Source organism: Juglans regia, chromosome 6 (genome assembly GCF_001411555.2).
Source record: "Juglans regia cultivar Chandler chromosome 6, Walnut 2.0, whole genome shotgun sequence".
Classification (NCBI taxonomy): Eukaryota; Viridiplantae; Streptophyta; class Magnoliopsida; order Fagales; family Juglandaceae; genus Juglans; species Juglans regia.
The window spans coordinates 17,708,747-17,779,829 of NC_049906.1; the positions used below are offsets into that span (position 1 = coordinate 17,708,747).

Here is a 71,083-nt window from a genome sequence, read left to right on the forward strand (position 1 = left end):
CTAACCTAATTTGAAAATTCTACGCTGTAATTTTGAAAACATTGCACCAGATGTTATTATAAATGTTACTATTCACTCTTAGAAAGTGAGACATAAAATTTGCATTGTAAAATCTTAAGTATTCACACAAACCTAACTGTGGAATTCATTTATTGAAATTCAATCACGAAGTGCCTTGAAATAAGCAAAATGCATTTTCGAACAAGCATTACGTCTGAAAACTAAAAATGAGATTATTGAGTCATAAAATCCTAAATAATCAAATGAGTCTAATGGCGCAGACCATATCTCAATTTGACACTTCTAACTGCATCAAATAAATAAAATTGTACTTTTATACCATAGTGAGTGATAACTCTGGATATAATGATAAACTAAAACCTACGCGATTGGTCGGATCGTGAAAATTTACTGTGTTTTCACAAGGTTGCTAAAGCCTGTAGAAATTTCACCAATGAATTTCTAGCGGGCCGTTACAGACTCAGAGGTGCAGTCGTCTATTCGTAGCCGCTTCTTCTGGCCACCTTCTAGCGGAGAGGTGGCTCGAAGTTTTCCCCTAGGAGGAGAAGAATGCACCATCAAAAACTCCCAACCAAACACATGTGAACGATGGGGAAGCATTAAGTAATGCTGAATATTGGTGTCTGTCAGCAACATCTCATACTCAGAAAGTGTGGGATGAGTCGCCGCCTAAGACATCACGGTGACAACCCCAAGTTCCTCTCTCTCTGACAGTTTGATGGAAAGAGATAAGGGTATGTTTGGCAAGTGAGAGTACCTCAAGTACTCTCACTACTATTCTTTACTTTATTATTACTTTTTACCTACTTTTCTACTATTCATTACTTTTCTACTATTCATTACTTTTCACCTACTTTTTACTACTATTCAATATTTTATTATTACTTTTTCATTACTTTTTCACTACTATTTATAAACATTCTCAATACTTCTCACTACCCAAACGTACCCTAAATCTGGTACATTGGTCCAGACTGCTCGAACGGGAAACTCCTAATTAAACAATTCCTCTTCAGGGAACTCCCAGCCTGAGCCAAAAACAAAGAAGAAACTTCGTTGCCAGTCTTTAATCGAAGAATAGCACTTCTCCAAAGAGACGAAGCATTTCTACAAAGCACCGAGATTGCAAGCAGTAGATACTCCCTTCGAGTCAAATAATGTGGTACACCTACAGGAACTCTCGGGCAGTCAAGTCCGGGTAAACCTCCGAATCTCCATCAAGGACGATTCGAAAGGCAATACAACTGGACATCATCAGATGCCATGCATTGGGACTAAGTTGCGTCGGGGCCAACCCCAAGAAGTCCAAAATGTCCCTGACAAGGCGGCAGAACAGCAACCCAAGCTCATTGGAAAACATGAGAGGATATAGGGCAACTCATGTCGCCTGTCTGTCGACATCCATCGCAGCGCCTGATGACCAAGAATCTCCATAATGGTCTCCGAAGGAATGTTGTATGACCTACAGTACGCACGGAGGTCATCACCAATCACTGTAGACGACCACTGTTTCCTAGTGAAATAGTTGAGACGAGCTTCGACATAATCTCGATTAGCCATGGCAGAAGGAGAGAGAAATGTTAAGTTTCGGAAATGAAGGAGGAAGAAGAAGACAAAAGTCCAAGGAAGAAAACGAAGGAGAGATCGTATGCGAAAGGATGGCAGAAGGGACAAAAGTAAGAAGTGACGGGCTTAAATATGAGTGAAATGATGGCTGGACTTCTGAAATAGTAACACGGAACTCGAAGGGGTGTGACAGTTATGGGAAATCAAACTGAGCAATTCCAACAAGGCGCGTGGCCAACACAGGCAACTCCAAAGGATGCCTGTACACACGAGGAGTCCCATCGAGGGGACAACTTCAATTAATGGGGGCAGAGATAATCATTCACTTTGTGCATGGGGAAGGTAAGGCGTCGCAAGATTGGTCCATATCCCAACGACCTAGAGAAAATGAACGAGCGAATGTGCAAGTGCGAATATCACAGCCCCCTGTCGTTCCGACACGTGGCGAAGACACCCATAACGGCCATTTAGTTTAAACTCAGAGGAACATGAAAAGACTTTCTTCATAATTTTCAGCCCACAAAGTGTGCTATAAATTCGCAAGATATTGCGAGGGGTGTTATCTCCTGGGCCAGACCAGGAGAAGGGCCCGGGTTCGAGCCTGGACATGAGGTATGATGTGTTGAGCCGAGCACACTAGAAGGGCCCTGGTCCTAGCCCAGACACGAGGTCTAGGCCGGGCCAAGCATACTCCTAGGCCCAACTAAAGAAGATAGGTAGACAGGGAACCATGGCAAACATGTGGTCAGGAAGATAGTCTGACACCCCACTGGCTGGCAGACAAGGATATTCATCAACTCTAAATATCGGTGCCCAGACATGACAGGATAGTAAGAATGTCTGAGTGAGGTCACGCCGCATTAATTAGACAGAAGAAACTTAGGGAAGAAGGCATGCCGCATTCAATGCAACCCGGGGCTTGCCACCCACGATGTGAGGCCCATACAAAGGGAAGTGCCCTAAGTACTGTCGAAGACCATATCGCATTAATAAAATGGAGAAAGCTGTGAGGAAGACGCTACGCTCAACGTAAGGCCCTGTGTCAGGAGGAGTCATCATCAGACCTAAGTGTCATGTAGCACCGCTGGTGGACAGTATAAGTATCCGATCTCATATAGAGTGACACCCCACTACCGTGAAGGCCAGACCGTCGGGTATAAATAGGCATCACCCGCGATCAATAAAGAGGTTAACTTCCACATATATCTTGACTATAGCTTTCTTTGATATATTCTCCCTCTATCATCAGCACTAAATCTAACTTGAGCGTCAGAAGTACCACAGACCCCAAGCTCACCTCTCACCATCTTTGCACGACCAGACACCGAATCCCAGCAGCGTGGAGTTGCCCAGGCCGCGAAACACAACATCAATAGTTTGAATAATGAGTTGAGATGAGATAAGTTAAATGAAAGTTGAAAGTTAAATAAAATATTATTAGAATATTATTTGTTAATATTATTTTTGTTTGGAGATTTGAAAAATTGAATTATCTATTATATTTAGTATGAAAATTTAGGAACGTTGTAATGTCTAGATTAGATGAGATGAGTTGAGATCAACTCTGAATTAAATATTTATGAATAGTAATAAAATGGTTTGAGTTAAAAATATTTTATTTGAGTTTTGGAAAATGGAAGAGAAAAATTAAATAAAAATATTATAAAGTGAAAAAATTTAATATTATTTTTATTTTGAAATTTAAAAAAATTGTATTGTTTTTTGTATTTTGTTTAAAAGTTTGAGAAAGTTGTAATAATTAGGTAATGATTATATGAAAAAATTAAAAATCTGAAATTAAAAAGTATTTTATATTTGAGTTATATTTAAAAATGAAATTATAAAAAATTCTAAAATGAAATGATATGAATCTCACTTCTCAAACATGGTCTTAATCTAAAAAAGTCTTCAAGGGTTGTTTTTACACCCCCAATGCCACATGACGAGAAACAATAGAGGATAAAAAGATTGATTACTAGGCATATGGAGTTGAGCTAAAGATCCATGCCCCAAACATGAGCAAGTCACAAAACTTGACCGGGAAATCCATATTTGTAAAATTCATGTGCCAAACCCGTTTAGATAGTGAAATAAGTTGAGATAATTTGTGAATAATAGTGAGATTATAAGTTAAAATTATATGAGATAAGAATGTTTCATCTCACATCTGTATCCAAACAGGTTAAAATGAACGACAAAATAAAAAGAATCCTATCGCGTGACATAAATTCATCAACAAAAATACAATTCATATAAGAAAAAAGGAACATATCTTAGATTTAAAAATAATAATAAATAAAAAATCTAACAGATCAAATAATGGTTGGTGAGTTAATCGAAGAACATAATCATGTATAAGTGTCAACAATGTAAGCAGGCGATCATACCAAGCTGTGAACAACTAAATAGCCTCAATGGTGGTTTAGAAAATCACAATAAAGAACGAGAGGGTTTGGTGAGGACCAAAAGTGAGTGGGTTACCATCATCCACACAAAGAAACCAACTTTCCAACTACACCATTTACTTCCAAACTTCCCAATGATATCAACACTCCCATCAAAAATCGAATGCGCACTCATCATTAATTAATTACGCCAACCATCTTAGAGACTGTTAGCTGGACGTATCCATCCACTATTTTACATACGAGTAATGCTACCCTCGATATTTGGGTAATTTTTTTTACGCTCTTTTATGATAAAATCTATTATATATATATATATATATATATATATATATAAAGAGTTTATGTAAGATTTGTATATTTAAGATTTATTATAGAAAGATTTTATTCATCATCTCTAAAAAAATTTATGAGCTTAACTTATCTCATCATCATCTTTGTTGTCCAGAGTAATTCGTTCAACTTAACCGATAGGTAAAATGTGTATCTTTTTTAATTTTTCTTTTAATATTTTTTTAATATTTTTAAAAATAAAAAAAATATCAATACATTTAAAATTATTTTTTTTAATAACTAAATAAAAATAAATAAAAAAATTACTTAAAACGTCAAACTAGGTGGGTAAAGAAATTTTTTCTATTAAAAAAATGAATACTCATATGACTCATCATTCGTGTACCTAACACTTTATTAGGAAAAAAATAACACTTTATTAGGGTAAAACTAGGCATCATTAATATCTCCTAAAATTTGTGTTAAAACTTTTTACACTTTCAATATCAGTTTTTTTCGTCTTTTGGGTTTTTTAAATTTCACTATTCCTAAATTCTAATTCCAATATATTTTCTTCTTTTTTAATTCCACGCTCTTATTAAAGTTGAATAAACAAAATTTATTTAATTAAATAATTTAGATGAGATGTGATGAAATATTTTATTAAAAATTAAATAAAATATTATTTTTATTTTTAAATTTAAAAAAATTAAACTATTTATTATATTTTATATAAAATTTAAAATAATTATAATAATTATATAAAATAACAGGAAATGAGATAGGTTACGTGAAATACTTCTTATCTCCAAAATTACATCGGTTGAACACAAAAAACTTCATATATCTCCGAAAATTACATCCTCCCCAGCTACGTACGGCGCAATGCTTCCTCAGTTACTCAGCCCAGCCTACTTATATGGCGGTTACCTCCGCCGCGCTTTCATCTCTTCAGGACTCTCGTCCCAGACAATCGGCATCGACGGCGAAACCACAATTCACTTCTGGGGTCCCAGGACTCCCAAAACCGACCAGACTCAGAACAGCACCCAGAAACCCTCCCTGGTTTTGATCCACGGGTTTGGTCCAATGGCGCTCTGGCAGTGGCGCCAACAGGTCCAGTTCTTCTGCCATCACTTCGACGTCTACGTCCCCGACCTAGTCTTCTTCGGTGGTTCCACGACCGGTTCCTCGGAGAGAAGCGAGATCTTTCAGGCGGTTTCGGTGGGAAAACTGCTGGAGAGGTTGGGGGTACAGAGGTTTTACGTGGTGGGAACGAGCTATGGTGGGATTGTGGCGTATCACATGGCGAGGATGTGGCCGGAGAAAGTGGAAAAGGTTGTGATTGCAAGCTCTGGAGTTAATATGAGACGAAGAGACAACGAGGCCTTGTTGAAAAGGGCCAATTTGGAGAAGATTGAGGAACTTATGTTGCCGGCCACGGCGGAGCAGTTACGAACGTTGCTTTCATTGTCCGTCTCAAAGCGTTTCCACCTGTTGCCGGACTTTTTCCTCAGCGACTTTGTGCACGTAAGATTTTTGTCTCATCTTCTTCCTCCGCCCCTCCCCTTTTTAAATTGATATAATTGATTAGATTGTAAAATAATTTTTATAATAAAATAAATATAATAAATTATATAAAAATATGTCAATTTATAAAATTATTTTTAAGTAATTATTTTATGGCTGTAACACTCTTTTCTTTTTGAATAATAATAAAAAAAATAATAACTTTTTTGGGTTGCTTTTATAGGAATATTTTTGAAAGAAAATTCTACTAATTATAGAGTATTATACTCTTATCATGCTACTCATTAATTTTTAATTTTTTAAAAAAAAAAAAAATATATATATATATATATATATATAAAATAATCTAAAGGTGATAAAAATATACATTTTACCTAATATGATAAAAATTGGATGAGAGAATGACTTGTAAAATATATAGTAAGACCAAAGGAATAAACATCATGATCAGATGGGATAAATATAGATAAACATGTCCATTAATTTGTTTATGTGATACTGCTATCATATAACAATAAAATAATTTTAATACAACTAAAAAAAATTAGCAGATTATATAATAGTGGTTTAAAAATTTTGTTTCTATATTTTTAATAACTTTTGTATGAACTTCTAGATGAACATGATGATAGAATATGTCCAGTACTTTTATAATGATTCAAACTGTTTTCCATTTGATTTTATTTGAAGAAATCATATATACATACATTTTATATATCATGTATTTTTCTTTGTGAAAAAAGTTGAGCTCACCTTCTAAGTGATTGTAATAATGAGAGAAAGAGAGACACATAAAATAAACCTTATAATATTTATTTATTGAACATTTAATGTTCTCCAAAGATTTTACGCGAACAACCGTAAATGTCTTAGTTTATAATTTATTTATGTATTTGTATCTCCTAGTTCCAAACTAGATAGATCTTCTTCCTTGTTAGTAAATGAAACTATAACCCATTATCATGCATGTTTCCCTAAGTCTAATTAATAAAAAGGATAGAGAATTAAACCAAAGATTAATTCAGTAGAAGCAAATATATTTATATACCAAGTGTTGGAACAGTTCCCGCCGGTTAGTAACATTTGTTTGACCACCATCTTAATCCTGTAACGGATTTGATGAAGTGTCAGGTAATCTTATGGTGGGGGAAGTCTCCGACACTTAAATCAAAGGGAAAAGCTTCTTTGCCCACTACTTTGACTGGAGGTCAAAATTTTTTATTTTTTTTTTTACGTAGTGATTAAGGAAGTGATTTTAAATATATCAATGTATGTTTTTATATTTTAAAAATATTTAAATATATTAAAAAATATGAAAAGAAAAATGAGAAAAAAATAAAAACACTCATTGAGTCATTTTACCTGTCAGTTAAGTTGAGCGGACTACTCTGGATGGCAGAATAGCTCGACTCTAAATCAAATCAGTGTAAGATGAATCCAAAGTGTGTGATTTTAGCTTCTAGCCTCTAGGGCCTAGGGATATACCGTATATATAGAGGTGCGTTGAGATTTTGGCAGGAAGTGTTTCCCCTTTTTGCAGATTATGGAGTAATTGGAAAATGAGATGGATGGAGAAATTTATGAATAGTAATGAAATTGAATAAAAATATTATAAAATTAAAGTAATATTAAAATATAATTTTTTAATTTTATATTTGTTTTGAGATTTGAAAAAGTTGATCTTTTTTATTTTGTTTACAAGTTTGAAAATTTTGTAATGATCAACTAATGATTAGATAAATATGTTGAATATTTGAAATTAAAAAGTGTTTGTATTTTAGTGATATTTAAAAATGAGATGATATCAGATTAGATAAGATAGAAGGAGATGAGATGAAATCTCTTTCAAACAACCCCTTAATGTAGGTCACTTAGAGAGTTTCATTTAATGTGGAACGATTTGGCGTGGCTTGCAAGTAACTAAGGCTATGTTAGGAAACAAATTCACTTTAATTCATTTAAAACTAATAATTGATAGGATTCACTATTTTTTCAACTTCTCATAAAAAAATTAAATTCATCTCAATTTACTTAATACATTTAAATACATATCTCAACCTATTTACATTCAAACATATCTCAATGAAACTCATAAAATATTACTATTCACAAATCAACTCAAATCATCTGAGATAATTTCAGCATCCAAACGCAGCCTAAGTTCCTTAAGATTAATCGCTTGCCCTTTTTGCTTGTTAGATTTCCCATCAATTGGGCTCATTCTTGGCTTCCTCCCCTTTCATCACCCATTTCTTATGATCTGTTGCCATTCCTTGCTCCTTTCTCATGGAATGTGTGTTGCTGTCGTGTTTCTCAGCCCGAACAACTCCACTGGGGCCCAGTTTCTACCACCTACTACTAGAGAGAAATGAGAGTTTCGAAATAGTGGGGGTACCTCCGATGCTAAAGTCAATGTGATTTCCTTATGAGAATTATGAATTGAAGTATCAAAGTGTCTGAACTCCTCCCTGGTTAAGGGAAGGGGTATATATACCTAGTCAGGGCGATCATCAGGAAGGAGATAGTGGATGTGCCGTTCCGTACTGGGGCCGTTTGTCCCTGCCATCTCCATGTTGCGCAGCAGACTTGCCAGGCTCGATCGTGGCTGCTACTGACACCCTAAAAGGCACATCATGGTGTGCCCGTTTCCATCCCATTAAATGCGGCGTGGCCCCAGTTAGGTGCGTCCATCCCTTAGGCTTGTCCAGATGTCAGGGTCTAGGAATAAGGACTGCCCCTTGAATGTCGGCCTGCAGTGGTGTTAGGCAATTCTGCCTTCCATCCTCTGGCCAACGCGTGTCGCCTGACTGCTTCCCCTCCTGGGCCCCTTTGGCCAATCTGGTTCGGCCCAACCCTTGTCCTCGAGCCCTAGAATTGTTTGGGCCTTGTGGCTCGAGCCTACTCTTCCTGGCCAGGACGAATAGAGTGATTGCCCCCATTGGTTGGACAATGTCACCCGTGAAGCTCTTAAGCGACATCGAGGCCAGGCGTAATCGGTCCGATTGATTCCCATCCTGACAAAAGCTTCCTAGAATAGGATGTATGTCGAACTGTAGTTATCGATGAGGACTCTACGGGTGTTAAAGTTGGCGATCTATGTGGTAACTACCAATGCGTCGTCATGGGGGTGGAGGATGCCCTCCTCATCCTTCTCACTGAAGGTTATCATTGTTCCCCTGGTCTGCTTCATTGTGCCAGTCACAACCCTTCTTGTTGTGAACACTTCCTCATATCAAGCCCTTCGGGCGTGTGCCCTCCAAGCCGACGAGGTGGGGCCTCCTCCCCCGTATCCTCGCACAATCATGCGGATCTCACCCACCGGACTCTTGGATGACCGCCCTCGCGTCATTACCGTCTGTCCATCGTCTACCACCTGGTCATGTAGACCCTCCAAACGACTCCCTTCTTCACTTCAAGGTGTAGGAGTCTTTAGTACTGTGCCAGTCCGTCAGGTGGTAGGCGCAGTACTTGCAGCTCTCCTAGCTCCTCTGTGGCTCCTTCTGAAGGCTTGGGGCACGATCATCTTCAACGGCTAGGCTCACATGAGCATGGGGCTAGTCGCACGCCCGAAGCCGACGCTTCACCCTTTCTGTCCAACAACCTTTTTGTCTGCTTGCTCTAGTTTGGTTCTCTGGGGAATCGTCAATGCCCTGAGGGTGTCTTCGGCATTAATGAAGTCGTCGACTTGGTCCATAAACTCCCTTAGTGTTGTGGGGGTTCTCCGGGCTATCTCGGTCATGAATGGGTTCCAAGGCCAGATTCCCCCCAGAAGGGCGACTAGGATGATCTTCTCATCCTGGTCGTTCGTGGTCATGCGCTCCCAATTGAACCAGGAGAGGTATAACTTCAAGCTTTCATTGTCCCGCTGCTTCACTGGAGGTAGGCAACCGGACACCTCCTCTTCCGACTCTCCATGAACCGCGTCAAGAAGAGATGGGCCAGCTTGGCGAAGCTGTCTATAGTATCGGGCGGCAAGGATCCAAACCGCCCTTGCCGCCCCCTTTAGTGTGAACGTGAATGCTCTACACGCGATTTCTACTAGGAACCTGTGCAGAGTCATGTGAGCTTTGAACGTTTCCAAGTGCTCCAAGGGGTCCTTGGACCCGTCGTACGTGTCTACTTGCAAAACTTTGAATCTCGGTGGGTGAGGAACCACCATGACTTCGGTGCTATACGGCAGGTCTGTGCTAGTGAGCAACTAGTCCACCGAGGACGACGTGCATATCCGTTTGTCCATTTCAACATATTTATCATCGAGCTCCTGGAGCTCGAGGTGCATTTTGTGCCTTTCTTCTTCCGCTGCGGCCTCTGGGATCTGTCATGATTTGGCATGCTTGCTGGGCTCATCTCCCTCCAATTCCCTTTCGATTCTCCGCAGAGCGATATTCTCCTGGCAAAGAACCGCTACTTCTTCCATGAGTTTTCGTATGGTTTCACCCATCTTGTTGGCCCTTGTTTTCATTGTTTTGAATTGTTCGTCTTCTCATCGTGATGCTTGGGAACGTGTGGTTGCCGGCATACGAATGACATGTTATTATAAGAAAAAAGATTCCATAAACGGCACCATTGTTGATGTTGTGTTTTGCAACCCGAGCAACTCCATGGGGGCCCAGTTCGTCCACCTTCTACTAGAGAGAAATGAGAGCTTCGGGGTGGTGAGGGGCACCTCTGATGCTAAAATTAGTGTGATTTCCTTATGAGAATTATGAATTGAAGTGTCAAAGTGTTTGAACGCCTCCCCTGGCTAAGAGATGGGGTATATATACCTGGTCGCGGCGATCCTCAGAAAGGAGATGGTGGGTGTGTTGCTCCGTACTGGGGCTGGGTGTTTCTGCCATCTCCTTGTTGCGCAGCAGACTTGCCAAGCTTGATCGTGGCTGCTACTGACACCTCATGAGGCACGTTGTGGTGTGCCCAGCCTCGGGATTCATTAAATGTGGCATGACTCCTTACTGTGGCGTGCGTGTTTCTATCCCATTAAATGCGGCGTGGCCCCAGTCAAGTGCGTCCATCCCTTAGGCCTGTCCAAACGCCGAGGTCCAGGGACAAGGACTACCTTTGAATGTCGGCCTAAAGTGGTGTCAGACAATTTCGCCTTCCATCCTCTGGCCAGCGTGTGTTGCCCGACTGCATACCCTCCTGGCCCCCCTGGGATGACCTGGTCTGGGCCAGCCCTTGTCCTTTGGCCCTGAAACTGTTCGGGCCTTGTGGGCCAGGCCTACTCCCCCTGGCCCGGCACTGGGGATTACTCCCCTCACAGAATGCATCACATAAATGCTTGGGGAAGTGCATCACATAAACGCTTGGTTTACATACATATAATAAAAGAAATTTTAATTTTATAAAATGATGTGAGTTTATATGACACGTTAAATTATAAGGTATATTTTATTATAAAATAAATAAGTTATTTTATATGACACGTTAAAGTATAAAGTATATTTTATTATAAAATAAATAAGATATATTGCTTGCAAGACTTCGCCCGCACTTCTGTAAAAACAAATACGACATCTTTTATTTGAAAATATAAGACCCTTGTTTGGTAATCTTTTCTTGGATTACTTTGATATGGTTAATGAGTTCTAAGGTCCACATAGTTAAGAGGCAAAAGCCACGTAGGCCCATGCAAGTAGCTAGGCCTTGCAAATGGGAGACGAAGGTAAGGGTGATAGAAATTCCGACAACCATGAAAGCAATTAAATTATAAGAAATAAAACTGGACATTCCAGCTCCAGTGTTTACCTCGGTACGGAGCTCTCTACTATTTGTTTTTATTTTTTTAACAATAGATGGTTTCATATGGATGCAGAAATTGTACTCCCAAAACAGGAAGGAAAAGATGGAACTCCTGAAGGGACTAACGCTTGGAAGAGATGACAAAGCAAACATTTCTCCTCTCTTGCAGGTTCCATTTACTTTATAATGAACACAAAACATTGCACACTTCATGGTAGAAAGTTGTTTCAAGTATTGCATTTTTTATGCACTGCATGCTTGTATTTGGAACATCATTCTTGTCTCACACTCACTAGAATGAATCATTTGTATTTTCTTTTGCGCTGTAGGAGGTATTGATTGTATGGGGAGACTGCGACAAGATATTTCCCTCAGAGATGGCAACCGAGCTAAAAGTGTATGTTCTTATTCCTTTCCCCACTACAAGAAAAACGAGTATTTGTGACGGATTATTTGTGATGATAGTGACTATTTGCAACGAAAACACTCATTTTAACAAGAAATAGTCATTTTCGCAAGAAATAGTTGACCACAAATAAGCAGTTTTTTTGTAGTGGATCCTTCCGTAAACCAATAATACACTTAAAGTTCCAACTCTTACTTTTTTATGCTAAAAGATGCTTCTGCTTTTGAGTAGAGCAATTATTAAACAAGATGATGTCTTGAATAGTATACCAACTTTCCATATTATGCATGTCTAGCACATGCAATTTCAGGCAATTTATCACCCAAATAATATGTTTAGAACTTAAAGCAATGCCAGTCTTTGGGGGTATCGCCAACAAAAATGAGTTTCTGAGACTTTTTGATTGCATGTTATAGGCTTCTTGGGGGAAAGACAAGATTAGAAGTGATAAAGAACACATCACATGTTCCCCAGATCGAGTGTCCAGGACAGTTCAACAACGTTATCAGATGTTTCTTAACTGGGTCCTCATAATTATCTCGATTGTTATCTATTTAAAAATTCAATGTTAGATGTCAATAGACTATGACATAATGGATTTTATGCGTAATTCATGTTTTTGCTATATGTATTAAATCTGTTTGTGATATTCATTGAGTTTTGATTTTTCATTTTGTTTTCCATGTAAGTATTACATGTCAGATTTTTCATCTGAACTAGTGATGAATGTGGGTTCCCTTGATTAATTCTCAAAAGCTTCCACTATTTTGGAGCTAATGCATCAACCATATGAAAGTTTTCAAATATCTAACCTAAATTCCATTAATTTTAAGGTGTCATTTGAATTTGAAAATGAGTTGAGATGATTTAAGATGACTTGAAATGAGTTCTGAATAGTAGTGAGATGAGTTGAAATGAATTATAAATAGTAGTGAGATGAGTTATAAATAGTAGTGAGATGAGTTGAGATAATTTATAAATAGTTGTAATTTGTTTATGAATTGATATGGTTTTAACTTTATATTAATGTTATTTATAAATACATTCATAAAGAAGTAATAATAAATTATAAATTACCCAGTTACTTTTTTTTTTCTTTTTATTGAAGTGAATAATAATATTTTTTGGATTACAATAGTCTTTTCTAATGAAATTTTGTTGTAAAATACAAAAAATTTACATAATAATAATAATGATTTATTCAAAAATGATTTTAAATTGTTTGCAAAAAAAGGTTAAATAATACTAATATATATAAAATAATTTTTTACAAATAATTGTGCTTAAATTCGTTTCCCATATTCAAGCAGTAATGCTCATTTTGCCTATCTATAGTTTTCAATTATAGTCATTGATAATCAATTAGGAAAATAACATCATTAAATTATAAAATCAATTCTTGTAAATTTTAGTACGATAAAATTTACATATCTACCAATCATTTATGAAACTAAATTTACGTATATAGCTTATAATATTAGCAACTATATTTTCTAAATAAATTTGCTACAAACTTCCTCATCTATATGGATTAGTAATATATTGCCAGACCAAAATCAAATTTGTAATACATTTGAATCTCTAACTACACCCTTATATTGATAATAATGTCAATATTTATCAATATAAGTCAATGACCACTCCTAGCTTCCCACATACGAATGGCAATGTCATCCCTAATTGCAGCCATACTTCGGGCTGATTCAACGGTCATGTCAGGATGATGTCCTGAAGCTATGGTGTCACTATATGCACGACCGCTTGCACTGAGCTCCATATTTCTCCACTCCTCGAACAACCAGTCATTCGGGGTCGTCATTCTAATAAAATTGTGTAACGTACAACATGCAATGATCAGATCCCTTTGCCTCCCAACTTTATAACCAGGCATGAGTCTTAAAATTCTAAATCGTGATTTCAAGACCCCAAATGTACGTTCTATTACGTTACGAATGCATAAATGACGATGATTAAAATAATCTTTATACCCCCTAAATCCCCGCTGACCCTGACGGTCACTTCTATGATATCTCTCTCTAGGGTAGAGGGCATAAATCCTCGAGTACATGGGTACGCCGAATCGACTAGATAATAATGACATGTCAACCATTAACATTCTGACATAATCAGGCCCCAAGCAACGAATCCCACAGATTTAACAACAGCAGATATAAAGATCCAAAATTTTTCAGACAAAAATAATTATATAATATTAAATATTTACTATTGAGAGGCATTGGAAATGCGTTGCGGCCCTGACTCAATGCATCGATGAATACACGTGCATCATGCGAGCTTCCCTCTCAACCAGTGTACAGGAATGTGAACTTCATGTCCAAGTCACATACACACAATACGTTTTGGACAACTTTGCCATGCCGGTTGCGATGTGCCTCGCGCATCTCTGCAGGTACAATGGTGTCGATCATGGTCCCATCAATTGCACCAATGCATCCCTGCAAACGAAGAACCGGATGATACATATGATTCCATACGGTTCAAATAATTTACAAAACAATGACCCAATATAATCAGAATTATAATTTATTATCTACCATAAACAACTTACCTCAAACCAAGGATAATTTCTTGGATTGCCTGCAATTGTTGGGTGCACCCCGGATTTGCGAGTTGGGTAAATAAGATGTGTCCCGAGCCTACACAGGGCCTGCATAACGTTCCTTACGTGGGCATTAACAGTTTCCGTTGAATGTTGAAATCGCTGCCCCACAATCCGTTGTTCGTCTCCAGCCGCCATTACCGATGTGAACATGCCTATTTGTTCCTCGACGGTCTGCCATTTTCTAGTATCCTTCAAAAAACTATTTGAACGTAACAAGCTGCATAATGCGCGAAAGGCATCAACCTCCATTCGGAAGAACTCGCGACAATTCCTTAGATTCTCATTCAAAACTTCCAAAATATATTGATGTCCCCGTAATCCGATATTGTGTTGTGGCTGTCTAAGATGTTGTTGTGCTTGTCTACCAGCCCTCACAAGAAATGCAAGTGTCTCAAGATCATCAGTTGCAAGGTCATCTTTACTACTATCAGTCCAACCCACATTAGGGAACATGTCATCTGCATCTCGATTCACGTTCATCGAGTAGCTTCCTGCTAACCAATTCCCATGGTGCACAGTGGGTTAATTCGTACATTTTATCTTTACCACAGTTGTAAATAATCTCTCTCAAGTTAATAAAATAATCATGCATTACGATAACCATATAATAATTAAACATAATCCAATATAATCAGACATAATCCGAACAGAGCCTTAAACTCGCCATAATCCGTCCCCATTTCGATGACATTACAACAAATCAAACAGACAACCCACATTGGAAAAGTAGTAGTATATAAACTCATCAAAGGAAAACAAATGGTCTCATGAAAAATAAAGTGCAGCATCCAAGGACAAGAAAAACTGTCGCATATCTGGGTTTAGTAACTACTTAATTGCACGAACAAGTTGGGATGGCTCCAACCTCGGGGAAAGCTCGCTGAGCAACGTCGCACAATGATTAATCGGATCATAATCCTCATTGGTCCCATCACTAGGCTGTGACTCTTTGCTGCGCTTCGATGATTCCACAGCTTCCCGATCCTCATATCGCTTACTCCTCGCTCTCTGCGTCAGTTTCACCTCCTCCACGGCCTCAGAAAGCTGCACCTCAAAATCGCTCTTCTTTTTTATCTTCGGCCTACGTGATGATTGTGTCACTGCATCGACTGAAGGTGACCCGATCCCCATCAAGTCAATAAAGTCATCATTGTCAATGGGCAATCCATGTCAATGGCCAAATGCGGGAGGGTGTCGAGCTCGCATCTCCTCATCCAGGCGTCGCTCCTCGTCGCTATCTGCGGGCAGCTGTGTTGATGCGTGTTGCATAGTCCCGTATGCAACTGAAGCGCCAAATATGGTGCACAACTCCTCGTACTTTGGGCAGCCAAAAGTATGAAACCTTCTCCATTTCGATTTAACCTAACAATTACAGAAGAAACATACCCTGTTAATAATCAGACATCGAGTGCTCAAACGTACTGTTTGGTGCAATAAAGATGGTTAATAAGTATAATTTTACCCTAATGGCATTTTCCCAGCACTCGTCGCTCACGACTACTGTCTTTGTGTCGGGATCCCAACCCATACCAGTTTGGCTCAAAAAATCGGTAAACAAGCGCTGCATCCCCTTCAACCTCGTCAATTTTCCACGGACCTGGTTCGCGTCAAACACTTTCTTCCCAACAGCGGTGAGTCGCTGTGCATAAACTCCATGCTCTCTAAACGTAATATTTCCGCCCTTTAATCTACCTTGAAGGGCGTCCTGGGAGAGCATGTCGATGAATATCTCCTCCATGGCATCGCCCCAAAGCACATGATCCCGGCTTGTGTCTTCCGGGTCATCCATTTCAAATAGCTAAAATGGTAATATAAGACAAAAAAAAAAAAAAAAAGGTTTTTCATGTCAACTATGCTACGTTATATGCGTTAATATGAGTAATGACCCGGAATTAAAAATGAGCCATACCTGTTGATACGGCTGATGTCTAGCAGATGAGCATAAGGAGTATCGCTATGGGAACATGGATGACGGAAGTTTATTAATCCCCATATATATTTGTTATATATAAGTACACAACAGTAGTAGGGGAAAAACAAAAATCAAAACACCCCACTACCACATTCAACCACATGCGTACCACAATAACAACCCCAGAAACATAACATTAATAAATACACTGGGCCATGATTTATGAGTTGTGGAGATAATCAAAGTACATACGGCACCAAGTAGCCACCTCCCAAAAATAAAATAAATAAAAAAACTGATAGCACCATAGTGGCTTCAAGAATTAAAAGAGCAAATCCCACAGGTTTAAAACAATGGGTATCTCCCAAACAAGAAAATAAAATAAAAACTGATAGCACCATAGTGGCTTCAAAAATGAAAATTTACAAATCCCACAGGTATCTCCCTTTATAATGGGTATCTCCCAAACAATAATAATAAAATAAAAACTGATAGCAGCATAGTGGCTTCAAGAGTTAAAAGGAAAAACCCCACAGGTTCAAAACAATGGGTATTTAACCACAGGTTCAGATGGTGGTTCCAGTGCACATTCTGTGGATGCCAATTTTGTAGATTTATCTATCAATACTTCAAAAAGAAGTTGTAGATCAGATACCACTTCATTTTCTCAAGCTACTGGCCATTTTGCCTAGCTCTAATTTTGTAGATTTATCTAGTCCGTTATCTTCTGATCTGGGGAGTAGTTTGGATACAATACATGACAGAACACTGAATGCAGAGGAATTTCCTATGTGGGAGTGTGGAACATGCAATGAGTTATTGAATGCTGTAAGTGTCCTAATGCATAAATTCTTTCATCTATTCAATTTTTTATGGACTTTTTTTTGTTTGTATGTCCAGGATATGGAATTAGCATTTTCGTTTAAATTTACTTTCTTGATACTTTTGTAAGCCTGTAAGGTTAATTCATTTCGTGCAGTCAAGTTTTATCTCACTCGTAATAGTTAGAACAGGTTTATTAGGAAATGTATTCATCAATTATTAGGAAAGCTAATAGAAATTAACATAGGCTTTGATAATTGCAGATTTTTTGGTTATATTATTTTTGACTTGTGCATAAAAATAAGAATTTAAACAGATGCTTGTAAAATGAGTGAGTACTATAGATACTATATTATATTGAAGAGAATGAAACTTTTTTTTTTATATAAGTATATTGAAGAGAAGGAAACTTATTGCGATGAACCAGTTGAAATGTCTGGTTTCATTGTGTCTGAGGACTGTAGTTACTAGCAGACATTTTCTTTTTCTTTCCTGGGAGTTGTACCCAGAACTGAAAGGCTGAAAGGTCCTTTCCGCCTTCTGGTGTGAAACCTGAAACCTATAAACATGTTGGGTTTCGTATTTTTGAAACCCAGGTTGCCTTCCTACTTCTTAGTATAACACTAACAAGTATTTTGCATGTGAATGTTTTGAGTGAGCTCTGTAGCACTCAAAAGCGAAAAGATGTTCATACAAACTACAAAGTCTGGTCCTGTAAATTTTGTACACTAGAAAATAGTGTGAAGTTGGAGAAATGTTGTGCCTGTGGTCAGTGGAGATACTCACACGGAGCACCAGTGTCCATCTAAGCACGGAATCTTGGCATTTGAGGGGTACCTTTTAATTGGCCAACAATGAACAATCTTCCAACATGGGTATTTTTTTTTGACCAAGTTAAAGTAAAAACAGTAATTTTGCACGTCTACTTTTTGGTCAAGTTGTTATGGCCATTTTCTTGTGTCCATGTCTTTATTGTCAAGGATCGTATGGCTGTTGTGTAAAATGTTCATATATTGAGAATGAGCACTATGTAAACTTTAGATAGATAGTAAGTTGCTATAAGTTGCTAGGTGAAGGAAAAATATGTAATTTGTAGGAAAAAAGATCATTTCAACACAGAAAAATGTTATATTTTATGTATGATACCATAAATAAATATAAAAAAAACACTATATAAACATAATTCAATATGCTTAAAGCACATCAAGGTAGTGACAAATTATAAATTATAAACCATGATTCTCTCTTCAATGGAGACTTACAGTCCAAAAACCACTAGGGGATAAACTTTTTGGATACAATCTTATTGTACAAGTTCAATATGTGGGGAAAAAAGACTTGTTCAAGTGTCCTGGAGAGTTGGAATAGAGCTCCAGTATCTTCTTTAAATCTTAAATTTGTATAAGCTCATGTGAATCAAATAAAGTTTAGGAATGCTACTAAAATGAAAGTGCATGATACATCCCAAAGATGTGTTAAGTTTGTTTTGCTTCAGGTCCCAAAAATGGGGGAAAAATAAAAGGAGAAGGCGCATCCACTAAAATTTGTGACTAAGGAAACTTTTCGATTCATCTAATCTAAGGATAACATGCTTTCTGTGAAATTCATATTAATCTCGGTCAATAACCACAAGCCGAACCAAATTAGGGTGAAATTCATGTTCAAAAAACAAGAGTAATGCTCACTGAAATTTACACATTTCGCATAAGGAACGCGGCAATAGAAGCATATGAGATGAGATACACATACTTGGAAGGATCGTGTTGTTGGAGCCGTGGTGATGATATGGGTACCCCGTAGGTGCTTATTGTGGAATCGAGTTCGTGAGGTGGGGTGTTTGGAGGTTTTTGGAATTGTGGCCTTCATTTGTGAAGGGGAAACAATCAATTTCTCATGTAAAATCCCACGGAAATATTCCCTAATTATACACTGTTTGATGCGAATCTATCATGAAAACCCTAGACAAATGGTCGCAGTGTTTGGGTCAGGGGGCAGGGGAATCTATGTAATGGAAGGGGGACGTGATTGGGTACGGTTACCAGATATGGAAGATCATCAAATCGGTTGCTTAGACTGAGATTTGTACGCGACTGACCTCCTTGGGTTGCCTCTGGCCATGGGAAATTTTGTTCCTTCTGAAGCTCGACTTGCCTTCGAACACGCCTATTACGGGAGATTGCAGATGAGCTGCTGCATTCATGCCGTGATAAACGGCTCTTAACATTCGGTCTGACGTTGATGATGGCAAGGAGTAGCGCTACCCAAAGTTGAGACGAGCTCTGCGCGGAGATGACCACTGACCCTGAGGAGCTTCGGTGAGGGCGATTCGTGTCTTGCGTGGAGTTGAGTGTGCGTGAACCGAATGGGTGAAGGGTGGGTGGGAGGGCCTTCGGAGCCATTACACCCGTGTAATGTCAAGTTGCCTACAGTCAAAAGTGGAAAAGCTGAAAAAGCAACGGTCATAAATCACATTTGTCTTATGCGAGAGTTTGCTGAGATGAGTGTGGTTTGACAGACCACTTTACCGTACGAAGTCATCTTCACATATACTGAAGTCACCTTCAAATCCAAACAACCCCTAAGTGTTGAGGGGTTTTTCAGTCACAGAGGCCCACAGTATGGTTGGATATTTTTTTTAGCAATACACAATATACCATAATGCTATATCCCAAAACAGAATAATAATTTCATAATATTCACATCTCAAAAGTTATCCAATAAGTCTGTATCAAAATTAAGTATTGAAAACAACGCTCCATAAGTATAGACATGAAATAAAACTAATGAGCTAAATTACTAAGTCGCTCGTGTAGCTCGGCTATGAACTCCAAAATAACATCTAGAAAATTGAGGATCAACTCCATCAGCTCCTCATGAGTGCTTTGCAGTCTAATCGACCTCGTCTAGCTGGTCAGATCCCTGTTTCTCTAGTCATGTCATGATGTATACATGTCATATTACTATCATGCAAGCCTATTTATACTATTGGTAGCTTAGGAGTTTTACTTGCTGAGATTTTATAAAACTCACTTGGTAGTCCATGGCTATACATGAATATGACATGACTTGACTTGAACCTGACATAATTTGACATGAACACGACATGTCTGCATGAACATGAGACATTGTTAACAAAAATATGTTTTGATAGTTTTACTCGGACATAGCAAAATGCCTACGTCCTTCTGTTTCGTCAGGAATATTCAAACATAGCAGACTGCCTCCGCCCAAAGCATTCTATCAAAGATACCTAGGTAAATCTAAATTGCCTATGCAAAGGGTATTTTATTATAGGTACTTAGACAAAATAGAATGTCTCTACCATAAGCACCCTATTCAAGTTTTTATTAGGGATACACTCACAAGCAGAATGCTTTCGTCATGAGTATCGTATGCATGCTTGACTCATAAAATATTAAAAAATTATATACATAAGTCTCACACTCCTGCACACTACTTAAAAATATATGAATTTATTATTTTACCCTCATGTTTCATGAAATATGAAATATGAAACATGAGGATAAAAGAGTAAAATCATATATTTTTTAAGTGGTGTGCAGAGTGTGGGGCTTATACGTAGCACAACTCTAAAATATTTCATGACAAACTCGTAGCACTTGGGGTTGGGATGAAAGGTTTTCGATCCAGACAGGAAAAATTGATTGGAGCAAACTGAAAATCATGTTGATTGGTCTCGGTCCATGGTGTATGAGAACTTCAGTTTTTGGTTCAGTCTCGAGGTGTTTTTTTTTTTTTTGGACTGAATTAGACCTAATTTGATTGAAATGTTTATATATAAATCTTTTAAATATTTTATATAATAGCTATATATGTTAAGTATGTAATTCTCATTTAATCTATTACCATTAACCAAATAAAATATAAAATAATATAATTATCAACTAACTAATATATCATATGATAATATATGTTATTATACGTAGATACATACTCTACTATTTATATCTAATTAAATTAATTATTTTAAGATACCTAAGTTGTAAGTAAGTATAAATAATCTATAGACAACGAAATTATTTAATATTCATTAATCATATATAAATTGTTACAATTTTAATATAGGCCATTATGAATACTAAAGTACTAAGTTAATAGCTATTAACATCATAAATATAATTATAATTAATAATTTTTTTAATAAATTAGTTAGATAATTCACATTAAAGAGCTCAGTTAATTCTAACTTTACCAATTTAATTAATTTTTTATATTAATTTATTTTCCAAAAAAGAAAAGAGGAAAAAATATTCATGGATCGAGATTTTTAGTGCGTGACACCTCCGGACGGAATCGATTCCACTCTTACTTGGAATCGTGATAAAATAAAAGGTTCATGCATGACTTAGAAATAATTTATGACATACTCAATGTTTACGACACAACATTAATGGTATGTAATAGATAATCGTATAACAGAAATCATGCATAGTAATAAGTGACATGGCATGACATATTAAAAAAAATTATAATAAGCAGAATAAACATGAATATGAACATGAAGTTCTTACCACCACACATATGTAAATATATTGAGAGTAAGTTAAAAGTTAACTTACAAAAATATAACGTAACATAAGCGAAGCGTAATAAAGTGTAAGGTAAAATGAGATACATTCTAGGGTTAGAATATCTCACTTAGTCTTCCTAATTATAGAACTTACTAACTTAGGGCCAAATTTGCAAAGTTACCACCATCAACTTATAGGAAATTACAATTTTGCTCCTAAAAATAAGGATTTTTCAAATGGATTGCAAAACTTACCAAAATTTACATTCCTCATGTAAATTTTATCCCAAATCCAAATTTTAACTCAGATTTTTTTAAAACTAATCCTAACTATGAGAAACTCCTCTTGGCCGATTCATGTATAGGCAAAAATCTAGGGTTTTGTTGCTACTTGTTCATCTAACACTCTAACATGCTCAAAGCAAAAATGATAACTCTCAAAATCATATATTTAGTTCTAAAGTCATGTTAGAATAAATCACACATTCTATAAAAACTTGGACTCACTATCAAAGAAAAAGCCAAAACATCAAGATTAGGTTAAATAAGACCAACTTTTGATGTTCTTGGTCTAACACATTCATATCAACTCCAAGCACTCCAAAAGTCCATAAATAACTTTCCTAACATGTTCATCATTAAAACCTAAGTGCTAGCATGCTTGACTAATCAAACAAAAATAACAAAACACTTCATGGAACAACCGGTTTGCATGGAAACTTAGAAACCGAGTAAGCATGCTTTTGGACTAAAAACAAAGTTACTAGATCCTTGAGTTTAAAACAAACTCTTGCTTGCTCATTATAATTCCAATAAAGATATAAACCACAATTCAGAAATTCATTCTAAATCCTTAGTTCAAAACCTCAAGAATAAAATTTATAAAAATCAAAGTCATAAAATCAAGATCCTAGAGCTAAAATCACAACTAAGCCAAACAAAGCTCCTTTTGAACCAATCAGTTTCTACCTCTTCCAAAACCATGCAAAAACCATTTTGTAAAAATACTAACATACTTTGAATCAAATCATAACTTCCATATAATCATATTAACATTTCATAAAATCATGATCTAGCCGACATTTCATCAAAATCTCACAAAACATCCAAAGCTCATCACAAACACCAAAAACTGTCAACACCTAACCTTTACACAATCAACACCCATTTTCATCAATTGGATCTCCAAGAAGTATTTACCAACACATACCCAAGTAAGCTAGACTCAATGCTAGATAAAATGGAAAAGATTAGAGCTCAAGAAACAATCATAAAGGGCCTGGAATGAAACAATAAAAAATTGCCTATTTTTTGTCCCCTCTAACTCTTGGTTTCTCTCTTGGAAGGAAGGGAAAATTTGCACAAGTGTGGGAGGAAAGTGAAGAGGGCGTGGGGATGTATAGGGGCTGAACTTGGGTGGGTGAGTGAATGACCATTTGATGTAAGTTTGACTTGTGAAAAGATGAAAAAAACTGATGGAAGTGGGGTTGATTTTCTGCTGCAGTCAAGTGGGTGAAGGGAGGTGAACGTTGCTTGTTTGAGTGGCCATAAATGGCACTATTTGGGGCTGATTGTGATGGCATGTCAGCCAAGGCATGACCTTGTAAGGGTGGAGAAGCTTGTTGAAGAAGCTTGGGCAAAGAGGTGGTTTTGGTGAGACTAAAATGGGGCTAACCAAATGGTGTTCCCTTGGGGTTTTATTTGGGGTTTTGGTTAGGTTTGGCAATAATATAACTTTTCTTGGTCAAATGTAATTACTAAAATGTAAGGGAGTGGATGAGGGTGTAAGAGTGTGTACATGAGTGGTTGGATGCTTGTGGAAGAGACTATATCAAGTGAGTAAACACTTAGTTACAAACCAAGTATGTTTAGGGTTTTGAAACCATTTAGGGTTTCAGCTTCTCCAAGGGGGTTTAAGGTTTTGGTTTGCTTCAAACTTTTTGGAGTCTCATTAGGGTTGAAACCTTCTTTTGGTGACCAAATAGTATGAAAAAATCTATTCATCATTCTAACTTTCATCATCCTCCCATCATCCCATGATGTGGCATTAAATGATAGGTTTATAAGTAAAATATAATAAATAATCTCCAATCATCTAATAACATATCATAGGATGATGAGAGGATGATGAGTAGCATTGCTCAAATAGTATTTGGTTGGATGGAATAATTGGTGTAAGAAAGCATAATGACAAGCTTGATTCACACTCCATTTCTTACACATTTTGTCATTCCCTTGAAAAGTATCCTAGGGTTTCCAAGTGGATGACTAGAATTGTGCCATATGTCCAAATAAAAAATTTTCTAGTGATATTAAGTGTATTTGTACATCTTACATGGCGATTTGACAACTATTTGCACCACTGCGCTCTCCCAAAGGGTTACTATTCATTCGAAAAACTCAAAACTTTTTATTACACCATGAAACCCTAAATATTAATATGAATCTAATGGTGCAATTTTTTTTTGTAAAATTATACTCCTAAGTGCCTTGATTAAATAGAAAGGCAATCTCATCTCCATAGTGGATCGGAATCCAAATACATTAACGGACTAAAACCTAATCGATTGCTCGATTCGTGAACGTTTCTAGGGTTTAAAGAAATTCATCTATTGAATTTTTTCAGGTCGTTACATGATACATGATTGGGCTAGAATTCTAAAACGTGGAATCTAAATGGCCATCCAACAAGTTCATACATATATTTATAACAATTTTGCTATTAAGATTTTATTACATCCTTTTTTACCCCTAAATCTTAGTATCATCTCATTTTAGCCCCATTTGCTACAATTTTTACCATATAACTTTTCTTTACATTTCTTACTTGTTCTTAGACTTAATTTTATCAAAAGCAATGGTGGCCAAACCTTCATCTCATTTTAGCCCCATTTGCTACAATTTTTCCCATAAAACTTTTCTTTACATTTCTTACTTGTTCTTATACTTAATTTTATAAAACGCAATGGTGGCCAAACCTACAATGTCTTAGAATTTTAAATTTCTATCATTTCATTTAAATTTTGTTACATTTTTCGTGGCGCCCAGTTCCTCGGTAATGGTGAGAATATATGGTGCCAGGAATGCCAACCGGTCGGCAACACCCTGGTGTTATTATCTAGTCTAGGTGCGTAATCATGGATCCAATATGTGGTATGCAAATTAAGTCAGAGCGGAATAAGTAAAGGTTTAGTAAAAATATAAATGCTAAGTATACTCGAGGTCTAAACCGGTAAAAGGTTTGTCCATTAACAATAATAATATCCACATGTCACTGTTACTTACCAAATAATATTATACAATGTCATCTATTCATCACTTACGTCCAATTATGATAAATCGAACATGGTTTTTAGCACGACAAAGTAGCACTTCTTAACAAAATATAAACAACAAATAATAACGGAGACATACCTCTATTTATATGACTTAGGCGGGATCGATCCTTTTTCCTCAAGAAACTCCTCTTGGGCTATGTTTACATCAATGTCTACGGTTCCGGTAAACGAAATCATTGGTAGGTTAAATATCTATGACAATACTACCAATGAGAGACAATGCAAATGATTATGCGTGCGCTGTTTCATATAAATGATTTATGAACACCTATATTTATACATTGTGAGGAATCACCATCTGGTAGAAACATATGTATTCATAGTTATGGCGATAAACCACCCTTTGAATAAAACTCAAGTATATAAACATGGCAAGGAATCACCCTCTGGGAAAATCTCATTTTATGCATAGTTATTATTAAGGCAAAAAATCACCATCTTATTAAAGCATGAAAAATCTATCATATCTTATCATACAAATACCATTAAGGAATAATTCGACATGGGGACTTACTCCACCCGGTCAATGTGCAAGCTAAGTCACCCATTTCAAATCACCCGACACGAGGAATCACTCAATTCGGTCAACACACCCGAAGAAAACACACATGATCAATCCAAAAAATCACTCTATTTAGTCAACCGACTCGAAGACACCACACATGACCAACCCAGACAATCTCTCTACCCGTTATCAAGTGAGGCCAATAAGAAAACGTTCCACCCTGATCATAATAGAGACTCTATGTACCCGTATGAAACTCGTGGCAACATGTAGTAGGAATGGTGCGAAGACTCCTCAACCTGTCCACGATTATAGATACACGGTAATACTCACGTACTTAGAAATCACATTCACCACTAATCCACACCATTGAAACTCTTCATCTTAACATCACAGTGTAAAGATAATTCATAAAAATAATTGAGAAGATGCATATTATTTTCATGTAGAAAAATGGGGGAAGTTATAGAATATGTAAAGCTTGATCTTACAACATACTCATAAATATTTACCCCACGTCCCAATATAGTCTTAGGAGCTAATCTACCTAAACAATATTAAAATACTATGGTGGTGCTGACGTTGCTCTTCTCATTGCACCCTTGAAGTCACTTGTTTTTTTTTTTTTTAAAAAAAAAAACAACTTAAGACTCCGAAGAAGATCAAACACTTTACAATCTGAAAAGTGTGATCTTTTCCCTTGTCTAAAGCCTTTTATAGGGTGGGAACATTAGGTGTCATTTTGACGTCTGATATGCTTGAATAGGAGACATTTGATCTCGAATGTCCATTCGTCATTTGAACTTGAAGAATTGTAGAGGTTGAATGACTAATGAGACAAGCCATGCATGTTCTCTTGCCTTGGGTCCAATCTCATAGCCCTTCCTCTAATAAGAGTATTCTAGGTGACGCTAGACCATACCTCTAAGATCAGGCGATATGGCCTGCAAGTCCGTAATCTTTTTCTTCCACAGGCTTACTCTAGACTTTACGTCTCATATAGAGTATGCACCTCTGCATACGACACCCGCTGCCTCTAAGCATCTCTGTATAATCCCTGAGAGCCCTCACATCCGTATCGATCTTATCTTTGACTGGTATTCATCCTTTGACCGTTACTTGCCCTCACCAGTAGCGTGCCCTGGCCCGTAGCTCCCCCTTTATTGCAAACCATCTTTTTCTAGAACTACTAGCCTCTTTAACTATTCCTTCTTGCCCGAGTATGGTCAACACAACCCTTGCTCGCTGATCACAGAGTGAAAAGTCATTTATCACCCGGTACTGGGAAGTGTTTGCCAGGCTTTCTACATAGTGCTGCTTGCCCTACTTTGGACTAGCTGCACTTTGCCTAACCCGTTGCCTCAACTTCCACAGTACCTTGTCCATGGGAAGAGGTCTTTTCTCTTGCTTTGACGCGGTCCTATCACTTTTGATTCTCTAAATTTTTATAGCTCAACTCAAGTAAAGTTTCAATATGGTTATGAGAAGTGATATTTGAAAGCCTTTATACCACACATCATCAACATGACATAATTTTATTTGTAAAATTCAAATTTTAAAATTTATCTTTTAAATTAAATTATACATGTAGATGGTGTGTGATGTAAAGACATTTAAATAGAATTATTCATTATAATATACAAATTTACAAAATTAATTAAAACCATAAACTCTAAGTCCCTAACGGAAACTCTAGAAATCTTGTGTCTCAAAATTTCATCACCAAATTATGTTTAAACTACCTAGTTAACCTCAAATCCTATAATTCATTTATTAATACACATAATATATGATAAAAAAAAATAAAATTAACCACACATGACATATTAATCAAAAGTTGAAATTGAAAAATGTTTATGTTTGAATGATTTTTGGATGTTGAGATTAGATAATATGAGATGAGATGAGTTGAGACCATCTGTGAAACTAAACAAGGCTTTATAGTTCGGTCTAAATTCTCGAAGATCTAATCTGGTCTTAAAATTTTTTGGTCTCGTTTGGTTATACAAATAATATGAGATAAAAAATTCGTGAATAGTAGCGAGATAGTTTGTGAACAGTAATAAAATAGTTATAGAGTTAAGATGTTTTATGGAATTTTAAAAAATAAGTGAGAAAAAATTGAATACAAATATAAAGTTAAAAAAAAAGTTGAAAAATTAAAAAAATGGTATTTAGATGTTAAAATGAGATGTGTTGAGACCATTTGTGAAACCAAACGGGACCTTAGATTTTGCATAAATAGAAAATATTAGAACACTTGCATAGTTTACTCCTTGAAGCTTAATAAAACCACTTCCTTGATAGTTGTTTTGGTGTAAGATGGGCTACTAGGCTCTAAGTTTATGTGTTTTGACGAGAAAAGTTGTGATAATTTGTGGGAATTTGTTTGAAATGGGTGTCGGCAGCCTGGACAAGAAGATTGGGCGCAGGAAGAGAAGAAAAGAAAGAGAAATGGGATAGGAGGCCATAGCGTGAAGGGGGGGGGGAGAAAAAGCAAGAGGAGAAGGTGGTTCAAGTAAGCTTTTTGTCTTCTCTCGTGTCACATGTCAAAATTCTATAGGTGTACGTGCCCCCAATTTATTTACCTTTGTTTTTATTTAATTTGATTACTATCATTTAAAGTTTTTAAAAGATTTTATCTCATGCTATTTTTTTTAATAATGATTTTAAAGTGTGTAAATTTGACCTATTCTTTTTGAACAAATGATTTTTTTTTTCTCCATTTGGATCACAAATTTGCCTACCATATTCAAAAGGAATACAACTTTACACCATAAAACTACGGATATATTTTTTTTAACATTTTTGAATCGATATATTCAATTACGTCTTCGGTTTTCTCTTGGTTGTCACAAAGTATAAGATTGCGTTTGAATAATGATATATTCTCATGTATTTTGTAAATAGTAATAAAAAAATAATAATAATATATTAAATAGTAGTGAATAATAATAAAAAATAAATAAAAAGAAATAATATAATAATAAATAATAGTGAGATATTATGAAAATACCTCAGTAATATTTTTGAATTGATATATTCAATTACGTCTTCCGTTTTCTCTTAGATTCTATTTGGATATAAAAATAGTTTCATCTCATTTTATTATTACGATTTTTTTAAATTTTTACGTAAAATATAATAAATAATTTAATTTTTTTAAATCTCAAAATACTAATAATATTAAAAAATAATATTTTATTTAATTTTTAATTTTAATCTAAAATCATCGTATCTCATCTTATTATTCAAAGTGGCCTTACTTGTCACAAAGTATAAATAAAATGAGATTTTTTCAGAACATCAATCATAACACATATAATGAAAATAATAAATATAGTGAAGGAAGAGAATGGAGGGACGAACCTCTAGAAGTTCAAGGAATTTGGAAGGAAGAAAGAAAGGCCCCTCTTTCCAATCAGAGCTGAATCTCAATATATAACACCAAAATTGTCAGTAACATACGGCAGATAAATTTGCATCCTGTGGAAACTCATGTGAAAGATGAAGAAAAAAAAAAAACAGAATAGTCAAATGAATCCAGTGGATAAAACACAGAACAGAGGTGTGTTCCTATTTCTTTGTCCTTCGGTCGCGAGTGTGGGAAGACATTCCCAGACCGAAAGGGATAACTACTATGTATGTATACTCCACACGGTCCCTCAAATGTGTCGAGTGTATTTTCCAAAGAAACAATATATATATATATATATATATATAGAAGGAGAGATTTGGATTTAAAATCCACCTCAACTTATCTCATCTTATCATTATAATTTTTTTAAATTTTTACACAAAATATAATAAATAATTCAACTTTTATTTTACTATTCATAAATCATCTTAATCTACCTTAATTCATTTCTAAATCTAAACATCTTTATATAAAAGTAATGTTATAATTTATATTATTATCTTATTATATAAAATGTGATATATTTATTATTATTAGAATGTATATAAGATAATAATACAATGTATAGATTATATATATATATATATATATGAAAACCACTGGTAGTTACTTTTTCTGGGTCCGTCTTTCTAACTTTGACTGAAGATGAGAGAAGGGGGGAGAGAGGAGGCTTTTCAGCAGCTTTCGGCGCTATTTCGTACACTCTTTCCCACCTTGGCCTTCCAGATTTAGCTGCTCTTCTCTCTCTTGACTATAAAAAACTTTACTGTGTGATTCAAATGTACTATTATATCCGTTTAAAATAATAACATAAACAGTATATGTATATACCATATTTGAATATCAGGAAATTCCTTTCCTTCGCTTCACTCTCACTGAATCCGCCCAATAAAGCAGCATTTCTCCAGCTCCGCAGCTCAAAGAAAAACTCTCCTGGTTAGTGGGTAAGTTCTTTCAAGTCTCTATGTTATGTTTTGCGTTCCGAAATTTTCTTGCTCATAGATCTTTCTTTTATTGTTGCCTTTTTTTATATTGGGGCTGGATTCTACTGAGGAAATCGCTATCATCTGATTTTAAAATAGTAGATCAAGAGGTCGTACCTATCGTTTTCTTTGGAAAATAGAAGAAAGACATTTATAGGAATTCATTTTAGTGGGCTGGTGATAGGACTTGCTTGTTTGAAGTTCGAACTTCTTGATGCGGCTGCTAAATTAAAAGCGAGACATTTCTATGAATTCATTTCTTATTGTTCTTCAATTGGAGAGTTGGATGCATAAAAAGTAGTGGGTCGCTCGGAAATCACGGAAAGGCCCAAAAGATTATCCAATATGGTTGAGGTCTTGGGGGCGATACACTTGTGTGGAGTCTTAAGTTGTCATTCAGTCTTTGCACATAAGAGTGGATTTCACCAGACTGACCGATGCAACATGCTGTTTGCCTAAAACACTGCTCAAATCATCAATTAGTTGTGCAATGAATCTTGTGTAGCGCTTTCATGTGCGAATATGGGTTGGGACTAAAGTTCGACATCTTAGCTGAGTTTTTGGGTCATTCTGTTCGAGCAATCTCTCTCTCTCTCTCTCTCCCCCAAGTCTGGACTAAGATATCACACTCTGTAACTGGCTTGTCATCTGTAGACTCGTGGTCTCATTCAAGAAAACTCCTCACCAGTTGGATAAAATAATTAACCAGTTTGATTGATCCATTTCCTCAATTGCAAATGATGGCCTATGAAATCTATTTTAATTCTTTTCTTTGTTGGGGTGGAGAGATATCACTCATCTTTATTGGCCACTGACTGATCTGGTTTTATGATTGGGTCAGCTTGAACAGATAATGAGTGGGTATAAATTACGTTAAGGAATGAAGTCTCCTTTGACTTCTGGTGGAGCTTGACTGGTACATCTTCTATGTGTTCAATTGAAATTAAAAATATGGGCCTACTCTGCAGCAGAAACCGTCATTTCAGTGGAGCAGAGGCTGAAGAGAATGCACACGTAAGTTCTCTCTCTCTCTCTCTCTCTCTCTCTAATGTTTGGTAAAAGACATCCTTGGTTATGCCCATTTACTAAATAATTGTAGAGCAACTTATGTGGCATATTGCTTTATTTTTATTTTCAATATGTGGTTTGCAGGATGCAGAAATTGAAAGGAGAATAGAGGAAGAAACAAAAGCTGAAAAGCATATCCAGAAACTTCTACTACTTGGTACACGTAACTTAGACAGTGACACTTGTTACTATTTTTTTCTTTGTATCCACTAAAATCATCTACTTGTTAGTTGAAGCTCATCAAGAATAATAAAAAAGATGATCCTATTTTAATGATCGAAGACAGCACAGGGCCTTGTACATGGTTCCAGTGGTGGTGCTTTGCAAAAACTAGACAGAGAAATAACAATTGTGATTTTTTCTACTATCACCTGCCTTTTCAAAAAAATTCTTCAATGCAGATACCACTCAAGTTTTGTGATTAAGAAAGAATTAATACCTCTCTGATGTCACTTCTTGTCTTTTGAAAATTTTCAATTGTTTATGTTTAAGGATAATCATGGATGTTGTAATGCATCTTAATCTATGCCTTTTAAAATGCCATTGACCTTTAATCCCTAAGGGTTGCCTCAAGTGATAAGGGCCTTGGTATTGGTGGTATGCTCCCTCCAGGTCTAAAGTTTGAATAGATGGATACAAACAATTTCTCGGGGCCATGCCTCATCGGTGAAAATCCGATGATTTATCTGATCATTGTGATGGGGACGCCCTATACAGGTCCGGGGTTTAACCGGGTAAAATACATGTTTTGTTTGCATGGTCTCCGAGATTCCTCGCCATTAAAAAAAAAAAAATCCCTCTGACCTTTATTCCTTGATTATTTTGATGACTTTCGAATGATGTTCCTTTCCCTTAATGGTGGAAATTATTTACTTATTTCTATTAGACTGGGGACCACTGGCTGCTGATAGAACTGTAAAAAGTGGTGTTTTGACAAGAGCGCTAATTATATTACTGTTGAAGTATGAGTTAATATACTTCTGGATACAGGATAAAGATAAATGGCAATGGAATAATTTATAAAGTTTTCTTATCCTTGCTCTGATCAGACTTCCTTTTGTAGTTTTGCTGGTAATTGCTATGATGTGATTGAGGATTTTTATTGGTTTATCACATGTGCCTCAAATGTTAATTATTTAAGTATGGCTCACCTTTCTTTACTCCTAGCACAAAAATGTCAGAGTTCAATTTTATTGCTTATATGCATAAAAACTTATCCCTCTAGTTTTAACTATCCACATTAGGGGGCTTGGGCATAAGTGTGTTTTTGTTGATCTAAACAAAGTGGCAAATCTTTTGTTGTCTAGGTGCTGGAGAGTCTGGGAAATCCACTATTTTTAAGCAGGCAAGATACTGTACAAGTCCCTCTTTCAATTTATATCTTCATGTTTACTGGAGATGCTAATTTTTACATTAGAGCCCATGATATGTGTTCAGATAAGACTTTTGTTTCAAACTGGCTTTGATGAGGCGGAGCTAAAGAGCTACATTTCAGTCATCCATGCCAATGTGTATCAGACTATAAAAGTACGCAATACTTGAAAGGGTGTGTTGGTTATTTCCCTTTCTGCATGTTACAGAGCGTATACAGTGTCAGCTGTTGATGGTGAAAAAAATAACTTTCTCGTGCTGAGATGAGTCTTAACCCTTATATGCTGTAGGAATGAGATAAATTTCAATATTTTTATTCACTGCATACTGAACATTATTGAACAGATTTTGCATGATGGATCGAAAGAGCTGGCTCAGAATGACACTGATTCCTTGAAGTATGTTTTATCAAGTGAAAATAAGGTTTGAGTTCACAGTTTGACTGTCATTGCCTTTGTGTAATTTGGTCTTTTGATATACTGACAATGCTGCAAAAATAAAAAAATCTGGTTAAGAAGTCGTTTAACGTGATTTATTTTTTATTTTTAAAGGAAGTTTATAATGAATGGATTTGGTGTTGTTCTCAAAACTTCTTCCATGCTCAAATCATGTACTTTTAAAATAAAAAGCTACGTTTTTTTGGACTCATTGGAATTTGCATTTTGTGTCAGGCTATTGGAGAGAAACTATCAGACATTGGAGGTGGATTGGATTATCCTCGTCTCACTAAAGAGCTCGCACAGGGGATAGAGAACCTATGGAAAGATGCTGCAATTCAGGTATCTGTTTCTTTTATTGATGACATATACTGACTTCTCTAATTCAATCTAATCTTTTAGGAAAAAAACTGGCGGTTGCCCTTTTCATGATCTTGATTAATCTTTTCCGTAACTTCAATTTGTTTCCCTTTTGAATTCTAATTGATGCATGCTAAGTATTTCTTTTATTTTGTAAATGTAGGAAACATATCTTCATGGTAATGAACTCCAAGTTCCAGATTGTGCCCATTATTTCATGGAAAATTTACAAAGATTGGCTGATCCAAATTATGTTCCAACAAAGGTATCTAAGATATGTAATGTTTCTTTATCTCAAAAAGGTTCAACTGCACCATATTAAAATTATGTGGTCAGTATCAGAATGTCAGAAAAGCCTCGTGCAACACAAAGGAGCGAGCATCCAAAAAATATCTGCTAATGATAATATCTGACATCTAGTGTTCTTTTGTGTATACTTATTCCATTATGGATGGGAGTTAGTAGGTGTTTCTTTACCATTTGCTCTAAGTCAGTCAGATGCTATATCTACTGATACTGTTCCGTAGTGTTGCTGCTGAACTTTCTTTTATTCCTTCAGCAGTGTTGAATGGATGTTTTTGGGTATTTTTTGTCTTTCCCCTGAAATTCTGAAAAATCTGAGTCTTTTTTCCTTGATCAATAGATATTATATGTTGTTGCCACTTCAAGTTTGTATAATCTTGTTTTCAAATTTGTATAATCTTGTTTTCAAATCTGTATAATCTTGTTTTCAAATCTGTATAATCTTGTTTCCATGTTAAAGATAGATGTTGCAAGTAAATTCTACAACAAACAGCTTCCATGAGCTCCCTTTATTTTTGTCCACTTTGTAGCCGTTTTTGGACTTTGTTTCATGTGGAAACTGCTTAGCTTCTATTGCCTGAACATACAGACATAATGAATGTAGGTTACAGATTCTATCGTGCTATCACCATCTGTTGCTCTCTGCTTTGGATGCATATCTTATGCTGCATATTACATATTGGCCTCTCGTTATAATTAATAAATTAGTGAAGTGGAAAGTGTATATGGAAGAAGTTTCTTAATATTCTGTTATTGCAGGAAGATGTTCTCTATGCAAGAGTTCGTACAACTGGAGTTGTAGAGATCCAGTTCAGGTGAATATTTTTTTTGTTAGCATTTTAACAAGAAGTAATGCTAAGGGAATTGAGGAATTGGAGAGAACTTCCTGCATGCCAAATACACATTGAGTATTTGATCATTTTGCAGCATTGGTTTATCTTCAAAATTTTATATTTCAAATCTTGTGACAAATCAATTGATACTCAAGTGGATCCAAATAAAAAAATTGTTGGTTGATCAAGGAGAATATTTAGATGATCTAGGCATGAGGCCTATCAAAAGTACATTTACATGATCTAGGTGTGTATAGAAGATTGGTTCAAAAGTGGAATTATCTTAATATTTACTAGGCTTGATATCTCTTTTGCAGTAAGTTTAGTTAGCCAATTTCTTAAGAAACTGAGAATACCATATTGGGTTGCAATACAAGGTATTCTTAGGTACTTGAGAGGATATCCAGGACGTGGCTTGTTATACAAGGCTTATGGTCAGTTATTCATTGAAGGTTACATGGATGCAAACTGGGTCCGTTCACCCTCAGATAGAAGGTCCTATTGTAATGGCCAATGGAGAACAAGACATATCTATGCTATGTTATAAAAAGGATGAGTCAACACTACAATTAGAACTCCTTAAACCATCCATAAACTCAAATAAGTTCTCCCTACAGGGCAGTGTGGTATTCCATTCATCAACCACTCACCTTCCAATGGAGGCAAGACATCATTATTGAGTGTCAACGCTACAATTAGAACTCCTTGAATCATCCATAAACCCGAATAAGTTCTCCCTACAAGGCACGACATTCATCACCTACAAATATAGGCAAGACATCGTTGTTGAGTGTCCTCCGCTCTTGAGATAGCACACCTCAAGACGTTACACAACATAGGTCCGACACTTTCCATTGGGGATTGGCTTTGGTTCCATTTGTTATGACCCATTGAAGTGATTGCCACATAGCATTATACTCCAAAAGCATTAGTCAATGTTTTGAGTGGTGTAATTAAAAACCCCTCCCCCTCCCACTTGTATTGGTATGAATATGAGTAGTGAATGGGACCCCACATTTCCTAGGAGAGTTTTTAGGGTTTATAAATGGTTTCAATGAGCTTCAATTGTAATATTGAATATTGAATAATCTTTTTATGGTATATGTGATGTGGTTAGTGTTTTTCTTGTATTGGTACATTTTACAACTGGTTGTTCTACAATTTTAGAAGGTATCTGGTGATAAGGAAGAGTAAGACAGCTGCCAAGTTTAGTGCAGGAGCAAAATATTGACCTGTCTCATACTTCGTCAAACTCACATGGTTAGGGCTGCAAACAAACTGAGTCGAGCCAAATTCAAACAAGGGTGCTCAAGCTCAATTAACATATTTACTCATTCGAACTCGGTACAAACTTGTATAAACTCGAATATCCTTGTTTGAACTATTAGGGCTTGTTTGGGCACTGAGATGAAACACAAACCGTGTGAGTGTGTTTGGTACAGACAGACAACCTTTGGTATCCAAACATAAATCCAAGTGTACCTCATCTCATCCTAGTCGTCTCTCATCATCTCAACACTATTCACTGAAAAAACCATACACTGACACATAATACAGATACACAATCCCAAGCCTCAGCCGAGATACACAGTCTCATCATCTTCTACTTTCTTTCGCCATTCCCTTCTTCCTTCGTTCCACAAGGCCAAGAAAGTAAAATGATACTACCCAGCTGTGCCTGCACCATTCTCTCCTTGTTTACACCGAGACGCTCTCATCTCAACTGCTTTGGTGCTGAGAGCATTACGCTGTCGAAGTGGTTTCCCGTTTTCGGGTTGGTAAAGCAGAGGCCTTTTGACTGCGTATGTGATGCAGGTACAGGGGTTCATGGGGAGGGTGTTATGGTGGCTTCGTCGGTTGGTTTCCCAAGGTGCGTTTCGACGTCGTGCAGGATGTTGGTGGCAGCTGGCGGTCTATTTGGCAGAGGTGTTGTGGTTCACAGCCAATAAGGCAGTGCGTCGTTGTTCTGTGCAGCGGTGTCTCGGCTTTAGCCTTCCATCATTGGTTTTTTGGGTGGTGCAACTAGCTGAGGGAGGTGGAGCTTGGATGTGCGCTGTGGCTGCTGGACTGGACTTGGAGGAATCCCTCGGTGCAGGAGACAATGGCTGTGTTTTTATGGAGGGGTGGCTCTTGATTTGGTTGCTGGTGGTGCAACTGGTGTTAGGGCTGATGTTGTGCTTGGGTTTGCTTCCTTCGGTGACCGGTCCTTGGGGGCAGTTTCTTGGTCTCAAAGTGGAGAGAGAGAAGTCGAGAGAGTGGAACCGAGAGAGAGCTTCTAAAAAATAGAGAGAAACCAAGAAAGAGAGAAATTTTCCATTAATAAAAAATATATATTCATCAATATTAATCATTAAAAACATTTTCTAATAATTTGTGGGACCTACCACTTTTTCAAACTCCCATAAAAAGTTAAAAACCTTCTCATCTCACTTCTACATCCAAACATATTTCACAATGGGACCCACACATTTACAAAACCATCTCAAACATTTTAACTCAAATCATCTCACTATTATTCACAGATTTCTCATCTCAATTCCCAAACGAGCCCGAAATGTTGTTTGAAATTGGCTCGAGCTCGACTAAAAATAAACGTATGAGTCTAGCTCGAGGTCGAACTTTACTTTTTTTCAAATCTGATTCTTATCTTTTGATTAATATAAAAACACTTTACAAAAAATTGTAACTACTTAACAATTCAACCAAATAGCTCTAATTAAAAAATTCTTATCATATAACTTTTTATAAAAATAAATTGAACTTATAAATTTTTTGATAGGTGACTTATAGTTATAAAATTAAAAAAGTAATACATAAGATAAGTGCAATAAATTAAACCATTTAATATATAAAGATAGCATAAAAAGTTAAAAGTTCTAGTTGTATAAGATATTATTATTAAATATAAATTATGACCCTAAAATAGCAAACATTACTAGATATTATATTTATAAGTGTATTGCAAGCATATGATATAAGTATATAGTTATAATATATAAGTTTTTGTACATACATTACACAATAACAATATAATAATTTGCAATTTTAAGTCATAACTAATAGTTATAAATTACAATGTGTTATCATCTATCATGTATAATGAAAATCATATTGTGTATAAGTTTAATGAAATGATTTCTTAATTAAAAAGAAATAGTAACAACTTACGATATGATATGTATTATTTATATGTATTATAGTTAATCAGTTAAAGTTAATTTGGTAACTGTTTCAAGTTTGTGCATTCACTCCCTCATTTATAACTATATCAATAGGCTATAGTCTATATAACATTAATGTTATATTACATAATACATAATTAACTAATATAAAATAACTTGTATTGCAAACATAAAATGGTCCAATATATCATATAACTTATAATAAAATACACAATTAAATATAGAAAACTAATTACTTAATCAATATATAAGAAATTAAATAAGGTAAAATATAAATAAATTAATAATATATTATTAGGTATATAAAATAGAGCTAACATTTAATAAATGTAACACATTATGAGTTTCAAAACGAGCTCAAACGAGCCAAGTCGATTGAATTTTGTTCACGAACCTAAACTAAGTCGGGCCGAGTTTGTACGAGTTTTGCTTGTTTAATATTCAAACCAATATTAGTGTTTACAAACATCTCATTTATTATATGAGCCAAGTTCGAACCAAGTATATACGAGCCGAGTTCAAACTGTTCACGAGCTGTTCTATTCATTTGCAACCCTACACATGGCTAAGAATTTTTCTTGAAAAAATGGTTCTAAAACACATATGCTTATAAGTTATTTTTGCAGTAATTGGACACTAGTTTTCCGTGAACGAATGATGTGAACGAATGATGTTACGGAAGTTTATTGTCATTTTATTTGGGATAGACTGATTAATAAGGTTTACTCCCTCCCTATGTGATTAGAAGATCAATCGGTTGATTTTTTCACCAGAGCTCTTGGTCGTTGAGTGTTGAATTTATTAATTTTATTTATTTCAAGTTGGAATTATATGACATATTTTCACCAGCTTGAGACAAAGTGTTGGATATGATGCTCATCATCATCATGATGTAAGCTCGTCTTTATCTATTGTTGGATAATAATTTATCTTATCTTTTTTATTAGATAGAGTTATCTTGAGAAAGTGTTTTCTAATCAAATTCTGGATCTTAACGTTATACAAGGGAGGAAAGCATCATTCATGGATATAACTTCTCTCCCATAATTCTTGCATTCCCTATTCTCTAGTTTTACAGTTACACTGAAGTGAGGAGGTCAATTGATGGTAGTATGTTGATTGAAAAGAGAAGGCAAATTTGCAGTCATTATGCAAATGCTGCTGCTCATTTCATCTGACATGTTCCATGGATGATGCTATTATGACCAACTTGCAAGGCTTCCTTGTATTGCTGGTTAACAATGAGTATGCAACAGAGAAGTTTCTTGATTTATACATGAGCATGAGGGGGGGGTGTATAAGAATCTGCATAATATGCAAGATTATTTCTAGCCAGATGGCAACATGTGTGCTGCTGTTCCCAAAGCAAGAAACAACTAACTCAACAAAACCTTTTTACCCTTAACCCAACTACTTGAAATTGACTCAATAAACCCCTTTTCTTCATACAGCGCTATCTACAGAAAAATTTAGTGCTAAGTGCAAAAAGGTTCTTACCACATATCAGTCCTTGCTATTGTCCTTATACTGCCTTATTTCATGGTGAAGATGACCACATTGTACTACTATCTGTACTATCTTAATATTTCTTGTCTGGACGCATCGAAACAATTTTATGATTTGCATATACAAATTCAAATCCAGTGATATGGATGCAATCACAGTTGTGTGAAAGAAAAAAAGTTAAAGTTCTAGATGACCTTTGCACATGCTACATATTACAGTTTGTAAACTGACTTTCAGCTAAGCAGGAACATCCAGAGCCCAATTTGCTCAACTATCTTGTTTAACAATTCAACCAATGACTTGATGCTGGTAATGATTTTGGCAGCCCTGTTGGAGAAAATAAGAAAAGTGGTGAAGTATATAGACTCTTTGATGTTGGAGGCCAGAGAAATGAGAGAAGGAAATGGATTCATCTATTTGAAGGTGTTACAGCTGTAATTTTTTGTGCTTCCATTAGTGAGTAAGTTCACCATTTCCTTATTACCATATGCATGTATGATGGATGGCAATTGAGCCTTTTTGCTTTAGATGTTTTACCATATCTTGGTGACAGATGTACCATTTAACCCCGAGTGTTATTAAGAAGAGATTGCCAGATTTGGCCGAAACATGCCCTTTTTATTTCTTTTGGTGGAGGTGGGAAGGGGAGGTAAGGAGAAGAGTAGCACATAACATGGGCTTGAGGGGTTCCATTTGAATTGAACTGATTTATTTCTCTGTTCATCATAATGATTTTGCACGTTAACTAATTTCCAAAATAATCTTTCTAGGGGTTTTAGCTTGCTATTTTAAGGCCTCATTAAGTTTGAATGATCTATTTGAGGAAATATGTATCTGTGGCTATTCTAATTACCAAGTTCAGACAAAATTATCCATCAGGGTAGTAATTTACAACAGGAGATAGGTTATTCTGTATATTCCGGTGGTTGGAATGGCAAAGGAGAACCAAAAGAAGGGACTTAGTGTAATGTCACTTAGCCTTTGATTGGCACAATTTCCCACCGCTGTCATGATATCTAAGATTATAACATTACGATGTTACAATATGTAAAGCTGAAGAAGGCTTAAAACTGACCCTTGCGTTTCAGGTATGATCAAACACTTTTTGAGGATGAAAACAGGAATAGAATGATGGAGACTAAGGAACTCTTCGACTGGGTCCTGAAACAACCTTGCTTCGAGGTTTTCTTTTATGCCACTTCTGTTAACACACACACACACACACACCCTCCTATATACATGTAATTGGTGTATGTTTTATATATTTAGATTTGAGTTCTTTTCCAACGTATTCTCTCAAAAGATCACTTTTTACGATCTCATGTTATCCCTTTTCTTTTCAACAAGTGCAGAAAACATCCTTCATGCTGTTCCTAAACAAGTTCGATATTTTTGAGAAGAAGGTTCTAAAAGTAAGTTAGTAGAATGCTGCACAATAGTAATTGATGAAAACCCAGCATTTGTGTGGATCTTTGATGGTCTACATTCTGTAGGTGCCACTAAATGTATGTGAATGGTTCAAGGATTACCAGCCAGTTACAACGGGGAAACAAGAGATTGAGCATGCATATGAGTAAGCACCTTCATTGTTTTGGTCTGGTATTATTTTCCCATAACTCCAACCCCCCCGGCCCTCCGGCTCCATCTTCTTTAAGTAAAAAACAAAAAATGATCACACCCCATTTTGGCAAACACTATTGACTTAGTTTCTACCCAACAATTTAAACTTTTTGGAAAATTGATGATTAAACATGGTATCATAGCTGTGGTATTGAGTTTGAACCTTGATCTTATTCTTTAGTCCCTGTTTTGCTTATGCTTCTAAAGTTTTTTGAACCTTCACGAGACCATTCTTAATATGTGTAGGTTTGTGAAGAAAAAATTTGAGGAGTTGTATTTTCAGAGCACTACTCCTGATCGTGTAGACCGGGTCTTTAAGATCTATAGGACCACTGCTCTTGATCAGAAGCTGGTGAAGAAGACTTTCAAGCTTGTAGACGAGACTTTGAGACGGAGGAATCTCTTAGAGGCTGGCTTATTGTGACCCACAAAGCAAGTTGTATGGATTAAAAAACAAAATTGGGTAATTGTTTGTTGATTGAAGAATATCAGATTTTGGTCATCAAGGTCAAGTGTTCTACACAGTAAATATCAAGTCGATTCATTGGCGTTGGCATTTAATTCCAATCAAATATCTTGTTCATGATGAAAATGCTTTCAATAATTTTCAACGTTCCAGAGCAATTATTGCAGAGGAAAAATGCCATGTTTCACTACAATCTCTCCCTTCCTAAAAAGAAGAAGAAAATGTGACCAGAAGGCGACAAAAATCATGAAAGAAAATGACGTCCTCTTCTATCCCCTGGAGTTTTTGAATGGCTAACGTAAGATTGATTTGCATTATTTGTCCAATGGTGGAGTCAAGAGTCCAAGAGAGATCATCCATGAAAAAGAAAAAGAAAAAGAAAAAGAGACCCTACTTTTGACGTTTGGGTTGGTGGTGTATTACTGTTGTTATTGAGGTCGGTTACCTGCATTCATTTTCCTGGTCAGAGCTGTTGGATATTTTTTCATTGGAACCACAAACTTTCAATGTTTCATGGTCAGAGCTACAGGCGACATTATATTCTTATCTTATCATAAAATATATTTGTTAGAATAAAAAGAACCACCAAGATTGAAGAGATAAAATAAATTGATTTAGAAAGAACTTTATAAGATAAGTATGATTTCTTCGCTCCAAAGAAGAAAAAAAGATTTTTATAAAAGAAGAGAATCTTTTAAGATTTATCGGACTCCACTATATACAGAAGCTTGGCATCTCTTTCAACCTCCAAATACTTTGATTTTATTCTATTGTACTGAAAGATATATTAGGTCATGAGAGACTATATAACACCATCATAGTAAATTTTGTTTCCAAACAATCCGTGAACGTATGCTTTTACACTAAATCACTTAAATCTTTGTCTCTTCCTTTATTTATCATTTATTTCCATGGATGAACCTTCAATTATTGTATCGACGTCCAAACCATCGTCGTGAACTTCTGGGTTACATCATCGTGGCCCGATTCACCTTTGTGGGTTGGAGATGACTCTTCCTTCCATTCTGGCCTGTTGTGTGAACCACACATTAAAAGTGATATCAAATGTTGCAAACATATTTCATAGCTCTGCCACGTGCTTCCTGCAACTTGCAATCAGAAGGTAAGTGGGGCTAGGTGTGTTGAGAGACACCTCTGATGTCCAAGTCAATATATTGTTTGGAGAGTATTTTGAATTTTTGGGTGTTCAAAAGTGACCTCAAGTGTGTTTTTCGACCTTTATTTATACGGGTTAGCTATATGATGAGGGGGCGTGCTTCATGTAGTATTTTCTTATAATTTTCTAATAAATTGTTTTTGTACCATTCAAAGGATTTATATGTAGTATCTATCTCTTTCTAAATAGAAAATTGGTCATTTTTTTAGCCGATCCAAGATCTAATCCTACCCAGAATTTTGAGCCCTTCTCCTTGAGCCAACCCTTCGAATTGACCCATACCTAAATCAATTGAAATGATATTAGAAAATCCAATTTTAATTACAAAATTAGCAAGTTTTGAAGAGTAATATGAGAAAATTATTTTTGCAAGTTAATTCATATTAAAATCATCATATTTGAGCTGAGGGCATATCAATACATAATTGTCCCAACTTCATTTCTTGAAAAATGCCATCTTTAAAATAGCTCTCTCCTCAACATAATAAACAAGCTCAGATACTGTTTAGCATCTCGAATTATTATTCTTATTTTAATATCATATTTTAATCTCTAATGTATAGCAAAAGTAAAATTTAACTTTTTTTTTTTATAAAATTCAACTGTTAGTATTGTATTACATTTTCCATTTTTCATATGTTTTAATCATTGATCCTAATGATCAGATTCTTTATAATTTATGTTTGAGTGAAATTTTTTTGATAATTTAGCAATTATGGTGAAAAAGAAGGATCCAGATTTTTAATTATTGGTAAAGAACGATCAAGATATTTTTAAAGATGTTATTCTGACTTTAGAGCCTAAAACGTGATAGATGACCGACCACATGAATTGGGTCCTATATAATTTATTGCACATTTTATATTATCCGAATAGTTATAAATATTGTAAATCGACTTAACGCACTTATCTCTCTTATTTTAAACATTAGATTTTAAAAAAAAAAATTACTCAAAGGCACATGGTTAATCGGATTGATAGGTTATCAATCGAAAATTAAGTTCCGTTTAGATTGAGAGATGAGATAAGATGAATTAAAATGATTTGTAAATAGTAATGAGACTTGTGAATTAGGATGAATTGAGATAGTTTTTGAAAATTATATGTTTGGATTAGAAGTGAGATGAGATGATTTTAAGATGTTGAAGAGGAGATAGATGTGAGTCTCATAAATGATTGTATAGTATTTGTAATGATTTTATTTTATTTATAAATATATTTATAAATAAATAATAATAATTTATAAATTATATATCCATTTTTTTTTATAATATATTTTATAATAATATTATAAGATGATAATATATATAAAATCAAATTATATAAAAAATAATATATTGTTCTCTATTTTTAACATTGTAAGTTGTTGTTATGCATAAAAATGGTACCTAAGATTATTAAAATAATTTCCCTTTTCTCTATTTTCTAGTGGTATTTTTATTATTATATGGGGGCAGGTAGATAACAATCAGTAGGGGTATAGAGGCAAAAGGCATCACTTTTGTCTTTAGTGGAAACATCTCAAAATTGAAAAGGAATGTGTTTGGATTATCTCATTTCTCAATCCAAACCCGATATAACCCACCAATACTAGTAGATATAGCGGAACTCTTCCATGCGGTCATTACAAACAATGACAATAACTCCCTCACTCAAATCCAATGTTGCCTTTGGAAGGACAGATTCGCCCCTCGCCAAGTTGGGCTCGGTCTAATTATCAAAGCTAAGCCCAGTGTTAGAGGACTCGATATATGGCGAGAAGGCCCAGGTCAGCACAAAAACGATGGGACAACCCCTGCTTGGGCACGTCTTCAGCAGCGCTGCATTAAATGACAAGATACGGCTTGAGATTTTGTTTATGATAGGGAGTTGCAACATTAAATGCGACACGACGCCTCCCCTAAACGCAGAGGCCCGAAATAGGTTGAGATCCCCTCGATAAGGAGTCCCGCATTAATTGTGACAGGATGCCGCCCCTAGGCTCAAAGGCTTGACGTGGGTCGAGATGCCCTGTCAAAGGCTACTACATTAAAGGCGACAACATGCCATCTAGAGCAGAGGTAGACACCCTAGGCGCAAGGAAATCAGTGACCCCACCGAAAGAGGAAAGTATAAAAGCCTAGGTACCGGTATCACTCTTTCTATATTTTAACTACATTCTCTCTCTCTCTCTGAAGCATAAGCTGATTTAGGCATCAGAGGTGTTTCTTGGCACTCTGGGCCATCAAGCTTTCTTGTCTCAGGTGACTGGAGGAGGACTACGGGGTGCGAAACACATCCTTAATAGTTGGCGCCGTCTATGAGATCTTGAGTAAAACTGAAGTGCCTTTAGTATGCCTCTCACGACCCGATCCCAGGCAACCTGTGAACAGGAGACTACCTCGACCAACATTGAGAGAAGGTTGGCTGAAATGGAGGAGCGAATGAAAAAGATGGCATTGAAAATGGAGAATCTTCTACAAGAGAATGAGATCCTGAAGCAAACGAATACGGGATCAGGGAAAGGTGCTGGGACGAGCCAGAATGAGCATTGAGGCAGAGCTATATAGCGCGGGAAAGGCTATGTAACACCTCCTCTTGGTGCTGCTCAACCAAGGAGTAAAATGTCTATATGCGAGTCTGCTCTCGCTTCAAAAGAGTCATAGAAATCATCTTGTCATTTGAAACGACTCCCCACACAGCTCGAACGGGAAACTCTTGCTTGTCTACTTCACTAATGGGAAATTCCCACCCCTCGTCGGCTCTAGGCCTCACCTACGAACTCGGGCGGTGAGGAAGAGGCTCGCTTCTCAATCCCTATCATGTGCACGTCCTTTTCTCCACCCTTCAACTCCTACACATATCATTCTCTCGCCGCCAACTACTCACCATGCACTTCGCCCAAACCTGTTCTTATTGGGAATTTCATTTTCTGGTGGTTGGTAGAGGTTATGGCCTTCAAGCCGTTCAGTGTTGGTTGCCCAATAATTGCGTTGTATGATGAAGGGGTCTTGACCACAAGGAAGTCCGTCATTGGTGTCTGTTTGCATCCCAGATCCAACTGTCACAGGTAATGTTGTGGAACCTAAGGGTTGTACCATTTCTCTCGAAAATCCCTTCCATCTTGGCGAACGTTTCCCAAGAAAGAATGCCGATCGAGCGTCCATTGTCTATTAGTATCCTCTTAGTGGTGAAGTTGGCGACAAACATCATCACTACTAGGGTGTTGTCGTGCGGGCAAATCCCTTACGATCGGTAAGCACGACGGGCACCTCGTCGCCAAGAACTATGGAAGGCGCCTTGGAAATTGAGGCACCTGACTAAGTGATATCGCTCGGGAAAACAGGGGCGTCACCTGCCTCCTAAGGCGCTCTGTGGGAGTTGGGCCTTGAGAAACCCTAGGAATCAGATTGAGTAGGGTTTTGAAGAATGCCATCTCTAAATCTGCCTGGTCCTGGCTGAGATCCCTCGTTGTCCCTTCGTCACTAGGCAGGGTAGGAAGGAGATCTAGGGATGGAGAAACTTGAAGTCCAATGCTGCTTGCGCCATAATAGCATTGAAACCATCCAAGTCAAGAGAATTCCCTCTGATCAAGACTTGGGCGACTGGTGATGGGGAAGAAGTACCCTGCTCAAACTCAGAACAACCGCGCATTTCCCTCGATCTTCGAGTCCCCTTGCCCTCACGACGAGGTCTCTTTCCTCCACCTCCCGACATGGCAACAGAAGGCCTTTTTCTTGCCCTAAGAAACAACAGGGTCCCTTAAAAAGCGGTGACCAACCACAAGCGATCAGTCCAGCATCACCAAGATCCGATCGATGTTTTCTTTGGTCAAGAGAGCTTCAGTCCATACCTCCTATTGGTGTTGCTCAACCAAGGAGTAAAACATTTGTATGAGAGCTTGCTCTCGCCTCGAAAGAGTCATGGAAATCATCTTTTCATTTGGAATGACTCCCCACACAGCTCGAATGGGAACTCTTACTTGTCAACTTCACTAACTGGCAATTCCCACCCATTGTCAGACACAAAAGAATTTGCGTTGCTAACTTTGAAATTGGAGTAACGAACAGGGCAACGCTATATTTGGACCGGGAACGAAAGTTGCTGCAGATATTACCCCCCAAGGATCGGATCCCATGCATTAAAACAAATTCTCGAGTGGTCAAATTATGTTATTCCTCGCCAACAGGCTCCAAGACCATGCGCCATACTATGCAGCATGACATTACGATCCTCCACGCGTTAGAGTGTAGTTGGGCCAGAGCCATCCCTAGAAAATATAGAACATCAAGAACGGGGCGACAAAAGGGGAGTCTCAGCAAGCCCTTGCAAAAAGGCCTTGGTGTGCAGAGCGACCTTCTTAGCAAGCCCTTCGGAGTCGATGGCCCCATGATGGGAATCGGGGACCTCCAGGACAATCGAGTCTTGAACCCAATATGTGTCCCTCAACATCTTAAGGTCTGTCGAGCTGGTGGTAGAGGACCAACCTGTAACGCACGTCTTTGTGTTGGGATTTTAATAAATAGTTTTAGAAAATGAGATGGGAATTACTGAACTTCTTAAAACTTTTTCATTTCCTTCCCATGATATAAAAGATTCTATGTTTAAAATTTAAAACCTGCTTTTCAAATTAAAAGAGAGTTTACAACAAAAATTATTACATTAAATTACAAAATCATTTTATAAAATACGATTTCATATGTTACATAAGCATGCCTAGGCTTCTGCCTCCTTTTCCTTAGGTCATGTTTGTCCTCACGCTTCGTCCTCATTTTGTTCTTGAGAGGGGGAGAGACATACATAAAAATAAAATGAGTCAAATACTCAATAAGCATTACTTCATACTGTAAAAATATATTAACATAGGTTTTCATTCATGCATTCATCATTCCTCTACATACTTTACATAAAACATTTATTTTTTATTTTTGAAAACATTACAAGGTGGGGCTTTTCTTTAAAAGAGTTTATTCCTCATAAAACATTTCCCACACCTTGTATATTCCTTCATAAAGAGATAAAATATTTTATACATTCAATTAACTCTTATCACTTTCCATTGGCTGATACACATTGATACACCCCGTGTGTTAGGGTTAGCGGTCTTTTGGACCTGGATTCTGCCAATGGCCATAGGTTGGGAATCCCTTCTGTCAGGGGCAGCACTAGGTGCTCTGCAGTGCTACTTATCCGGCATTACAATCTACTTAGTCCATTGATACCATCATTCATTCAATCACGATCGTTACGTAGCTTCATACATTAAAACATTAATTCATTTACTTTCCTTTTCATTTCTTTGATTCATTAGTCAATTCCATTTCATAAACATCATTTCATAGCATAACCATAAACATCATCAATAGATATAATTTCATGGCATCCTTTAAACATCTTTTCACAGCATCTTTTAAACATCATTTTATTGAGTCATTTAAATATTATTTCATAGCATCATTTAATTTCATCGCATCATTTAAACATCATTTCTTAGCATCAAGCATAAACCTCAACAATTCATTTCATGTAACATAAAGACAATAGCTACTACATATAACATTCATTTCACATGCATACAACTATTCTTGAGGTGCATAAAAAGGGGCTACCAAAGAAGGCCATTACATACGTATATTTGGCACCAGTCTCAGAAGTGGTTGGAGTCAAACTGTCTCCCATTATCCAATATGATGAAGCAGGGGATGTTGGATCTGCAGACGAAGGTTTTCCACAAGACGCATGTGATATTTCTCACCGTGATCGTTGTTAATGCTTCAGCCTCTACCAATTTGGTGGAATAGTCCACCATCACCACCACGAACTTTACTCTCCCTTTCGCAGGGGAAGGGGCCCACCAAGTTAACCCCTATTGTGTGAACGACCCTGGTGAGGTGATTGACGTCAGTTCCTCGGGCGGGCAATGGGGGTACCGGGGAGTATTCTAGACACTTTCTACACTTTTGAACATATTCCTCCGTGTCCTAGAGGATACGAAGCCAATAGTACCCCACCTACATCACTTTGCCCGCCAAAACCTTTCCTTTATTGTGGTCACTACAGATTCCCTCATGCACCTCAACAATGCATATTGGGCTTCTTGGAATGAGACACACCTTAAGAGAGGCATGGAGTAACCGCACTTGTACAAAACCCCCTCAAGTAAGGTGTAGGATATTGCTCTGTTCCTATTTTTCCTAGCTTCCCACTTGTTATCGAGTAGCTCGTTGGCATCGATGTACTTAATTATGTCCAACGCCCACTCCGAGGCTCCCAGCTTTACCTCCATGACTCCGATTCCTACAATGGGTACTTTAACAATCATGATCACCATTTGTTTTGGCAAAGAAGAATCTTCTTGTCTGAACACCGCTCTTGCCAACTTATCCGCCTTTTGGTTCTCGACCCTTGGAACTTGTTGGATCTGAAAATATTTGAAGTGGCCCCGCTCACCTTCTATCAATGTTAAGTACTTTTTCAATTTTTCGCTCTTTGTAGCAAACTCCCCCCACATGGGCCTTTGGATTCCTTCCTCCCCCCTCACCAGGGCAAAGGAAACCACATGTGGGGAGACTGACAAGTATAAGGTCAGGGTCTCCCCACGCCTGAATTGGCTGAGTAGTGGAGGGTTGGTAAGGTAATTTTTTAGAGCCACAAATGCTTGGTCACATTCGCCGTCCCATGATTGTATCTTTCGTAATACTTTGAAAAATGGTAGGCACTTGTCAGTGGATCTGGATACAAATCTGTTAAGAGTCGCCACTCGGCCAGCGAGTTTTTGCACTTCATTGATGTTTCAAGGTGGGGCCATGTTGAGTATAGCCTCTACTTTCTCTGGGTTAGCTTCTATTCCCCGTTCCTAGACCATGAAACCTAACAACTTCCTGGAACTTACGCTAAAAGCACACTTTGTCGGGTTGAGCTTCATTTGATACTGTTGTAGTACAACGAAGGCTTCGCGGAGGTTGGCGAGGTGTTGCTCAGGAGCTCCACTCTTGACCAGCAAATCATCCACGTAGACTTTTAGATTTTTTCCTATCTTACTTTTAAGCATACGGTTGACCAGCCGCTGATAGGTGGCTCCTGCATTCTTTGACCCAAAATGCATGGCCAATTAACAATAAAACAACATATCAGTAATGTAAAACCCGAGACATAGGGCCAAGCCCAAGACCAGGCCCAGGCCTATGAGGAGCCCAGCCAGGGGACCACACGACGTCGTTCTCGGTGAGTCCTCTTTCTCCCTTTCAGTTTCTTCTTCCCGAAACTCCTTCCTTCCCATTACCCCTTTTACCCGATTCACACTCCCCACTCCCCTACCAGTTACTTCAATAGGTTTCTCCCCTCCCCTCAAAGACTAATTCTTCAACAGATTTCCTCTCATTTTTTTTACTCCCTCGCTGTGTTCATCTTCTCGCAGATACCTCTCTCTCTCTCTCTCTCTCTCTCTCTCTCTCTCTCTCTCTCTCTCTCTCTCCCTTCCTCACAAAATTTTTGGAATTCAGAGTGGTACTATCCATGGGTCTCCTTGGATCGGTGCTGCCGTCGAGCATCCTCACCGGGGCATCATCAAACGATGGTGAGTGTTTTTCCCATCTCTCTCTCACTCACTCAGTTCTCTTTGGTTTCGTATTTCACCATGCACCTCACAGATTGCTTCTCTCACAAAACATCTCCACCACCCCTCAGCCTTGCACCGTTAGTTGCTGCAAGTCCATTGGCTCGTTCTCGGAGACTTGTAGCTGGCAAGCCTTAATGCCACTTCCAACAACTATTGTTGAACCCACCGAAGGTGAGTTTTGTGCACTTCTCTCTCGTTGTTTGTTTCCCTTCTTTGTGCCTCACAAGTTCTTATTCACAATTTATCATTTCAGAGCATTTACTTCCTCGTAGTACATCGCCACTGTCCAATGCCATCGTTGATTTTTCCTCGTTGCATCGAGCACTGATATAAGCCGTAGATAGCATCTCCTCGTCATCGAATTTTATCGAATAAAAAGCACAAATTTTGGTAGGATAATTAGAGTGTTAGTACCGCCTTTGTATTATTTATTTAAAGTGATCTGTATATTGGTACCTATTGGAAGACATTGCTAACTTTGTTGTGTATTGCGAATTGTGCAATTGAAATTTCTTAGTTGAATTGAAGTGTGGATAACGTGTGGTTGGAGGTGGTGTTGCATGGGATGTTGCATGTCGGTTGTTTGTGTTGGACATGTGAAAATTTGTGAACATTTGAGTGGCTGTTTGGGTGGTGTGTTGGCACGTAGGGAGTCTCAGGTTGTAGTGTTAGGGACGGAGAAGAGTTAATAGTGGCTGTAACATCAATGAGCACATTGGTTAGATATGTCGGGACTAAATGTGGCTATGTTATTGTTTGATAAGTCGAGGGAAAATTGTGTGAGTTTGTGGACAACTTGTATAATATGCCAGAATGAGTTTATAAATAAATTTCAAGCAAGTGGTAAATGGTTAAATAAATTTGAGGTGGATGGGAAAATCTTCGTGAAGTGGTAAAACTTTCATTGGATGTGGCGAGTAATTCTTACATGCTATAATTGTCGTTCGGGCTACGGATTATTCGGTAGTAAAAGTTAGACTTATTCTTGTTTGAGATTTGTTGGTAGAGTTAGCGTGATGCTTGTTTGGTTATTAACACTTAGTGAGTATTTTATGATTTTGGTGATAAGATTATTAGAGGTAGGACTCAAGACTTAGATAATACCCTGCAAGATTCAGGTAAGCGGGTTTCCAATATATGTGTTCTGCATTACTCATGAAATTTGTATAAGAGAGAAAATGTTTCCTAACATGACTGGTGTAGACATGAACAATTTTTTGACATGCTGTTTTTGAAATGTACGAAAGAGCGAATATGAATCTGGGAATTTTGTACATGTTATATGAAGATGTTTTGAACCCATTTTGATTGTGTAAAAATGATATGAATATGTTCAACACTCTGTTTGATATGATATGCATTTGAAAAACTTTTGGCATGAGTTTCTGATTCTGATCTGATTATGTATCTGATTTTGTTTTTGGTTCTGATATGATGGTTATGATTTGTTATATGGTAAGAAAGTGGTTTTTCTATGTGTTATTTCCTGCGTGCAGACTCGAGTTTCCGATAATGAATAAGGAAAAGTTTCACAATCTGATACTGCCTGGTTTGGCCACCAGGGATAGCATAACCCTACGACAGGGGTTAAAAATGGTATATGATATGATGCGATACGATACAATACGATGCGAATTGATATGATAAGATGAAAATGTTCAATCATGTTATGCCAAAGGGTCTATGAATATGACCAGTTGGTTTTTGAATATGAACAGTTTGAAATGTCACTCTGATGTTTTGATAACATGTTTGGGATATGTGTTATGAAAATGAAATGTTTTGTTTCTGCATTCTGAACTCTATGAAAAAGCTCATATTTATATACTAGTATATGTTCTCTACTTACTGAGTTGTTGATAACTCACCCCTTTTGTCCACAATATTTTTCAGATGATATTAACGGTCTAGTTGTGGACCAGGAATAATGATTGTGAGCAAGACTAGTTAAAAATAGGGAGATTGAGTACCTAAGGGTACTATCGATGATTAGAGAAGTTTTGTTTAGTAGATGGGTTATTAATTGGTTATGAATTATTGAGATTTATGTAATTAATTGAATGTTATGCTTTGGAATTTCTAGATACGGTGGAAATGTAGATTTGTGTTTCTTGGATTTATCATATTTATGACTTTGTGGATAAGCTTATGCTTTAGTAGATGAATACAAGTTTTCGTGTTTTGGAGTATTTAAGAATGATATTTGTGTTTGGGAGATATGATTGTAAGTGATAGCTGGTAACTCTTTAACCCATCCCGGGTACAGGATTTTATAGTTGGTTTCGGAGATAGACTTGAGGTTTTGCAGACTTTATGGATTGAGTTTTTGGAAATATGAGGTTCAAAGATTCTGCATATTTTAAAAATAGTTTTCATGACATTTGAGCTTTTAAATATATATGGTTACTTTGTGGACTGTAGGTAATGATTTTGATAAGATTTAAGCTGTATATTTTGAAGGTGTACATAACCTTGTTTGAAAGCCAGGTTTGAGGTTCTGTAGACTTTAAAATATGAGGTTTTGGAGCTTTGCAGACTCTAGGAAATAATTTCGGATTTGAGGTTTAGAATTCTACGTACTTCAAGAAATGACTTTGTTGGTATTTAAGGTTTTGGAATCTACAAGCTTTATGGAAAGTGTCCTATGAAATCTGAGGAGTTAGATGTTGCAGATTTTAAGAAATGATTTTTATGGTTTTGGATTCTGCAAACTTTAAAAAGTATTGTTGATAAGATTTTAAAGTTTTAGTTTTGTAGACATCAAGAAATAGTTCCTTTGAGATTTAAGGTTTTAGATTTTGTAGATTTTAAGAAACATTTAATATGATTTGAGGTTATAGTTTGGTATATTTTAGGAAATGATTCTGGTCGGATCTGAGTGTATAGATTTATAAATGGTAGGGCATGATTTTTGTCATATCTAAGGATAAAGGTACAACAAGCCATTATAAATGATGTAATTGTTTCGATTATGACTTGGGTGGACTTTTATGGTCGTTGAGATTGATTTTGGTTACCACAAATTTAAATACAAGTTGGAATCGAGGAGATTAGATTTTAAGTTTATGTTGTCGGGCTGAATTTATAGGTCTATTTGTTAGTTTGGTTGGAACTTTTGAACTCGTCCATTTTAGATGAGTTGTGCTGACTTTCAACTACTTGGGTTGAACTTGCATTAAGTTGTAATTGGGAATATCTCCATCGTTAAGAGGTTTCTCTTGTATATGTATAGACACGTATAAGAGTTGAGGAAATAAATTTCAAGTCTCTTCGTTGCGATTGCTCTGATCGTCGCTACCCTTGGGTTTCGCTTCAACTAATTCCAAGTGTATATTCTCCACAAATACTTGACCTCTTTCATCATACTTGTTACACATTGAGCAGGCCATTCCTTGAATTTCTTACAAAATGGTCTGTATGGTATGGCTTAAATTGTTATTAAGTTATGGTCAATTTCTTTTAAAAGTTCCTAAGTCGTCTTTCTTGAAGGTCCTTTTGGAATTGATATGAAGGAAAACCAGCAGTTTTCTAAAACTTTCTTGAACCCAACTACTTTGTTGTGATATCTACACTTCTCCGGCAAATAAATTTCTTTCTTAGTCACCTGCCGGAGCACACTATGGTGACCAAATGTGATTTCATTTATTAGATCATTTTTTTTCTCCTTTCTCTTCCCGAAAGGAAGCATATGAATTAATCTCGACTTTCACCACTCCATGCTTGACTTCTGACCTACTCCTTTCTATATACTCAATCCTATCCCACTGAATGGGTTTGATTTAGAGTAGGTGTTTGAGTTTTCAGATCAATCCAAAGGAAATTGATGGAAAGGATGTTGTGGGTAGACTGTTTTAGGTCACTCCGTTTAGCATCAATCTTACTCCATTGATGCAGTGATATTTTCTTATGCAAGTTGGTACATATTGGATGCATGGATTTGGTATACAAGAAATCTATTTGTTATCAAAGTGTGGTTAAAGTTATCTTGGTAGGTGCTGAAATGGATCAGACTCCGCATTGATGTATTTATGAATCCTAGTTTTAGAAATTTTTGCAAAGTTATTAGAGTACCCAACATAAGCGTGGTTTTTGGTAATATGATAGTTTGAGAGTCAATGTAGTGACAATTGAGAAATTAGTTGTGACTTGAGATCACATAGGACTCAAATCTCGTGGCTATAGATTTCAAGTTTGAGGATTTTTAAGAATTAGAGACTTTTAGGGATTTCAAGGTAAGATCTAGATTTCTTCGTGAATTAAGTGTAAGAATAAGGACGCCGAACTCGAGAAAGTTTTATGTTGCTATTTATTTGAGATTCTTATACTATGTGGAGAGTTCTATTTACCATTTTATATGTAGTCAAGCTAAAAAAAGGGGGTGGATTATTATTAGGCTTTTAATCATGAAGTTAGGCACGATGGGCAGAAAGTAAACTTTGTGAGGGTTTGAAAATTTGTTGACATGAGAACATTTAGAATTTAAATCTTGTGGCCATTGATTTTCAATTTTTGAGGATCATGAGGAACGATAAATTCTTAGGAACCACAAGTTGGATACATTCATGAAAAGAGTGTGAGATTAAGGACGTCGAACTTTAGAGAGTTTTATTGTACTATTCATATGAGGTTAATATTTATGTTAAGAATTTTATTTACAACTTCATATGGGGTTAAGCTAAGAGTTTGGTGAAATTATTACTAGGCTTTTAATCAAAGCCTGTTGTGGAGGTGTACACTTTGAATTGAATTGGACACTAAAGTGTATGAAAATTGATACAATGTACACGAACATGTATGCCTAAAGGATTATGAGGCACTGGGCAAAAATATCATAAATTTAGAATGTTGGAATATTAGGTTAGACAACATGATCGAAGATTAAAATAGGCATGGAATGAATGTGACGGATAAGTGTTTAGGCTTTGCTTTAGGTATTAGCAAGATTTTGGGGACTGAATTTTTTTTTGGGCCCAAGCCCCTAGCCATGGGGCCACACGACGTCGTTCTCGGTGAGTCCCCCTTCTCCCTTTCAGTTTCTTCCTCCTAAAACTCCTTCCTTCCCATTACCCCTTTTCTGAAATTCACACTCCCCACTCCCCTACCTATTACTTCAATCGGTTTCTCCCCTCCCCTCAAAGACTAATTCCTCTCTTTTTTTTTTTAGTCCCTCGCTATGCTCATCTTCCCCTAAGTACACCTCTCTCTCTCTCTCTCTCTCTCTCTCTCTCTCTCTCTCTCTCTCTCTCTCTCTCCCTAATGAAAATTTAGGAATTTAGAGTGGTACTGTCTGTGGGTCTCCTTGGATCAGTGCCGTCGTCGAGCATCCTCACGGGGGCATCATCAAATGATGGTTAGTGTTTTTCCATCTCTCTCTCACTCACCCAGTTCTCTTTGGTTCCATATTTCAATGTGCACCTCATGTATTTCTTCTCTCACAGAACATCTCCACCACCCCTCTTCCGTGCACCTTTAGTTGTTGTGAGTCCATTGGCTCGTTCTAGGGTACTTGTTGCCGACAAGCCCTAACGCCACTGCCAACACCACCATTGTTGTACCCACCGAATGTGAGTTTTGTGCACTTCTCTCTCGTTCTCTATTTTCCTTCTTTGTGCCTCATAAATTCTTATTCACAATTTTAGCATTTCAAAGCATTTACTTCCTCATGGTACATCGTTGTTGTCCAATACCATCGTCAATTTTTCCCCATTGCGTAGGGCATTGAAATAAGCCAGAGACAACATCTCCTTATCATCAAATTTTATTGAATTAAATGCACAATTTTTGGTAAGATAATTAGAGCATTAGTACTGCCTTTATATTATTTATTTAAATTGATATGCATATTTGTACCTATTGGAAGACATTGCTGACTTTGTTGTGTTTTGAGAATTGTGTAATTGTGATTTCTTAGTTGAATAGAAGTGTGGATAATGTGTGGTTGGAGGTGGTGTTGCGTGAGATGTTGCATGTTGTTTTTGTTGGACATGTGAAAATTTGTGAACATCTTAGTGGCTGTTTGGGTGTTGTGTTGGCACGTAGGGAGTCTCATGTTGCATTGTTATGGACGAAAAAGAGTTAATAGTGGCTGTAACATCAATGGGCACATTGGTTAGACATGTCGGGGACTAAATGTGATTATGTTATTATTTGATAAGTCAAGGGTAAATTGTGTGAGTATGTGGACTGCTTATATAATATGTCGAAATGAGTTTATAAATAAATGTTAAGTAGGTGGTAAATGGTTAAATAAATTTGAGGTGGATGGGTAAATCTTCGTGAAGTGGAAAAACTTTCATAGGATGTTGTGAGTAATTCTTACATGCTGAAATTGTCGTTCGGGCTACGGATTTTTCATTAGTAAGAGTTAGACTTATTCTTGTTTGAGATTTTTGGGTAGAGTTAGCGTTATTCTTGTTTGGTTATTAACACTTATTGAGTATTTTATGATATAGGTGACAAGATTATTAAAGGTCGGACTCAAGATTTTGATAATACATTGCAAGAGTCAGGTAAGCGGACTTTCTATACTAGATTTTGCATAAAAAGAAAATGAATTGAGGTTGACTTATGAAAATGTGCATGATATGTTTTGGAAAGAAATGTGAAAACAACATCATATATGTGTTTTGCATTACTCATGAAATATGTATAAAAGCGAAAATGTTTCCTAACATGACTGGTGTAAACATGAGCAATATTTTGACATGATGTTTCTGAAATGTGCTAAGGAGTGAATATGAAATCTAAGAATTTTGTACATGTTATATGAAGATGCTCTGAACCCATTTTGATTGTGTGAAAATGATATGAATATATTTAGCACTCTGTTTAATATTATATGCATCTGAAAAACCTTTGGCATAACTTTCTAATTCTGATCTGATTCTATATCTGATTTTGTTTCTAGTTCTGATACGATGGTTCTTATTCAATTATATGGTTGGTACTAACATCTCCGATATAAGTGCAGCTACTTTAGAAACAAAGTGATTTTTCTCCATGTTCTTTCCTGTGTGCACACTCAGGGCTCCGAGAACGAATAAGGTAAAGTTTCACATTCTGATACTGTCTGGTTTGGCCATTGGGGATAGCATAACCCTACCATAGGGGTTAAACATGGTATATATGATATGATATGGTGATATGAAACGATACAATACGATATATGAAATGATATGATAAGATGAAGATTTTCAGTCATGTTATGCCAAAGGGTCTTTGAATATGACCAATTGGTTTTTGAATATGAACAGTTTGAAATGTCGCTTTGATGTTTTGATAACATGTTTGAGATATGCATTTTGAAAATGAATTGTTTTGTTTCTACATTCTGAACTCCGTGAAAAGGCTCATGTTTACATACTAGTATATATTCTCTGCATACTGAGTTGTTGATAACAAATCCATTTTCTCCACAATATTTTTCGGATGATATTAACAATCCATCTAGGGACCAGGAATAGTGATTGTGAGCAAGACTAGCTAAAGATAGGGAGATTGAGTACCTAAGGGTACTACTGATGATTAGAGAAGTTTTATTTAGAAGATGAGTTATTAATTGGTTATGAATTATTGAGATTTTTGTAATAAATTGAATGTTATGCTTTGGAATTTCTAGAGATGGTGGAAATGTAGATTTGTGTTTCTTGGATTTATCATATTGATGACTTTGTGGATAAATTTATTCCTTAAGTGAAGTAGATGAATACATGTTTTCGTGTTTTGGGGTCTTTAAGATGATATTTGTATTTGGGAGATATGATTGTAAGTGATAGATAGTAACTCTCCGACCCATCCGAGTACGGGGCATTACAAGTAATGAACGAGGTCTTCTCCTCAACATCGAGGTTCATGCAGATCTAGTTGTACTTGGAGTAGGCATCCATAAAGCTCAACATGTGATGGCCCACAATGGCAATCATAGTGGGAAGCTATCCTTTGGGCATGCTTTGTTCAAATAGGTGAAGTCAACGCACATTCTCCACTTGTTGCTTGGCTTTTTCACCAACACCACATTCGACAGCCAATCCAGGTAATGTCCTTCCCGTATGAAACCTGTTGTTAGTAAATAGTCAACTTCTGCAGCAATGGTTGTGTTCTTCTCAACACTGAAGTTTCGGCGTTTTTGTCTAACCCCATTGGCTTCAAGGTTCACACTTAGGTGGTGTTGCACAACACTCAGGTTAATCTTGGGCATGTCCTCGTGATTCCAGGCTAAGACATCCTTGTGTTCTGTAAGGATTTGTTGCACGGCCTACCGCATTTCAAGCATTAGCCCGCTACCAATCATGGCCGTAACTTCGGGGCGACTCGGGTCTAGGAGATTAACTCCAATGGTGTAACACCTAGGTCCAGCACCAAGTCGCATTCAAATTTTTTTTGTTTAGGAATAATACGTATGAAAAGCCACTTAAGAGTTAACAGGAAATTTTAGAACAGGCTACGAGCCCAAAAATTATTTTGGCAAAGTATAGATTTTATTAGGCTTGATGATTAGGTTAAAATATTTTGTTGACCAAGTGGGAGTTTGCCTAAAACGTTTATAGGATAGGTTGGATTGTTTTTAGAAATTGAATCGAGGCCCAAAACTCAAGGAAAAGCCTAAGATCCAAGCCGTGAGCACCAACTATCAGTTTGGGATCAATTTCCCCACCACGCACGACTCCACTTCCATGCACATGCACGTCTCTCCCATTTCTTTCTCTAGGGTTCTAGTGGCTTCCCATATATATATATATATATATATACACGCCACACTTCACACAGACACCCTTCACGTAACTTATCATCGACCTAAGCTAGAGTTGTTGCCGCCGCCTGAGTTACAGTGAAGAACACCTCCACGTAACTACCGCTAGCCCATTGCCCAGCCCCACGAAGGAACTGCAACCACCACGTTGTCTCTGTTTCCTCCCCAAAACTACCAGCCACCATCTCACGTAACATCGTGTTTCGTACTCCTTTGGGTTGGGTTCCAACAACTCAGGTTTGGGCGTTTATACCTGCACACTCAAGAAAACAAAGGAGAGGAGCTCGGTGGTGGCCGAGGAGCCTCCAATGCTTAAGTCAACAAATCTCCTTAGTAGTTTGTGCTAAAGTGCGAGAGCTTAGAGAGAGTTTTTCGTACCTAGGTTCGACTTTTATACGAGGTTTCTAATGGGACATCCCATACTTTACATAAAAGGGTTTATGTCACTTCAACTGTTGTCTAATCAGAGTCCTTTAATACTGTGTAGCTCTTAGGGTGGTGCCATTAATGTGGCGTGAAGTTCAGAGAGCAGCGACATTAATGCGGCGGTGTGGGGACTGGTGGATGGCACTATTAATGTGACGTCGCTCCCCGAGTGGCGCCTTACTGGTAGATGATTAGTGCCACGTTCCCCCATACCCTCTGTTAGGGAATCAAGGGCCATCTTCTTGCCCACCCATAGGTATAGGTCCTTGAGTGTTAGGTGTCAGTGGGGATACCAGGTCGATGAGTCCCATCTGTCCCTGTCATTCGTCTTTCCTGCTTGGGGGTTACTTCACGGGTTGATTTAGCTCATGGGTTGGGTATTCCAAATGGTGCAATGACTCCTTTAGAGAAGGATCGTTGGGCCGGGTTGGGCCCCTTATGGTCCCTTGTGGGCCTGTCACATGGGCCTAAGAGGGGGGCAAATCCCCTTACAGATTAGTTTGAAAAAGTTGTAATTATTTGTTTGAAAGTGTTGGTATTTGAATGATATTTGGAAAGGAAATAAGATGAAATGGGATGAGATTTTTTTCCAAATATACCTTAAAGATATAAAAACATACATGACCATCACCCTGCCTTGTAGCACCCAGCACATACTATCTCAATCTTGCAACTTCCCAAAAATTGATGACCTATATAATATATAGTCACTAACCACTACCTGTTGTTCTAGTTTAACACCCCTAACACTTCCCACATTGCACATAAAAAAAAATGAGGCATTTCAGTTTTAGCCCCTAACTGTTTGCTAGAACTATTGGCCTTTTCAGTAGATGAAGAATGGTGCCCTGGAACCTGCATAGAATAAGAAACATAATATGTTTAATCTCCAGAATCTTTATTCAGTTTAGACAATACTACAAAATAATAGTCTAAACTAAGGAGAAGATAATCACCCCATAGATACCAATTTTTTCTAGCAGGTAAACAAATTTTGTTGATACTAAAAAATAGGTGTATCCCAAGTACATGGGACTGCTATATGTGAATTAATTCATCCACATTAAAGTTAAAATCCCATTAGACATGATTTCTAATGCAATGTTCATGGTTTACAACAGATATATCATTTGCACAATGGATTCGCTCAAAAAGAAAGGATCAAAATTCGATACGAGCATAGGCCAAGAGAGCTAGACCAAAATTACCTCTACGACTATTGTCCTGACGCCAGGATGAGTTTCACCCAATGAGAAGGGTACAAAACTCATCGAGCATAATTGGCTTTTTGAATTGAAAACTGCGGGAAGGGTTGAATAACTTCCTTACATGGTATATTATGCAGTTGCCACTATAGTCAAGGCAGTAAAGTGATCCAACCACAATAAAATAGAAGTCACTTGTGGAACTATCACCATCAAACTATCAAACCTAATATTTCTATGTGACAATACACTAGAGAGCAATCACAAAATATTGGAAATAAACCTTTGATCTTCAAGGGATCATGAACATTCAAGAATTTCTTATTAAGCTTTTTCAATGATTGCAATACAAAGGGAAGACTTCAATATTTATAGGCAATTACAACTGTTAATGATCTATGGACACTAAGGGCATTATAGTAATCCTCAATGAGTAAATGAGGACATAATAGTACATTTAACGCTTAAGTAGACACGTGACTAACACATGATCAACTAACACTTAACTAACTGCCTCGATAAGCTTCCTTCCATATTCCATAGACTATGTGCCTCTTCTCCACTGAATTGAGCATAACAACTGCCCCCCTTCAAAAGACCTTGCCCACAAGGTCAAGATAATGAGCCCTCAACTATTCTATAGGCTCCCAAGTTGAATCTTCCTCAGCTACCCCATGCCATTTCACCAATAGCTTGATAAAAGGCTTGTTATCCACAAGAGTCATTATTCTATCAAGTATAGCTTTTGGTTCAACCTTAAAATTTCCATGAGAATCAACCAATGGAAACACAAGAGAAATCCAAGAATCTGGGCCAACATATTTCTTCAAGCTCGAGACATGACATACTGGATGAACTGATGAATTTGGTGGCAACTCTAGTCTGTAAGCTATCTCTCCAATGGACTCTAGAACTTTGAATGGACCACAATATCTGACAGTTAGCTTGGATCTACTAGCTTTCTTAACAATCTGCTGCTTATACTTATGCATCTTCAAATAAACGAAATCACCCAGCTCAAACTTCCTTTGAGTATGATGCTTATCATATTGTTATTTCATAGCAACCTATGCAGCAAGCAAACTCTTTTTCAGCAAACTTAGTATCTTATCTCTTGACTTTAATTATGTTCCCACAGCTTCATTCTGAGTAGTACCATCAACATACTGAATTAAAGTTGGAGGAAGGACACCATATAATGCCTCAAATGAAGTCATTTTAATAGATGAGTGGACGGATGTATTGTACTACCATTCAGCCCAAGGAAGCCAATGCACCCACAATTTTGGTCTCTCACTGACAAAACATCTTAGGTATTGTTGTACACATTTATTAACCACTTTAGTCTGCCCATCTGATTGTGGATGGTAGGCAGAGCTAAAGTGTAGTCTAGTTCCCTGCAATTTAAACATCTCCTTCCAAAAATTACTTGTAAAAACTACATCTCTATCAGTTACAATGGTAGATGGCATACCATATAACTTGAATACCTGAGATATGAATACAATAGCCACAGATACAGCTGTACAAGGATGAGATAAAGGTAAGAAATGTACATATTTTGTGAGTCTATCTAGTACCACCAAAATAACAGAGAACCCTTTTGAACGTGGTAAGGAATCAATAAAATCCATGGAGATATCACTCTAGGATTTGCTAGGAACAGGCAAACGTTGCAATAACCCAGCAGGTTGTAAGTTTTCTATCTTGCATCTTTGACAACCCTGACATTCCCTTATAAACTTCTTAATGTCCCTCCTCATGCCACTCCATACAAAATCTGCCCTTGCTCTATGCAATGATTTATGATAACCAAAATGCCCTCCAAAGGCAATGTTGTGTATAAACTGCAGCACTTGCTCCTTCATAGGTAATAAAGATGACAAAAACAACCTTCCTTTTTTGAATTACAACCCATTTCTCACCTCAAACTTCTTATTAGAAAGCTTGCCCTCTTGTAGCTTCTTACAAATTCCTGAAATTTCTTCATCAGGCAAGCAAGAATGTCACAGCTGCTCTAACCATAGTGGATCAAGAACTGTGATAGCCGATAGCTCAACAGCTTCTTCCTCCACTTCTTCTCTTCTAGAAAGGCTATCTGCCACCACATTGTCTTTCCCATGCTTGTATTCAATCGTAAAATCATATCCAAGCAACTTGGTAATCCATTTCTGTTGAGATGGAGTTCCTATCTTCTATTCCAATAGAAACTTCAAGCTTTGTTGATCAGTTTTAATTACAAACACAGCTCCCTACAGGTAAGGCCTCCATTTCTTCACAGCCAACACAATTGCAAGTAACTCTTTTTCATATGTAGAGAGGTCCAATGCTTTTCCCTTCAAAGCTTGACTCAAGAATGCCAAGGGTCTCCCTTCCTTACTTAGGACAACACCAATCCTTCTGCCAAAAGCATCACATTCGAACTAAAATGGCTTTGAAAAATCTGGCAAAGCCAGGACATGTCGGTTTGTCACGACCTTCTTCAATTCTTCAAGGGCTTTAGTAGCTTCATCCCTCCACACAAATGCATCTTTCTTCAACAAATCAGTCAATGGTGCAGCAATTAAGCCATACCATTTAACAAACTTTCTATAGTAACCCCTTAAACCAAGAAATCCCCTTAGTGACTTAAGAGATTTTGGTAAAGGCGAATCTATCATTGCCTTGATCTTTGATGGATTTGCTTTTACACCATTTGCAGAGACCAAATGTCTCAAATATTCAATCTCCTCACAAGCAAATCTACACTTGTAACGCCCGTCCTTGTGGTGAGACTTTTTTATAAAATGATTTTAGAAAGGACGATGGGAATTACGTTCGATTTAAAACTTTTTGCTTCCATACCCAGGGTGCAAGACTCTTCGTTATAAAATAAAATGTGCTTTGAGAATAAAAGAGGTTTACAGCGGAAAATATTAATTTTTACAATAAAAAGGCCTTATACATTTAAACATTCATGCCTAGACTTCCGTGCTCTTCCCCATGGCCGTGTCCGTCCTGACGCATACTCTTCATTCAATCCTTGTGGGGGGTGGGGCATGCATAAAAACTAAAATGAGTCGATGACTGGTAAACATTACTTCATATAGTTAAAATATAATAATATAGGTTTTCATTCATGCATTCATCGTACCATACATACTACACGTGCATGCATACGTGCATACGTGTGTTCTTTTGAAAAGACCACGAGACAGAGTTTTTCTTTTAAAAAGGGGCTTTCTTTTTGTAAAACGTTTCTCCCGTCAGTGCCTTCATTTCTTAAAGAGTTCGTGCATTCATGCATTCATTCTTATCACTTTCATTGTCTGGTACACACTGTTACGCCTCGTGTGTTAGGGTTAGCGGTCTTCCTTTGGACCCGGACTCCGCCCATGGCCACAGGTTGGGAATCCCTTTTCAGTCAGGGGGCAGCACTAGGTGCACTACCAATACTACTTACCCGGTATTGCAATCTGCCCATTCATTGGTACCATTTTCATTCATTCATATGGCCGTTACATATCTTCATATAGCAAACATTCATTTCATTTCAGTCATTTCATTCAGTTCAGTTCTTTCAGTCCTTTCAGTTCAGTCCTTTCATTAAATCAGTTCGTTCTTGGAAAAAACATCTTTTAAGAGCATGGGCTTAAACATCGTCTTTCATGGCATCCATAAAACCATCAGTTCGTAAGGACATTTTAACGTCAGTTCATATGGGCCATTTAAAACACTTTCTTCGTGTTGGTCAAAACATCAGTTTAAAGCTCGGGGCACGGGCCTCAATGTCTCTTTTCTTTTCTCAGAAATTACATACAATAGATACATCGTATAGTCATCCATTCACATGCGTACAATTAATACTTTTGGTGCTTAAAAGGGGCTGCCAAGGAGGGCCGTACATACGTATACATTTGAACACTTAGCATTTTCTTTTGTAAAGTATCGTAAAGAGAAAGCGTTTCGTTTTCATCTCTTGTATTTAAGAAAACTCTATAAGAGTATGAATGCAATACTTACCTGGACTCCATGCTACTTTCATATCATGCAGTCCATTCATGTGCGTGTCAGATGGCAACCTATATGTATACACATAACCTTAACGTCATTCACTGTCCAGTACATAAGCAACTTCAACTAGAAGTAGAGCTACACTTCACTTGGAACACTCTCTTTCTATCTCATGCTCTTACGTGTCCTTTACTATGCTAAAATTTTCGGGATCTACTTACGATCACCACATCTTCCAACTCAAGGTCTTGCCTCGAGTGCTTATCCACTAAAGTGAACTCATGATTCATCTTACGATTAAGACACTAACACATTCGTCTTACTTTTCCTATTAACCACATTATGATGCATGATTTCGACCGACAGAATCATGCATCCCAATCCTAACAATACACCCGTCGATGCCTCTATGCATCTTAGCCCATACTATATCCTCTTTCCCATCCATCCAAGAGACACGGCTCTAAGCCAACTCTGAGGCTTAAGCACCGTGTAATTGTGCTCAAGAAAATTACCCATTACATATGGTGAATCCGTCCTGTACATGTGTCTAACCAGATTACACATGTAACTTACCCCTTTATCACCAGAGACCAACATATAACATGTTGATCACCTGCTCGTAGGGACAATGGTCATACTTCGATACCAACTTTCTCTTAACTCGGGTAGCATGACTTTTCATACTACCCGTCCCTTCTGACAATTCATCCCAACACTTAGCATGACAAGACTCCATTCACAACTACGCCTTACGTCACGTCATATAGCTCGAGACTACTCCCAAGCTACACCGTGACTGTGTCACGTCACCCAACGTCCTGCTACGTCAACTCCTAACTCATTGTGAGTACGGTTCCTCACGTACTCCCGTCACATCATGACATCTCATCACGTTCCAGTTACGCCATTCCTACACTAACTCTTCACCCATCAAAAGCACGACTGCTGGTAACCATGTCACTTTGTGACATTCCCAAGTCATGCTTCCACTCTTACACTTGTTCTGCTACTACACCCATACTCCCAGCCATAAGTCAATTATGGTGACACTTGTCACCTCAGACTACAGGCCACATCGTAGCTATCTCGGGACACTGTTCCACAGTTCCCGACACAGCTCACCACGTTCTACTCCCATCAACCACACAACTATCCTTATCTCTGGGACACGCCTCACGGTGTATCGTTGCACCTCATGGAGTACACTTCACTTGTACTCCCCTTATACACACCACGCCACATCACCATTATGGCATACCCGCCATATGGTGCATCACTCCACCATATGGAGTACACTTCACATGTACTCCCTTCTCACATGCCACGCCACATCACCATTATGGCATACCCGTCATATGGTGCATCACTCCACCACATGGAGTACACTCCACGTGTACTCCCTTCTCACATGCGACGCCACATCATCACCATGGCATACCCACCATATAGTGCATCACTCCACCACTTGGAGTGCACTCTGCGTGTACTCCCCTCATACATACCACACCACATCACCATTATGGCATACTCACCATATGGTGCATCACTCCACCATATGGAGTACACTCCGCGTGTACTCCCCTCATACACACCACGCCACATCACCATTATGGCATACCCACCATATGGTGCATCACTCCACCATATGGAGTACACTCCGCGTGTACTTCCTTCACACACGCTATGCCACACAGAGTACACTCAGCGTGTACTCTTCCCATCCCATACATGCCATGCCACGCCACACCACCATTACAACACAGTCTACAACACTACATAGCACACTTTCCAACTACGCCCAACTCTTCACAGCGCACTACATAGATATGCCCAACACTTCACTACACAACACATCACATCTCCACTACACAGTGAACTCCACAATGCTAACAGTATAGTCCACAACCTAATCAACTAATTAACATCTAACATAAACAGCGAGGGATAGAGAGCTATACCATCGACGGGATAACCCGCGCATTGTTCGCTGACTGTCACGGTCGATGACATCGAAAGGGTCATAAAGGTTGCTAATCCACGTACAGTGGTTGTCCACCACATAAAGTGGCAGTTTGGGCTTAGGGCTAGGCTAGGGGAGGCCAAGGGAGGCTGAGGGTGGTCTTCATAGTGGCTAGGGTGGCGAAGCATGACAAAATATTATAATTGTCATATTTAAAATCAAGCTTAATTCAATAACAATGGAAATACTCCTTAAAAGTATTTCCATCACATTTAAAACACTGGGCATGCCTTAGAAGTCACAAGATATCTTTTGAAACACACCTCGTGGTTCGGCACGCATAACGAGTCTCGAAGTCGCTAGATAGAAAGGGCAGACAATTCACATAATCTCTGCCCTCAGAGTTTGCTTACGTCAGAAGGAAGGAACGTACATCAGAAAGAAGAAGCATACGTAAGAAAGAAGGAGCGGGGTGTTACAACACTTACTCTTTTTGGCAAAAAGAGTATTCTTTGCTAAGGTTTCCAACACCATAGAAAGATGCTCTAAATGTTCTTCTCTAGACTTACTATATATCAGTATATTATAAAAAAAACAATTACAAACTTCATCAAGAAGGGTTGGAATACCTCATTCATCGAGAATTGAAAAGTGGCTAGGGCATTGGTTAGACCAAAAGGCATAACCAGGAATTCATAATGCCCTTGGTGAGTCTTGAATGCAGTTTTTTCAATATCCCCCTCCCTCACACAGATCTGGTGGTACCCAAATCTAAGGTCTAATTTTGAAAAAATCGAGACTCCATGTAGTTCATCCAAGAGTTCATCAATTACAAGGATAGAGAATTTATGTTTAACTGTTTCCCTATTTAATCCCCTATAATCTATACACATGCACCATGAACCATCAACTTTTCTCACCAAAAGAACAGGTGAAAAAAATGGGGATTGACTACTCCTTATCACTCCTGCATCCAGTAACTCTTTAACTATTTTTTCTATTTCAGATTTCTGGAAGAAATGATACCTGTAAGGTCTAATAGATATTGGCATGGTCCCTTCTTTAAGAGTAATCGATGATCTTTAGCTCTTCTTGGAGGCAAGCCCTTTGGCTCAGCAAAGACACCGCCAAATCTTTCTAGCACTGCTTCAACATCGACAACATGCTGGCCAACCATTTGGTCTATCTCCTTTGCAACAATCTGGAGTAGCATTCCTTTCCTCTCCGCAATAGTCAATTGACAAATCTGGACATCATCAACAATTTCAAACTTGCTGGAACTCAGGCCTCTAAGGGTCACAGAACTCTTGGCATGTTCAAAAGTCATTGTAAGATTACTAAATTCCCACAAAACAAGACCTAAGGTTCTCAATCATTACATACCAGCCACCACATCGCATCCTCCCAAAGGTAGCAAGAAAAAATCATTGTTGAAATGGTGACCTTGCATCTGAAACTATATATTCTGAACCAGTCCTTCACCAACAATCCTTTCACCATTGGCAACCTAATTACGCCCAAAGAATAACGCGGTAGTTATAACATAGCTTTGAGGTGTCAACTCCACATAGAGATAAATTAAAAGAATAGTAAAAGGAACAAAGAAACTAAAGAAAAATATTAAAGGGAGAACAAAGATGAATTTTAAATGCAAATTAAAGTGAAGCAAAGTGACTAACGAAAAAAGTACTTAAATTTGACGAACAGTAAAGCGTCGGGAATCCCTTGCACAAATCCGGTATTTTAATTACTCTTAATTCATTGAATAACTCAATTGGAAACTCAATTCTCAAAATTATCAATCGGAAGGTATAGATTGATAAACCAAAATTAAACCAAATATACCCTTTGAAAAATCATTCACCACTTTTAAAAAATGTAAATTGTTATCACTATTAAGAAAATCCAACGATGACAATATACTCAGGGAGCTATATTACAGCAAAGAATTAGATCAATATAGATACATAATTGATCCAAATATAACCAAAAAGCTAATCCATTCAATAGAAAAAGCATGACTGAATTCATAAACAGAATTAATTCTATGATTATTCAGAGAAGAAAACATCAACAATGAATTGAGAATGATAAAACAAAAGAGTTTTAGTAGTTGAAAACTAAATATATAAATTAAAAATATTATCTAATTTGCAAGTTCATCCCTAACCCTACTTGAGAATTTAGTTACCCATAAATATAATGGACAACAAAAATCTCAAGAGAAAAATAAAGCAAACGACGACCATGGAGGAAATTCTCTTCGTTCTTCAATCCGTCTTCTCTAACCACCGCGTTGTTGGTTCTTCCCTTAAGAATATATATGAGGTGTCGTGTGATGCATGAAGGTGTGGCTTCAATTGTGTGGGCCCACCTCTTGTGTAGTGCCCCCCACATGTAAAACCATAAAAAAAATCTTCTGCAAAACCCGAAAAGTAAAACTCAAAATGGCCCTCACGTGTTGCGTCCATTACTTTCCAAACAAAAAGACCGTTTCTTCTCTTTTTTTCCAGTGTGTGTACTATAACTTTCTCCAAAGTTTCAAACCAAAAATTGGGTCCCACATGTGTGTGAGTCCAATGAATAAGAATGAATTTCCCCTCTAGGTCCCACAGATGTGATGTTTTTCTCTTTTTTTTTTTTTATGCTTGTCATTTCTTGACCCTAAAATCCAACAGAAAATGACATGGGTTAGAGCATAAATTAAAAAATTCAAAAAATGTTAAGTGTAAAGCCCAATTACAAATTATCTCTCACCAACCAAAAATGCAATATTTGAGATTTAAAATATTATAAAATCATGCTCAAATATATCTCAGTGTGAATAGATATTAAATTCAATAATATAAATTGTATCTCATCATTTCTATTCACATTTTAGCATTTTAATATGATAATAGGGTATTTAGAGTGCACTTTCGTGCACTCATCACACCCTCCAACTTACTCATTGCTAGTCCCTAGCAATTTTCATGACAAAACAACAAAAGAGAACAAAGAAAGTCACACACAAAAGCCACCAAGTCACACTTTCCAAATTCACATATCAAAGCAATCTTAGGATTTCAATAATCCTATCACAACCAATCCACCAATAGACATCCACAGAGAGAGTGTGTGTGTGTTCCAAACTATATCCATCTAACCAGAAGCCCTCATACATGCAACATCAAGAATATCTCAAGCAAAATGTTCAAGTCCATAACTCACGTGTATAGAAGTGTTTCGTGTGAGGATTCTCTCTATGGAGTTGACAATGGGTATACACACTCTCATGGGGAATTAGGCAATTATGTACAAGCAACAAGCAAATATTGATCTTATGATAGGAACACTAACAAATGAGACTTCTACCACTCTTTCAAAAAGCTTACTTAAGATCAAAACGGTCAACACAAAAGATTGTAACATGGCTTAGGTTCAGGACTATATGAAAAAAAAAAGGATGAAAATTATTCAAAAACTTCTAAGTGCATACAAAGAGAATCTTATTAAATATCTCAGTAGACCACACTTCTCACTTGATGTACTCTCTAACTTTTCAGATCATCGAATAATAATGATTTTCCTTCTTCTTCCTCTTCTCTCTTTTTTTTCAACAATTTGCTAAACAAACACATGCCACTTTGAATATCTTGCCATTTCTACCCAACCTTAACCTTTTTTTTTTTTAGAACCAGCACAAAAGAAAAAAAATGCAAATTCCACACCTAGTATACACTTGGAAGTAAAAAGGATAAAAAAATCAGTGTATAGGCTATACTCCAATGTGAAGAGGCATGGATGATATGGGCATATGAAAAGAAAAGCTACATGTGTTTATTGGCTCAAAGTTACTATGGGTCTATGATGGAAAGGGTTAGCATGAAAGGCTCAAACGTTGATCCTAAGATGACCTTCGTCATATCCCAAGTATATCCACCATCTTACCACAAACCATGTAATGATATTCTCAAAAGAAGTGCCCAATTCAACAGATCAATGAATGTTTATCACAATTTACTACATTTGCAAGCTCTCAATCCTCTCCAAAACTCACATGAATACTTAAGCAAAAGAGTTCTCTAGCTACATGTGTCAAACCACCATCTTACCACAAAACTTGGATGAGTGCATTAGGGGTTCTATGAATGCTTAAGGAAAAAATGATTATGGTGGGTTTGGTGAATTCACGAAGATGGTTATGAATGAGAATGAGTACACATGTGAAAATGATGCATGTGTGATGCAAATTAAAAACAAAATTGACACAGGAAAATATGCTACAGAGTTTCAACAAGCATTTTAAATACTGAATTTGCACCACCACCCCTCAACTTAAATGAAGTATTGTCCTCAATGTTTAAGAATTAAATTTGAATGGTGAGTAATTAAAAATGGTAGAATACACCTGATGAGTGACGTGGGTAGATCGCTAAGTACCGAAGATGGTAACCTAAAATGACAAAATGAAACTAACCTGCAAATAAAAGCAAAGAAAACAGCAGCAAACAAAAAGGAAAAGAAAGAAAATAATGGGAAAAAAAAAAAAACAAACAAAACAAAACAAAACAAAACAAATAAGGAAAAACATACCTACGTGGTGTGGTCAAGGTTGATAAACCAAATCCAAAGTGGAATGTCTTTCACTTCCGGAGCTTGCCTATCAATTAATATTTTAAGGCGTTGGCCATTTACTTTAAAGATCCGACCATCCTTAGTATCCTCTATTTCTACTGCCCAATTTGCAAAAGCATTATTCACTACAAAATGACC

General features: G+C 37.1%; 2 protein-coding genes and 1 pseudogene across 3 annotated transcripts; 2 read left to right on the forward strand and 1 right to left on the reverse strand.

The window, feature by feature from the left end:
* Positions 1–5,056: 5,056 nt before the first annotated feature.
* On the forward strand, positions 5,057–12,721 carry LOC108979987 (pimeloyl-[acyl-carrier protein] methyl ester esterase-like). The gene is made up of 4 exons (XM_018950791.2): positions 5,057–5,795; positions 11,608–11,703; positions 11,864–11,931; positions 12,357–12,721. Exons 1-4 carry the CDS (start codon positions 5,151–5,153, stop codon positions 12,472–12,474), a joined length of 927 nt encoding a protein of 308 aa, XP_018806336.2. The 5' UTR covers positions 5,057–5,150; the 3' UTR covers positions 12,475–12,721.
* A 16,966-nt stretch (positions 12,722–29,687) lies between these two features.
* LOC109009277 (guanine nucleotide-binding protein alpha-1 subunit) lies at positions 29,688–41,335 on the forward strand. 2 transcript variants are annotated; one of them, XM_018989717.2, is made up of 14 exons: positions 29,688–30,025; positions 30,914–31,086; positions 31,225–31,297; positions 32,448–32,485; positions 32,578–32,667; positions 32,857–32,934; positions 33,183–33,290; positions 33,472–33,573; positions 34,371–34,426; positions 39,458–39,592; positions 40,221–40,314; positions 40,485–40,544; positions 40,626–40,705; positions 40,999–41,335. In XM_018989717.2, exons 2-14 carry the CDS (start codon positions 31,000–31,002, stop codon positions 41,174–41,176), a joined length of 1,179 nt encoding a protein of 392 aa, XP_018845262.1. In that variant the 5' UTR covers positions 29,688–30,025; positions 30,914–30,999; the 3' UTR covers positions 41,177–41,335. The 2 variants fall into 2 exon arrangements, with proteins under 2 accessions (XP_018845262.1, XP_035546952.1); XM_035691059.1 differs by having other exon boundaries at positions 29,725–30,033.
* Positions 41,336–70,782: 29,447 nt separating this feature from the next.
* LOC118348623 overlaps positions 70,783–71,083 on the reverse strand; it is a 6,180-nt pseudogene continuing 5,879 nt past the window's right edge.

Coding starts and splice junctions, on each gene's coding strand:
- LOC108979987 (XM_018950791.2), top strand. CDS start 5,151: ATGCTTCCTCAGTTACTCAGCCCAGCCTACTTATATGGCGGTTACCTC. Junction 5,796..11,607: donor TCCTCAGCGACTTTGTGCAC/GTAAGATTTTTG, acceptor ATATGGATGCAG/AAATTGTACTCCCAAAACAG. Junction 11,704..11,863: donor ACATTTCTCCTCTCTTGCAG/GTTCCATTTACT, acceptor TTTGCGCTGTAG/GAGGTATTGATTGTATGGGG.
- LOC109009277 (XM_018989717.2), top strand. CDS start 31,000: ATGTGTTCAATTGAAATTAAAAATATGGGCCTACTCTGCAGCAGAAAC. Junction 31,087..31,224: donor AGGCTGAAGAGAATGCACAC/GTAAGTTCTCTC, acceptor TGTGGTTTGCAG/GATGCAGAAATTGAAAGGAG. Junction 40,315..40,484: donor TGAAACAACCTTGCTTCGAG/GTTTTCTTTTAT, acceptor CAACAAGTGCAG/AAAACATCCTTCATGCTGTT.